Source organism: Miscanthus floridulus, chromosome 2 (genome assembly GCF_019320115.1).
Source record: "Miscanthus floridulus cultivar M001 chromosome 2, ASM1932011v1, whole genome shotgun sequence".
In the NCBI taxonomy this organism is placed as follows: Eukaryota; Viridiplantae; Streptophyta; class Magnoliopsida; order Poales; family Poaceae; genus Miscanthus; species Miscanthus floridulus.
Genome location: NC_089581.1, coordinates 25,697,147 through 25,768,767, shown reverse-complemented (window position 1 = coordinate 25,768,767; position 71,621 = coordinate 25,697,147). Strand labels below are relative to the sequence as shown.

Genomic DNA, 71,621 nt, shown 5'->3' with positions numbered 1-71,621 from the left:
CCTAAAAAGAACTGGAGTAAAAAGGTATCATTTGTTGAAGAAGTAGAAAATTCTGACTCTGATGAAGAACCAGTTATCGGCTTAGCTGAGTGGGTTAAGAATAAAAAGCCGATATCATGTCCCTTTGGTCAAAAAGAGCCAGAAAAGTTTACCTTTGATATCACCAAGGCCGATAAAATATTTGATCTTCTGCTTCAAGAGGGCCAAATTAAGCTGTCACCTAATCATGTGATCCCATCGGCAGAAGAGTTGAAGAAGATTTTGTACTGCAAATGGCACAATGCAACTTCACACAGTACAAATGAGTGCAAGGTATTCAGGCAACAGTTACAATCGGCTATTGAATCTGGGAGAATTAAGTTTGGTACTTCCAAGGCCCAGAAGCCGATGAAAATTGATCAACACCCTTTTCCAGCAAATATGTTGGATGCCAAAGGAAAGACCAAGGTATTGACGTCAGAGGCTGCTGAGAAAAATGCGTCAGTGGACCCCCAACATCGGATAACTACCGATGATGCAAAGAGTAAGGGTTTGCTAGGAGAAAGCAGTAGTTCCAAAAATCCTCCTCGACCTGGCATTGTGATTACTCATCGAAGGCAGCAGGAGGGTTGGCGTCAACGTAATGACCGATATCGACAACAGCAAGAAATGAGACGTCAGGAAGAATGGAATCGACATAAAGATCATTGGAGATGTCCATTTTTCATCCATTGCTGGGAAGAAGGTATTAAATTGCCAACTGTTGAAAATTGCCCTGAGTGTAATGGTTATTACGGAGTCAATCGCTCAGAAAGGAGGTTTCAACTTGGTAATCAGGGTTTGTCTATCAATGAGCCGATCAGAGGTAGAGCATCAGTGCATGATCGGCTGGGGGGCAGACTTAGTGTACATGAGAGGCTTGGTAAACGCGCTGGATATTTTCCAAGGAATCAAGAGGAGCTTGAGGAGATGGCAAACGCAAGAGTTCCCGATGAGGAAATATTCTACAGGGACCCTAATATACGTCGTGTAGAACCAACTAGGACTTGTTATCAGCCGGTTTGGAAAACCAAGTTTCCTCGATGGTGCCCAGAGGGTCTGACAAAGACGCAGAGAAGGAGGATGCAACGTGAGCGTCAGGAGGATTTATACCAAGAGGAAAATTCCTCCAATGAAAGGCCTGGTCATCAGCAGTGGCAGGTAAAACACAAAAATAAGGGTCCATCGGCAGATGTTAATATGGTATTCATGTTGCCGATGGAGTTTTTGGCACTATCTGATAATGAGGAAGAAGTTGTTCTCTCTGATCAAGTAGCTCAGTTAACACTAGATCCAATGATGGCTGTTTTTGAGAAACCTACCGATGACGAGAGACAGCATCTTAAGGCTTTATTTGTGAAGGGCAGAGTTGATGGGCAGCCTGTGTCTAAGGTACTTATTGATGGAGGGGCTGCGATTAATATTATGCCTTACGTGATGTATCGGAAACTTGGTAAGGGAGATCAAGACTTGACCAAAACCGATATGATATTGAAAGATTTTGAAGGCAATGTGTCACCGGCTAAAGGGGCAGTGTGCGTTGAATTGACCATCGGCAGCAAAACCTTGCCAACGACGTTCTTTGTTATCAACGGCAAGGGTGCATATAATCTGCTTCTAGGGAGGGATTGGATTCATGCTAATTGTTGTGTTCCTTCTACAATGCATCAATGCCTCGTACAGTGGATTGGGGATAAGATTGAGGTCATCCCTGGTGATTCTTCTTATATCATCGCATCGGCAGAATCAGATACTTATGAGCGAACTAAATGCATATCAGGAGAAGCTTGGGAAAAAGAGTTCCTTAGAGTTGCTGATTATGAAATTCCACCGATCCAAGTAGTCGGTTCTGAAGAGGAGTTTTAATGGATAGGTTTGCCGATGATGGAAAATTAGGTCAAGGGTTCACATCGGCAGATGATTTAGTAGAAGTAGATATCGGTGATGGTGATAGGTCAAGACCTACTTTTATTAGTGCTAAGTTAGATTCCAAGTGTAAGCAGCGAATAACAGATTTGTTAAAAGAGTATAAAGATTGTTTTGCTTGGGATTATACTGAGATGCCTGGATTAGACCGATCGATAGTTGAACATCGGTTACCCATCAAATCTGGATTTCGGCCACATCAGCAGCCAGCGCGCCGATGCAACCCTAATGTACTTCCTGACATTAAGGCCGAAATAACTAAATTAATTGAAGCAAAGTTTATTCGGCAATGTCGATACGCAGAGTGGATCTCTAATGTGGTTCCTGTTTATAAGAAAAATGGAAAACTTCGTGTCTGTATTGATTTCAGGAATCTCAACAAAGCCACACCGATGGATGGCTATCCAATGCCGATTGCTGATTTGTTGATTGATGCTGCGGCTGGACATCAAATTATCAGCTTCATGGATGGTAATGCAGGTTACAATCAAATATTCATGGCTGAGGAAGATATTCCCAAGACTGCTTTCAGATGTCCAGGTCATGTGGGGTTGTTCGAGTGGATAGTCATGACGTTTGGTTTGAAAAATGCCGGTGCTACTTATCAAAGGGCTATGAACTTTATTTTTCATGAGTACATCGGCACATTAGTGGAGATCTACATTGATGATGTAGTGATTAAGTCTGGAGATATCACAGCACATTTAGCTGATCTGCGAAAGATACTGGAGTGCACAAGGAAGCATGGATTGAAGATGAATCCTAATAAATGTGCATTCGGTGTATCGGTAGGACAATTCTTGGGTTTTATGGTGCATCAGCGGGGCATTGAAATCAGTAGAAAGTCTATTGATGCAATTAACAAGGTGATTGCTCCTGCCAATAAGACTGAATTGCAATCTTTGATCGGTAAGATTAATTTCATTAGAAGATTCATATCTAATCTGTCGGGTAAGATCAAGGCTTTCAGCCCACTACTTAAATTGAAAGCTGATCAGGAATTTGTATGGGGAGTTGAACAGCAATTAGCCCTTGATGAAATTAAGAAATATTTATCAAATCCTCCAGTGCTAGTTCCACCTCAATATGGGAAGCCTTTCAGGTTATATTTGTCAGCTGATGATACAGTTATCGGTTCAGCTCTTATTCAAGAATTTGAAGGGAAAGAACGTGTTATTTATTATTTGAGCAGAAGATTAGTGGATGCTGAGACGAGGTATTCGGCCATCGAAAAATTGTGTCTGTGTTTATACTTTTCTTGTGTCAAATTAAGGCATTATTTGTTATCTGCCAAATGTACGGTCATATGCAAAGACGATGTGGTCAAGTATATGCTGTCGATGCCGATATTAAGTGGTAGAATCGGCAAATGGATTTTAGCATTATCAGAATTTGAACTACGCTACAAATCAACTAAGGCAGTTAAAGGGCAAGTGATGGCTGATTTTGTCACTCAGCATTGTAATACAGTGGACTCTCTGGGGATTGCTCCCTGGACACTTTTCTTCGATGGGTCCACATGTGGTGAAGGAGCAGGTATCGGCATTGTGTTAATTTCACCTCAAGGAAGGAAGTATGAGTTTTCATTGCCGATTGTTGCTACAGCGACAAACAATCAAGCTAAATACCAAGCCTTGATAAAAGGGTTAGAATTGCTGAAGGAGATACGTGCCGATGTTGTTGAAATCTTTGGTGATTCTATGCTAGTTATAAATCAATTGGCTGGAATTTATGAATGCCGAAGTGAAGCTTTGATTTCGTATTATGAAAGATGTTTGCAATTGTTGAAAGGATTTAGAGATTTTCGTCTTGAACATATCTCTCGATTGCATAATGAGGAAGCTAATCGACTAGCTCAGCATGCTTCAGGGTATCAGCCTATTCAGGAAGTGCTAACATCGGCAGTTGATACCGATGACTGGAGGAAAGAGATTGTCGATTATTTAAAGGATCCATATAGAAAGGTTGAGAGACGTATAAGGTTCCAAGCTACCAAATATGTGCTCCTCGATGATGAATTATATTATCGAACTATAGATGGAGTTTTACTTAGATGTGTTAGCAATGATGAATCAAAAAGCTTGATGGGTGAAATTCATGAAGGAGTATGTGGGGCACATCAATCGGCTTTCAAGATGAAATGGATGATCAGAAGGAATGGGTACTATTGGCCGACTATTCTTGAAGATTGTTTTAAATATTTTAAGGGATGCCAGGGGTGTCAAAAGTTTGGTAATATTCAAAGAGCGCCTGCATCGGCTATGAATCCTATAATCAAACCATGGCCGTTCCGGGGATGGGCTATTGATCTCATTGGTCAGATTTATCCGCCATCGAGTAAAGGACATAAATTTATTCTGGTTGCTACCGATTATTTCACAAAGTGGGTTGAGGCAATTCCTTTAAAAAAGGTGACATCGGTCAATATGATTGATTTTGTGAAAGAGCATATTGTTTACCGATTTGGTATTCCTCAGACTATCACTACCGATAAGGGCACTATGTTTACATCAGGAGAATTTGATGAGTTTGCTGTAGGTATGGGAATTAAAATTTTAAATTCTTCTCCATATTATGCTCAAGCTAATGGTCAAGCTGAGGCTTCTAACAAAGGGATCATCAAACTCATTAAGCGCAAAATTGAAGAAAATCCTAGGAGGTGGCATACAGTATTGAATGAAGCCTTGTGGTCATATCGGATGTCATGTCATGGTGCAACCAAAGTAACGCCTTATCAGTTAGTATATGGACACGATGCAGTATTGCCTTGGGAAATTAAGGTTGGCTCTAGACGAATACGTTCTCAAAATCAGCTGACAGCCGATGATTATAATACTCTTATGAAGGATGAGTTGGAAGATGTGGCGGGTCATCGGTTAAGGGCTTTAGTTAGTATCGAAGAAAATAAGAAAAGAGTAGCTAGATGGTATGACAAGAAGGTGAAAGTAAAAGAGTTTGCCGATGGAGATCTGGTCTGGAAATTGATTTTACCGATTGGGACTAAAAGTTCAAAGTTTGAAAAGTGGTCTCCTAATTGGGAAGGTCCATATCGGATAAATCAGTCTGTTCCTGGTAATGCATATATTTTAGAAACCCTCAAAGGGGTTGTGTTTCCCAGAGCGTTAAATGGAAAATATTTAAAGAAATATTACCCTAGTATCTGGATAGATGCATAAAAGTATAAGTGCCGATAACAGTACTATCGGCTAGAATTATGCAAGGATATCAATGTCTCATAAAGTGCCGATACAATAAATAAGATTACACGTTCAACAAGGATTGGATAGCTAATATCGCACGCAGGCGAATCTGGTCGGCTTCCTCCATTTCTTTGATATCGTCATCGGCAGCACCCTCCACAGGCTTGAGTTTTTTCTTCATGGCTAAAGCTTTGCGAGCTTGGATATCTCTTTCTTGCTGAAGGGCTTTGACGGCATTGGGTAGCTGGCTTTCTTCTTGTTGAGCATGAGTTAAGGCTGCATCGATTTCTTTCAATTCAGCCAATAGAGCTATCTTCCTTGCTGATAGATCCAAGATTTTCTGCTTAAGTGCAGCACCCGAAGTCTGCAAGTTGACGATGCCCTTGTGCTTCTCATCAGCGATTTGTTTCAGTTATAGCATCTCTTCTTTGAGTTGAGCTTGAGCTGCTCTATCGGCAATGCGCTGAGCAGCCCGTTGATATTGCAGTTGGCGGCTTTCTAAGTGAGCTGCTAGGAAGAGTACTTCTTCAACATCGGCAGGGACCTGGCCACGAATTGTTTTGAAAATTGCCTTTGCGGGGTCCGAGTCATCTACCAGTTGGGCGGTACCTTGCTGTAGCAAGTTCAGGAGGGTTTCCAACTTGGATTTAGTCTCTACCGATATTGTTCCCAGTGCAAGGGAAGAACTTGTCTCCTCTCCATCGTCGTCAGAAATGTCAATGGCAAAGGAAAATAGGCTGTTCGGGGAATCTTGTTCCTGAGAGAGAGAAAAGGAGATCAGTTAGGGGTAAGTATGAGTATTGTAAAATCAGCTAGGTTGATCGGTTTACCTATTTCAAGGCAATTTCCTGTGCTTGACTGGAGGAAGCAACCTGGAGTATGTCGTGTGGGGGATCGGCTGAGCTTGCCGATGGGATATCCTCTGTGACTTCATCGGTGGTGGGCTCTTGAGGTATGATGACCGATGACATTGGGGCAGATGTAGGGATCGGCATAGACCTTTGTCGTTTTGGCTGTGCTTCAGTATCTGTTAAAGCTTTGCGCTTTGCTTGGGCATCGGCAACGATTGGCTGGGGGGCATCGACACTTGTTGGTTGTGAAGCTTGGACATCTGGTACGTTTGCCGATGTACCCAATTGTTGCTACAAAACAAGTGTAAGATATGATATTTAACAGATAAAATGTAAAGTCAAGAAGCTACCTCTGAAGGTTCATCGAAAGAAGTGGTGCTTGATATCGGCGGAATTGCCGATGACGATCCAGTAGCAGCTCTTACCCCCTGATGATTAAGGTTAATACAGTTTGTGATCGGCATAAGTGAAAATAAACAAGGTTGTTACCTTAAATGCTTTGACCAAGGTTGTAGCAGCGGCCGATGGAGTAGCCCTGGATGTAGCCAATTTGGACTTAGAAGTGATGGTCTTGGTACGAATCTTCTGGTGGGTCAAAGCGGCTAAGGTGGGAGCGTTGTAGCCGATCGGCGATGTTGGGGAAACAGGCCAGAGATTGAAGGGTTTCCCACTTTTGCTCACCGATGGTGCTGGGTTGTTAACCTGTTACAAGAGAATCAGTTACTGATATATGAAGGGAAAAGCAGAAGGGAGTTAAAGGAAACTTACCGCGTCGTCAGGGATGGCATATTCAGGGTCGATCATGTGCCGATATGTGTGAGCAGAAGTTGCGAACAGTTGTTCTTTCCACTCTCGCCACCATTGCTTATATGACTCGGTGATGAAAGATATTGGTGTCCAGGTGGATATATCAACATCTGTAGTATCGGCATCGGGGGAGAGTTGTACTACCTTGTTCCAATCTGTTCCGCAGGTGATTGTTTCCCTGGGTTTGATCACATCGGCAAAGCAGAGTTTGATTGGTAGTTGCCCAAAAGCCAATTGGCAGGATACTGCCGATGGGTTGTAAAATTCATATGTAATGTTGGTGTTTTTCCCGCTGCCGAATGTGTTTACTGGAATTGCCCTGGGAGTGATGATAGCCATCATGAGCTCATTATCTTGATTCAGAGTGTCATCGGCAAAATTGAAAAGAAGGGGAAATCTGTTTTCTTCGTCAATATAAGGCACCCAGGCCCTATGATCACGAGAAAGACCATTGTAGAAGCTTTGAAAGAATCTGCCGATTTGGTCTTCGTTGGCTTCTGTTCCAGGAAGGACAATTATGGCTTCACCAAAATTGAGGGGTGAGCGTGTTGCCGATTCATCATCCCCAAGCACATAGTCTTCAGCAATTTCTCGTGGGAATTGTTGAGCAAAAAAGTCCCATTGCAAACGTTTGTGCATATGGGCATTCAGCCACATGTTGATAAACCACCACGGGCCTCCCAGGTTGCCGATGGGTTCGCCAAGCAAAAGTTTCTGAGATGCTTGATGAAGAAGATGGTAAGTGGAGCTCAGAAGGTATCGGCCAAGAGGAAACCTTACGCCATTAGCCAAAAGTTCAGCTGCAGGGAGGAAGGCGTTGGTTGGTCCTACTGATCGACCACAGAAGATAAATTTTTCTAACCACATATTCAGGAATGTGGCATGTTCCCTCTGGCTAAGTGTCCCGGTTTTCTGGTATTCTTGAATATATCCTGTCCAACCGCCGATGTTGCGGGTATTCACCCTATATTCAGACTTTCTACCATAGATGGAGCCTTCATCGGCAGTTGAGATGTCCAAGCCAGTAAGCATGTGGATATCGGCAAGGGTAGGAGTAGCTGGGCCATGTCCAAATATAAAAGTATTGGTCGTGTCTGACCAGAAATAAGCAGCTGCAATTATCATTGATTCATTTTTCTGCATATCAGCAATAGAGAGCCTAATGCATTGGTCTAACCTTCGTTCTGCCCAGTATACTTGTATCGATCTATTAACCCTCAAGTACCAATCTTTCCACCCTTTGGTGGTTTTGGGCCAAGATCGGAATGTGTCTTTCCACAAATTCAGAGAGAAATTTTGGGCTCTAAAGGGGATTCTGTTAACCTCTACATTGATCAGATCGGTTGGATCTGGGTTGCCCATTGGTCCAAGGCATTGGACGTGCGGCTGATCGGTTGGGATAACTAATTTGTTGCGCAGTTCCTAAGGTTATGGAATCCAGAAGACAGAAGAAAGGAAAAATCACCAATTGAATGAATTTGCAAAAAGATCAAAGTAAAAGGTAATGGAAGTGGAGCGAACCGCGGGGACGTCGAAGTTGATGGCCATTGTCTTGAGGAAGGTGGAGGTACGAGCCGGAAACTTGAAGTTAGCGCCGGAGAAGGGTTCTTGTTGGTTGAGGTCGCGCGGTTGTTCGTCGGAGTCACCGCCGGAGAGAGAGAATGCCAAGGATTGGAGGCTGAAGGTAGAAAATGAGGGTTCCGGAGAAATCTATTTATAAGCCGCCCAGAATAAGGGCATTTTGGACTTATTTCTATGTCGCACGCATATAGGTCAAGGCGGTTCAGAGGGATATGGTAACTGTTCGCGCGATAATCAGGGGATTGTACAGATGAGTTGATGACAAGTAATCATGACTTGGAGGGGATATCGATACATGATATTTTAATTCTGAAAATGGCAGCATTATTATGTTAAGATCTTGTCGATGGGTTATTGTTTCGGTATCTTAACCATAATCAAGGCAAGAGTGGTTGGCGATTGTGCGATATTTACTGAAGTGCGTGAATCAAGATTAGATTTGATTGGATTTGATAACAAATCAAGTTTTGGCTTGGAGAATGAGTTACGGTAATCGGGCAAAGGCAAGCGTTATCTGGAGTAAATTTCGGAGCATTAATGGTTTTATACTCCGAAATTGGGGGGCATGTGTTGACACCATTTTTTGCACGTGTCAAAATAATCGGAGTGGACTAATCGGCAAGGGGAAAGTTATTGAATACTTTGATAGCCGATGAAAGCCAGTTTGTAAAGATGGTTGCCGATAGCTGGTGATGGTCGATGGAAAGGTTGATTTGGACTCGGGCGTTGCCAATGAGGTTGGAGGTGTTATTGTCGATGCCGATGAAGGGAGGCTTGAGGGCTACTGCCGATGAAACATGGAGTATGCCGATGAAGGGAGGCTTGAAGACTACTGCCGATGAAACAGGGAGTATGCCGATGAAGGAAGACTTGAAGACTACTGCCGATGAAATAAGGAGTATGCCGATGGGAAGGAGGACGGTGAGATTTCCATCGTAATTGAGGCGGACAGGGAAATAGATAGGAGTTGATTTCCTTTTCTATATTTGTTAGGGTATGATTCATGTAAGAGTCACGTGTTTCCTTAGATATGGGATTGGTGTCCTAGTTGTGTTTGGTTGTGTCTCTTTAGATCAGGGTATAAATATGGAGTAAGGGGCAATGTAATAGATATATCAATCAATATCAAAACCAATTTTTACTCCTATTTGCATCTACTTACTTTTCGGCGACTTCGTTAATTTGCATATTTTTCCTTTTTTACGAGTTCTCATTGATTCGGCGAGCTGCATTGTTTCAGTGCGACCTTCGGCGATTCTCGAGTTCCGCATGAGCACCTCTTGGCCGTGACTTCCGGGCGTATCGCTGTTGTCAGGACCAAAGTGTTCGTATCTTCATCCTTGTCGATTAGCAGGTCAAATCGACTGGCACGCTTTGGATATCGATTCGGGTATTAGCCCTTTGTGTTTGCAGATCCACTTTTGCATCAACATGTAGGTGCTATGCGAAGTGCTTAGGTTGATTAGACCATCGCTTATGCGCTTGCTCTAGGTTTAGGCCTAGTGTTTAATGAGAGTTGCATACCTCTTATCACTCGGTGCTTACGAGCACCATTGTTGTATATTGGAGGGGCTTGTAGTCTTGCGAGATCACACCAACTGAGTTTGTGGTGTGGTCGCCATCGTGTACCAGAGGGAACAAGGCCTACGGCGTTTCGGCCGGAAGCTTGATAGTGAAGACGACGGAGAGCATCCGGGAGAGGCTTGCTGGAAGGCACGTCGGAGACCCACTTGCGCATGGGGAAGGCCCGAGGTTATCCACGGAGTTACCCGACCGAGAGCTTGGCCCTTGCGAGGGATTCCTTGCGAGAGGCTCCAACGAGGACTAGGGGGGAGTTTGCGCGCTTCTCGATACCTCGGTAAAAATACTGGAGTTATCGACGGGAGTTTGCATATCTCTACCTTGCTCTTTAGCTTCCGCATTTATATTGATTATATTACTCCTTTTACGGTAGAGATAGCAACACACTAGCAAAACCGTTGTTGCACATTTAGTTAGTTAATCTTTTGCATAGGTTTTGCTAGGGTTAGAAAAAGATGCAATAGTTTTAAGTTAGAATTTTAAGTTGCCTAATTCACCCCCTCTTAGACATCATGGTCCTCTACACTAGCGCTAGTGTATGGAGGGGAGGACACAGTTGTAGGCTAGCCTATGGCCCATAGCCTACATACAGGCATAGAGGATTTTCAATGATCTATCTAATGATACTGATTATATTTTATAAATATTAGTATTTTCTTATATATATTTAATCAAAGTTGAGTATGAAGTATGTTTTATTTTTTGAAAAACGAGAACGATAATTAAAAAGAGATGGAGGGAGTAGCTTCCTAGGCTTTCTAGTCCCCTTGCCCTACGTGCGCGCTAACTTCCACACATTCATCGTTATTGCCTATCCTTTGCTCGGTTGTCCTTCTTTGAATTTGAGAACTCCTACCGAGATTAGAATGAAATTCAGGTAAAAACGAGGCATGGTTCAAGAAACCTCTCCTAAAGTTACCAGAATATCAGTAGGGCCACGTTCGCTTCGCTGAAAAAACAAGCCAAAATAGTGTTACGGCTGATTTGTTGATAGAGAGAAACACTGTTCGAGCTGAAAAAGACGGATTATAAAAGAAGATATATATATATATATATATATATATATATATATATATATATATATATATATATATATATATATATATATATATATATATATATATATATATATATATTGTGTGTGTGTGTGGACTGTGCTAGTGGACAGTGGTACATAGCCTACACTCACTTTGAGGAGAGCGACTATAGGTTCATAGGTGGTGTGGGCGCCAGTGCCAATTACATGACTTAGGCCCTGTTCGTTTCTCTTATAATCCATTTTTTATAGCTTGTTTTTTCAGCCAGAACAGTATTTTTATCTCACAATAAATTAACCGGAACATTGTTTTGGCCTGTTTTTTCAGTGAAGCGAACGGAGCCTTAGTTTTAGCATACCATTTTTGTCGTTCTCTAGCGACAATTCTCTTGCCAATTCCTAAAGATAAATAACAATACATGGCGTTTAACTGAGCAAAAAGTTCCACCCATTATTTACCACTCATTCCTTTGACCAAACAGAAAATAGGGATGACCATGTCCTCTCAATCAAATAGAGATATAGGGCATGTTTGGTACAACTTATAAGTTGCTTATGGCCAAAATAAGCTGAAATCAACAACCAAACGCCACACTTTTCAGCAGCTTATTCTGGCCACGCTTATTCCTATAACTTCCATTTGTACTAAAAAGTAGAAGCTGGATCAAACCAGCTTATTTTGACCACCGCTTTTACTCTATTTGTGCAGCTTATTTGGGAAGCGCTTTCTCAAATAAAATGTACCAAACAAGGCCATAGAATGTCTCATCTACAAAACCAAGACAAGATTATGGTATCACACTTTGTCTGAGAACTAAATGCAGGCTAGATAAACCGAGCAAGGAGGTGGCCATTGGGCAGCAAAACATGCCAACAACAAGCACCCAACTTGGTAGCACAACATATTTTTTATCACTTCTATATTATAGAAGCTTTTAAGATTTTAGGTAACACTCTTGTACTACCGATTAGTACGAGTAAATTGTCACTTTTATGATTTATTATTTGTCTTTGTGTCATAACATATCAAAATTTTGACCTTGTCTGACTATAGAAATAATTAGAAATTGTTAAATTGTCTTTCTACCAACACATATCAGATTTTGTCATGTTTGTGGTTTTGTCTAACAGGGTTTTTATTCTCGAAAGCAAAAATTGCATATTGACTACAAGCCCTTCCGATGTACAACAACAGTGTGCGCAAGCACCGAGTGGTAAGAGGTATGCAAACCTCACTAAACACTTCGCAAGTGCATAAGCGGTGGTCTAATCAATCTAAGCACTTCGCAAAGCACCTACGCTAATCATCTAATGAATCACTAAGCACTATATAAGTGGAGATTACTAAAATGGTGTATCAACACTCTTGGTATGTTTCATCAGCTCCACTCTACTCAAATAGCCGGTTGAGAGGTCTATTTATAAGCCCCACTGAGAAAGTAGCCATTGGGGACGAAACCCACTTTTCTGCTACTGATCGGACGCTGCTTTCGTCCTGATCGGACACATCCGGTCATCCCAACTGATGGAGCGTGCGCGCGTTGATCCGACGCACTACGAGTCTAGTCACTATTGATCGGACGCGTTCGGTCATGCTGTCGCCGCTCTAGAACCCCTCTAGACTCAATCAGACGCTGCAGTTCTTACGTCCGTTCGATTAGTCGCCAGCGTCCGGTCAGTGCTGAGTATGTTGTCGGGATGATGAACAGTGCCATCATCACGTCCGGTCACTTTTAGTTGTCAGCGTCCGATCGCTTCTGCTGACGCCTGCTGTTACCGAGCAACTGATCGGAGCGTTCGGTCGCTATAAGGGCTGCGCCCGGTCACTCTGTGAAGCTCATTTCTTCGCTATTTTGCATCCGGCTTGGTTCCTATCTTCGTGCTTGGACTTTGCTTGATATCTTGGGTCTTCTCTTGGGCTTCTAGGGTCTTGTTTATGGTGTTGATCATCGAATCATCATGTCGCCTTCATCCAAGTCACGTCTTGCATCCTATTGAACTATAAAACAATTACTTGTAAATTCATTAGTCTAATTTGGTTGTGTTTGTCATCAAATACCAAAATCCAAAGTACATGGGCCTAGAGTACATTTTCCTTACAATCTTCCCCTTTTTGGTGATTAATGACAATACGACCAAAACAAGCAAATAATAGAAATTTTGGAATTTAAAAAACTATTTACTTGCTAGGATGCAATGCAAAGGGTAAGGTTATATGATGCTAAAAGATACCAATTGTAAAGCTAAAAAGTACCACATGTAAACATCTTTAGAAACTTATCTTGCCCTTGAAAATGTCCCCATATGATATTATGGATTTAAGCCTCCCCCTAACTCCATAATTCACTATTCTCTCTTTCTCAGACTATTAACACTAAAGTTGGCAACGGGTAGAAAATATCCACAAACCCACAGACATGAAACCCGATGGGCACGGATATGGGTCTAAGTATGTGCCCACGGGCATGGGCACGGGCATGACCCTAAACCCAACGGATATTTGCTCATAGGTGTGAAAAAATAATATCCGTGCCCACAAACTCACCAGACCCGCTCCAATACCTGACATGTGGCTCCAACCCAATACCATGTATATATACTTAGAGTCTAGGGTTTCATTTCTCCCTCTCAATCTCCCTCTGCCCGTCGCACACAACACTCTCGCACCGTCACGCCGTCGCGAGTCGCGACTCCCCCCATGACCCCATCCCCCATCTCCCCCATCTGACTCCTAGGGTGGCTGAGCTACCAAGTCTCGATCCAGTCCAGTGTTGACGATGGCCGACTGCCGCCAGCGCCGCCCCTTCCCACTGCTGGCCATCTCCCCCAGCACCGCCCCCATCTTCCCCTAGTGACGCCGCCTGCCAGTGCCGCCCCCATCTCCCCCCAGTGCCGCCGCCCGCCAGTGCCATCCCTTCCCGCGCCAGCCACCGCTAAAGGACCAGATCCGTCGTCCGCAAGACCACAACTCCGCCCGTCGCCCCATCCCCCTGCAGGTATTGCTCCATTCTTGACTTCTTGTGCATTTGCTTGAAGGCTCATGGGTCATGTAGTATGGATCAATTTTTGACTTGGAGAATGAAGCATATGTATGTTCAAAATCTATACATCTGTATCTATGAACCAAATAGTAAAAATGGTTAGGTGAAATGGCACTGTTAAAATTGTAATGAATGAAGCAAATGTCCAAATTTGGAGCATATGTATGTTCAATTAAAATCTGTACATATGTATGTTTAAAATTGTAAAAATGGTTTTTCACTCTTGCCTGATGGTTCTTTAACATGGTGAAAAACTAGAATTGAGAGTTCTATACTTGTATTTATGTGTTATATGTCTATTGTATAAATGCTATGCGGGTACACGGGCATGCCCGCGGGCATGCGCTATCCGCGGATAGCGGGCGCGGGCATGGTTTTTTGCTCGTGGCGGATAGCGGGCGCGGGCGCGGGTGCGGGTGTGGATTTTAGCTCACGGATATGGATACCTGAACCTCGTATCCGCGTGGATTTTACCCATTGCCATCTATAATTACCACTTGTAAATTATTATGATCAGGCTTGCTTTTGTTCCTACAAATTCTCTTCCTTTGGAATCAAACACCAAAAAGGAAGACATTAGTATGTGGAGTGGAATAGGTCACAAAATTTGACTCTCACGTTACATAGACTAAGCTCCCTCTAAATATATGCATACATATGATAAAGAACGTAGTTTATGCATAATTGATAAATTAATGCTCAAGGGAGTTTAATCTATATAATGCATGAAGTAAGCATATAGATACCAAAGTGAAATCAACATGATGATATCGGTTTAGAAATACCACATGCGGAAAACAATTTGATTTATACCACTTGCAATATGAGATGGATATTTGAAGTATGGTGCTTAACTCCGGGGACTCTATTTTCCTTGCAATAAGACTACTACACATATGATAAGCTTGGAAAGGTGTTAGTCTCAAAGCATCTAACTTGTAGAGTAACCTCCCCCTAAATTTGTGCACACAAGTATGGAATACTTGTAGGAGACATACACATTGATTTTAGAATAAAAAATACCACTTGAAAGATGACATCACATGAATGTGAGAAACATTTTCGAAAGTGATATTCGGGAGAAATTATCTACAATTTGGACTTTGGCACATATTAGATGAACAATTGTAAAGCAAGCTATGTACCGTGCTCCTAAACAATTTAAACCATGTAGGTTTGCTCCAAGGGTTAAGAATGAAACCGAGCAAGCCTACCATAAGATATACCTAGTGTATGCAAGACAAGATTAAGCATACAAATGCAAATCTAGGCATGAAAAGGAATTAGATGCTAAAAGATACCAATTGTAAGGAATTAAATCTAGTTACCTAACATGGGAAGGGGGATTTGGGTCCATAGTATTCACTAACCCACTTGGCAATATCCTTGTCCATCATGATGCACCCCATAAAATGCACCATACTTTGCCAAGTCTCCAAATTCCCCGAAGTCCATCAGACTTCTCACTTTCCTTTCGGGATCCAAACCTTCTTGGTGCTCTTCATATTTGAAATGATTTCCTTTGGCACCCAAAAGCGTTTGACCCCATTGTTGGCTTGCTTGTTCACCATGATGGACACCACCTTGTTATTTTTCTTCTTCTTGAACAAGTATGATGTGGAGGCCTTCTTGTCCACCTTGTTGGTGTAGGTGTTGGAGAGCTTGCTTGTTTGCTTTTTGTTTTTCTCTTTCTTCTTTTCTCCTCCCCCATTCTTTACCTTGCACTCATAGGACTTGTGATTTTCCTTGTGGCACATGTAGCAAACCACAGTTTGTCCTTCATCAAGCTTCTTCACTCCCTTGACGGTATTATCTTGACGAAGTTGGGCTTGCTTCATCTTGCCTTTCACTTGAGTCAAGTCCTTGGTGAGGGGAGTCACTTCTTGCTTGAGTTGCTCATTCTCCATTGCAACCTCTTGTGTGCATGTATCTATAACAACTTTCTCAACATAAACTTGGTTGTGAGTCTAAACATAAATCATTGCAAGAAGTAGAAGCATCCTTTTTAGGCTTATCAAAGATAGAACTTTTCTTTTTAGGTGCCTTGGTGAGGGTTGTACCGATGGTTTTAAGATTAGCAACTTTATTAGTAAGCTCATCATAATGTTTGCATATGGTTTCTATTTTAGCAAACAAACTTTTATAAGCATCTTATGAGTAAGCTAACTTTTCTTTTAATTTATCATTTTTCTTTATAAGTTGCTCATCATTGATTGTGCATGCAATTGTTGTTGCACTAGCCTCAAGTTGCTCAATTTTAGTAGATAGTTTAATATTAAGATTAGCAAATGTCTCATATTGTTCAAGCAATGTTTTATAAGTTTCTTGTGAACTATCTAACTTTTCTTATAATATTTTTAGCTTCTTTTGTTGGCTAGTGCAAGCCTTAGCATATTTAAGATTTTCTTGTACAAGTACATCAAGAGAAGGCATTTCATCATCACTATCACTCTCACTAGAGGATGAGTTTTCGTTACCTTGTGCCATAAGGCACACACGAGAAGAGCTTGATGATGAGTGCTTGTGGCCTCGCCTCTTGCGATGGTCTTCTTATTCACTTGAAGAATCATCCCATGACCTTATTGATGTAAGGGCTTTATCCTTGCACGCCTTCTTCTTTGTCTTAGGTGTGGGTTTGTTTGGACAAACTTCCATAAAGTGCCCTAACTCGTCGTATCCATAGCATCCTTTCTTTCTTTGCTTATTTCTTTGATTGGTGAAGATGAAATCTTGAATTTGGATGGGCACACCCTTGACATTGATCATTTGGATCATTTTGTCCACCTTGTTGATAAGTTTGATTGATTATTCATCAAGGTCGGAGGTGGAGGAGGAAGATTGATCATCATCATTTGAATCATCATCATCATCACATCATCTTCTTCTTCTTCTTCACTTGAGGAGATTGAGCTTGAGCTTTGTCTCAACTTGCTTGACATTCATCTTCTTTTTCTCACTACATGCGAGAGCTTTACCTTTGCTTGATGAAGATGCTTCTTCTTGATCCATCTTGTGTGATATTTCAAATGCCACTATCTTGCCAATAACTATGGCTGGGGTCATGGTGCTCAAGTCCTTCATGTTGTGAAGGATGGTGATGATGCTTGCATATTTCTTTTGTGGTAGCATGGAGATGATCTTCCTCACAATGTCTGCATCATCTAGCTTTGTTAATCCTATTGAATGGAGCTCTGTGATATTTTAAATGCCACTATCTTGCCAATGACTATGGCTGGGGTCATGGTGTTCAAGTCCTCCATGTTGTGAAGGATGGTGATGATGCTTGCATATTTGTTTTGTGGTAGCATAGAGATGATCTTCCTCACGATGTCCGCATCATCTAGGTTTGTTAATCCTATAGAATGGAGCTCTGTGATAATTAGATTTAAATGAGAATACATATCATGAACAAGCTCATCATCATTTATTTCAAAGGAATCATAATTTTGTTTACCTAGACAATATTTTTGCTCATGGATATTAGTTGTGCCGTCATGGAGCTCTTAGAGTTTTAACCAAATTTCATGTGCCATATTTAAAGTGAACACTTGGTTAAACACATCTTTGCTAAAAGATTTAAATAAGCAATTTTTAGCTCTAGCATTAAAATAAATCTCTTTTTCTTCACTCTTTATGGGCTTATCGGGATTCTTAATGGGTTTTATCCCGTCACGAGTGACTCTCCAAACACCCAAATCTACCGCTTCAAGGTGATAAGCCATTCTAACTTTATAGTAGGGGAAGTTAGTGCTGTCAAAGTACGGAGGCCTAGAAGTATCCATCACAACCACTCTAAATAGCGTCGACTCAACGGCGGTGAAACCAACGGTCCAAATTGAGCCAACCGGCTCTGATACCAATTAAAAGGGGACCGTGATGCCTAAGAGGAGGATAAATTATGTAACTTAAAATTCTAACTCAAAACTATGGCATCTTCTTCTAACCTTAGCAAAACCTATGCAAAAGAAAAACTAACTAAATGTGCAACAATGGTTTTGCTAGTGTGTTGCTATCTCTACCGCAAAAGAAGTAATATAATCAATGTAAATGCGGAAGCTAAATAGCAAGGTAGAGATATGCAAACTCCCGTCGACGACTCTGATATTTTTATCGAGGTATCAAGAAGGGTGCAAGCTTCTCTCTAGTCCTCGTTGGAGCCTCTCGCAAGGAATCTTTCACAAGGGTCAAGCTTCTGGTCAGGTAACTCCGTGGATAGCCCCAGGCCTTCCCCACGCGCAAGTGTGTCTTCGGTGTGCCTTCTGGCAAGCCTCTCCCAGACCGCTCCTCACCATCTTCACTATTATGCTTTCGGCCGAACCGTCGCGGGCCTTGTTCCCTTCGGTACACAATGGCGGCTACACCATAAACGCGGTTGGTGTGATCTCGCAAGACTATAAGCCCCTCCAATGTACAACAATAGTGCGCACAAACACCGAGTGGTAAGAGGTATGCAAACCTCACTAAACACTAGGCCTAAACCTAGAGCAAACGCATAAGTGGTGGTCTAATCAACCTAAGCACTTCGCAAAGCACCTACACTAATCACCTAATGAATCACTAAGCACTATGCATATGGAGATCACTAAAATGGTGTATCAACACCCTTGATATGTTTCCTTAGCTCCACTCTACTTAAATGGCCAGTTGGGGGTCTATTTATAAGCCCCACTGAGACAGTAGATGTTGGGGACAAAACCTATTTTTCTGCTACTGACCGGACATTGCTTTCGTCCTGATTGGACGCATCCAGTCGTCCCGACCGTTGGAGTGCACGTGTGTTGATCAAACGCACTGTGAGTCCGATCATTGTTGATCGGATGCGTCCGGTCGCGCTATCGCCGCTCTGGAACCTCTCTGGACTCGATCGGACGCTGCAGTTCATACGTCTGATCGATTAGCCGTCAGCGTTCGGTTAGTGCTGAGTGTGTTGCTGGGATAATAAACAGTGCCATCGTTGCGTCCGGTCACTTTTAGTTCTCAGTGTCCGGTCGCTGCTGCTGACCCCTGTTGTTGCCGAACAACTGATCGGAGCGTCCGGTCACTCTTTGAAGCTCGTTTCTTCGCGATCTTGCGTCCGACTTGGTTGCTATCTTTGTGCTTGGACTTTACTTGATATCTTGGGTCTTCTCTTGTGCTTCTAGGGTCTTGTTTATGGTGTTGATCATCGAATCATCATGTCGCCTTCGTCCAAGTCACGTCTTGCGCCCTATTGAACTACAAAACAATTACTTGCAAATTCATTAGTCCAATTTGGTCGTGTTGGTCATCAAACACCAAAATCCAAAGTAAATAGGTCTAGGGTCCATTTTCCTTACAGTGTTTTTTCAGACGTATGTTGCAAGTGCGTTTGTTTGGATGTTACATATGTTTCACACATATGATGCTAAGTGTTTTATCTGAATGTTGTATATGTTTTGTAATGACTATTCATGTGTTTTCAATTATTTTTGCAAGTGTTTTAGACGCATGTTTCAAGTGTTTCTTCTGTCTACAGCCGTATGTTGCAAGTGTTTCATCTGGATGTTTCAAAAGTGGACCGGGTGTTGCACATATTGCAATGGCGTCGGTGGTTGGCGGACAGCAGCCTACCACAGGGCTTCGACTCCTACTCGCGCAGCGTGCCTTGCCCTCTTCTCTCACTCCCTCCCTTCCCATCCCTCCATCTCCCCTTGGGTTTGGTGTCGGCATTGGAGTGGACGTCGTCGAATGTGTTGTGTTCAAACGCAGGCGCTGGCATAGGATGGGATGAGGGACACGGGTGCGTGGGATGCGATGTAGACGTAGGTGCAGGAGCAGTGTCCGTGCGGCTAGCCCTAGGCAAAAAATATCGAGAACCGAACCAAAAATACTGGAACCGAATTTTTTGGTACCCTATTCGGTTCCTAATTCCTAGGAACCGAAATTAGCGAGGTAAATTCGCTTCTTTACCTCAGGGAAGAACCGAATTTACCGAATTATCTAAAAAGGTGCTGAGTTTGAGTGTTGTTATATTATTGATTGTACTATTGTAGACTATTATATTATGTATTTGTGGTACTCACTTTTATAGTCTTGTTGACTTTTATATGTATATTTATTTTGCACTATTATTCTCTATGAAATCATGTCAAAATTAGCCTTTGAACCTGGTATTACATGTCTCTGTGATCAGTTCAGTACTGTTCGGTAAATACCGAAGCTGAACCAAAAGTTCCGAAACCGAATTTCCATCGATACCGATCGGTACCTATTTTTCAAGGAATCGAATTTCCGTGGGAACCGAAGTACCGAACCGATCGGTTTGGTATTACCAAATGCCTAGGCTGACGTGCGGCCGCAGGTGTGGGAGCAGCATCCGAACGAATCCTGCAGCTAGACATTGGAGCGCTAGGCCTTCCGAATCATTTTCTGACGTTTGAGTTTTTTTTCCTTGACGTTCCGCATCATTTTCATCCCTATTTAGGACAGACATAGCACTTCTGAAGGAGCACTTGCGAGTTTTGCCCTGTTCGCTAAGCTGATAAACTATAACTGAAAGTATTGTTGACTGATTTATTATAAGATAAAAATACGGTTTGTTGGCTTAAAAAAATACGGCTTATAAGCCAAACCAACTGGCCGTTTGTTGCTACCCTATTCCGAAAGGAGCATCGCTTCATGCCTTCGCCGTGAAACATTGGAAATTTGAAAGGCAGAAAGCCAAGCGCACAAAAGGATGCGAATCTCCGAAAGCCCACCGCCGACCGTCCCGTGTTTCCCCTCCTGTCCCTGTGAGAGCGAGCGAGGTACCCGACTGCAGGATTGGGGACCAGGACGCGAAACAACGACGCAATGGCCTCGTTCGGCTGGTACGGAGAAACTTTACTGTTCACGGAGGCATTTTTACTGTGTACGGATGGTTTTCCTTATAAATTCCTCTGGATTCTTTTAATTCCTCCAAATTCATACGGCTAACGACAATGCGGCATTGGGCCCTTTCCCCCTCGCCGAGTCAAAAAGCGTACCGGAACAAGCGCAAAATGTTCCGTGTCCCAACATCTTCCCCCTCCCGAGCCCCAAACTCTCCAAGTCTCAACAGTTCGTTTTCGTTCCCACCTTCGTTCCACTCCCAAACTCTCAACAGTTCGTTCCCACCCCGCACGCACGCGCGCGCGTGATTTGAGGCGGCGCTTGGGCGTGTGTCGTGGAGGAGGAGGCAGCGGCAGCACAACCGTCGTCACCACCAAACCCTCCGCATTCTCTCGTGCACCGTGCACGCGTCCCTAAACCTCCCTTGCCCCTTCCCCTTCCCCTTCTCCAGACCTCGCCGCCATGTCCCACGCCGAAGCCGCCGAGGAGGTGGTGATGGAGGAGGAAGATCCGCCGCCGCCCTGCGACCGGCAGACTCAGGCGAGATGGTGAGTGCGCCGCCACCGCGCGCGCGCCCTGCCGCCGCTCTGCTCCTCGTCCGCCGCTCGCTCGCTCCTCCCCGTCCCCGTCCCGTCCTAATGTGGGTGCCCGCTCCGCAGGTACCAGCTCGAGGCGCTGGAGCGCGCGCTGGCCGGGAACACGCTGGTGTTCCTCGAGACGGGCGCCGGGAAGACGCTCATCGCGGTGCTGCTCCTCCGCCGCTTCGCGCACCGCATCCGCTCCGCCCCGCCGCCCTCCTTCGCCGTCTTCCTCGTCCCCACCGTCGTGCTCGTGAACCAGCAGGCGGGCGTCATCGAGGCGCACACGGACCTCCGCGTCGCCCAGTTCTACGGCGAGAAGGGCGTCGACTTCTGGGACGCGGACACCTGGCGCGAAAAGATCGACGGGGCCGAGGTGCTCGTCATGACGCCGCAGATCCTCCTCGACAACCTCCGCCACAGCAAATTCAGGCTGCGGGACATCCCGCTCCTCATCTTCGACGAGTGCCACCACGCCACCGGGAATTCGCCCTACGCCTGCATTTTTAAGGTCACCCGAAAGTTGGAACCACGCTTGGCTATTTTTGTCCACAACCGACCCTGTTGTATGTTGGCATGCACATTTATTGATCTGGTTTCCAAATCGCAGTTCAGTTACAAACTTTAAGGCTAAGTTTGCCCACTTGTATCAGTTCAGGAGGGGTCCTATGTTTGTATGTGTATTGGGGTAGTACAATTTTTGGTGGAATCATGAATGCTTACTTCTTTTTTGGGCAAATTTCTTTTACAGTTCGTCCTGGATTTTCTTTCCTTTTTTTAAATGTTAAATGTATATCCAACAATCTAGTTAATAAATCTTTTAATGTGTCTTTCTGGTAGGAGTTTTATCATCCCCAGTTGAAGTCTAGGCCATCAGATCCTATTCCAAGGATATTTGGGATGACAGCTTCTCTAATTAATTCAAAAGGTAAGGATGGCTCAATATTCTTTGTACTTCTATGTTTATATGTGCATCTCATTCTTTCTCACTAATTAACTCCATCGTGGAATTTTCTCCATAGATCTGGCGCGTGTCAAATACCCAGTGAAAATTTCTCAGCTTGAGAATCTCATGAATGCGAAGGTCTGGTTATATAAGAACCCCCACACAACTGTATTTCAGATAATCATTATTTATCATCCCTAATTTGGTAACGTGTGACAATAACTTATGCATTTCCCTTTATAGGTGTATACTGTTGCCAGTGAATCAGCACTATTGCAATACATTCCATTTGCGACTACAAGGATAGTCGAGTACGATGATTATATCGTAAAGCCTGAGTTATATAGCCATACAATCCGTTGCTTGAACAAATTGAAAGCGAAGGTACTATTATATGCTCTAGCCATGACATTTTGCTGGATACAGATTGATTATGTTACTCTGCATCACCCAGTATGCAATGCAGGGATCTTTTGCTGTGCATTCTGCTTTATGATATCAAAGTATACCAATTTCATTTAATATTTATCAATACTATTGAGTTGGAATCTTATGATTTAAGACACTACCATTCACAGCAAAAATTATTATTCATCTTGTTTTTGTGAACACATTTTCTGTTTGATCCTGAAATTGTTAAGGGTGCTACAACCTTCTGTCAACTACATTAGTTTATTCTGGTTCCTGATTCTAAATGGTAAGCATGATTACACCTTATATATCTGGTTCGCAATAGAAATGATATCTTGAATAATCTTGTAATAAGAATACCTAAGTATGACTGGTGAACTTCGAATAGTTTAGCAGCAAAGATAAAGCTACATACTGGTACAACAACAACAACAACAAAGCCTTTAAGTCCCAACAAGTTGGGGTAGGCTAGAGTTGAAACCCAGTAGAAGCAATCAAGGTTCAGGCACGTGAATAGCTGTTTTCCAAGCACTCCTATCTAAGGCTAAGTCTTTGGGTATATTCCATCATTTCAAGTCTCCTTTTATTGCCTTTACCCAAGTCAACTTCGGTCTTCATCTGCCTCTCTTCACGTTACTATCCTGGCTTAGGATTCCACTACGCACCGGTGTCTCTGGAGTGAAGTCCATTTGGCCCCCTGAACTTGTAATTGAGGTCGAAAAACCACCCTCAACTCAAAAAACCAGAAACCTTACATTCCTCAACTTTTAAAACCCGGACATATTAACCCCATAGCAGTTAAAAGTGATTTTGAGTTACTTGTCATTTTTTATTAAAGAACAAATCCAGTAAACACGAGACAAGGTCCTTAAACCATGAAAAATGAAAAGTATCTACAAGCCTCCAAAAACACTGAAAAAACATAGAGATATATTAGGACAAGATATTTGGGGCATGTGAAATTATCTCTGGAAGCTTCCAAAAATTTGATTGAGCTTTAGAAAAATGGGAAATATATCCAGAAAAAAACTAGAAAATTCTCAAAACATTCTAATTATGTGTAAACACATTTTGAAAACTTTCCACAACAAAAACATGAGTTGCAACTAGCATGAATGCAACGAACACAACTAGCATTACTGCCTGTTGCATTCATGCTGATTGCATCTCATATTTTTGTTGTGAAAAGTTTTCTAAATGTGTTTAGACAAATATTAGAATGTTCTGGGAATTTTCTCGATTTTACTAGATGTTTTTCCCATTTAACAGTGCTCAATCCAATTTTTAAACATTCAAAGATAATTTCACGAGCTCCAAATATTTTATTTGGTTATATTTTGTCCTAATATATCACTAGGATTTTTTCTCAGATGTTTTGGAGGCTTGAATATAATTTTCATGGTTTTAAAACCTTATCTAGTGTTTACCAGATTTTTTTAAACGAAATGTGGCTGAAAATCATCCTCAAAACTACTTTTAACTGATGGAGGGGTAATTTGCCGGTTTTGAAAGTTGGAGGATGTAAGATTTCTGGTTTTAGTCGAGGTGTTCTTTTTTTTTTCAGATTCAGCAACAAGTTCAGGGGGGTCATGTGGACTAAACTCTTAATATTACAAGCATAATGCTCTTGTTAAGTAATATGATTATGCTAGGAATATTCGTTGATATATAGTCCAAGAGAATTCAAAGTAATACTCAACCTTGAAGGGATGTTGAACAAATCTGTATTATTCTTTCTGTGCTTTGTTATACATGTGCAACTGCGCCACAATGTTCCCATGGTCTGTATTTATATTTGGAAAAATGCAATAGCTGCACTGACATATCCATATTGCTTTTTGTCTGGTTTTATGCTCACGATGGTGTAGCTTTTTAGTACATTTTAGTAACTTCTTTCATCATGTTTTGAGTTAATATGCATATGAAATAACAGTGGTTAAATTATTTTAGCATTTAGAAATCCTGAAGGGGAAACTGCATGGTTCATCCTTGAAAAATGCAGAGAAAAGGATAAAAAAATTAAATGCAATGTTCTTATATTGCATATCTGAACTTGGACTATGGCTGGCAGCAAAGGTACGAGGATATGTAATGGCCATTTTTATCATTCTTATGCACTCTTAAAAATGCTTTTAAACCTTTTCTCAGGCTGCTGAGGTTCTACAATCAAACAAGGAAATCTGCGTATCCTTTTGGGGAGAAAAACTGGATGAAAAAGTTGAGGGATTCATTAGAAACTATATCGAGGATGTAAACAATGATCTCTCAGAAATTATATTGAAGATGACAAAGAGGGGTGTGTACGACGTAATTGCATCCTTCTTCCTTTCTTGTTTCTTCAATTTATCTTTTCCTAAAAGTTTTGACTTAATATTAATTACTCTGTGCAAGACTTCTGCCAATGCTATCTGGTGTTTTTAACTCAACGTTTGTGGTTTATAAATCATTTTGCTGATAAAACTTTGTGTATCTATAACTCTTTTTAACGCAATGGTAGGAGCTCTGCCTTTCAATTAAGAAGAAATAGAACTGACCCAGTTTATGAGGGAAAACAGCCTAAAAACCTTACAATCACATTGGTATGGCGCCGGCCCTTGCTTCTCAGATCGTATGGAGGGGAATGAGGGGTGCGAGGTCTCTGAAGCTTGCGTCGAGTTGGAGCCGTGGTTGGCGGCTAGGGTTTATGCGGGAAGAAGAGACGGAGGGGGGGGGGGGGGGGGGGGGGCAGGCGCCCAAGGGTGCCAAGGATGACACAATCCCAGGCTAGTCCTTATTCATCTCCAAGTTTGATACTTATACATTGAGGACTCTAACAACTTGTGCTAACAAATAGGAAACTAACAAATAGGAACTTAATAATCAGTTGACTCTTTCCTAACCAACCCAAATCTTCTATGACTCAAAATAGACCGGCCCCTGGCTGGTTGAGCCCATTTGCCGCATGCCCCTGCGCTCATATGTGGTGCCAACCATAACATCTCTCCCCCCCTCGGGAAACAGCTCGTCCGCGAGCTGGAAGGAAGGGTGAGCTGCACGGAACGCCGGAACAGGCTCCCAGGTGGCCTCCGAGGCTGGCATGTCGGACCACTCAACGAGGACATGCCACACGCCGCGGCGAAGCTCCGAGCGCAGCACCCGTTCAGGTTGTTGGAGAGGACGACCATGGTGAATCGGAGGCAAAGCCGGGACGGATGTCGGCGGAGGACCCCGGAACGGATTGAGGACGCCGACATGGAAGACGTCGTGGATGCGGGCGCCCTCTGGCAGACGCAGGCGGTAGGCAACCGTGCCGATGCGTTCCAGCATCTCAAAGGGTCCGGCGTACTTGGGACGAAGCTTGCCGCGGGCGCCAGGAACCAGGGACTGCGTGTGACGGTGAAGCATGCGTAGCAGCACCCAGTCCCCAACCGCGAACTCCAGAGCACGGTGGTTGGCGTCGTAGAAGCGACGAGCATGTTCCTGCGCCTGAAGAAGACGGGCGCGGACCTCAGTCAAGAACTCGTCGCGGTTGGCCAGCAGGACGTCGACTGCCTCCATGCGCGCCTGGCCGGGTACATAGGGTAGAAGATCGGGAGGAGCGCGGCCGTAGACCACCCGGAACGGCGACGTCCGGAGGGCGGAGTGGTAGGCGGTGTTGTAGCAGAATTCGGCCCACGGTAACCAGTTGAGCCAGTCCCGGGGGCGATCTCCAGTCAGGCATCGTAGGTACATGGCGATCGTCATGTTCAGGCGCCGCCACTGTCATGGAACGGAATGGCCGCCCGCTGAGCCGCCGACGTGCTGATGAAGTTATGTGTTGATCCCGAGTCTAGGAGGGCTGTGAACGCGTGTGCGCCGATGTGCACGCGTAGCTTCATGGTGTCGGGAACCCGGATGCCCGTGATGGCGGACAGCGAAATCATGGGGGCGTCGGGGTCGAACTTTTTGTCCGGCGGCGTGTCGTCCAAGTCCTCGGGCTCCTCGACGATGTAGTCGGGCGCCTCCAAGTAGAAGAGGCGCGCGCACTTGTGGCCGTGCTGGAACGGCTCGTCGCAGTTGAAGCATAAGCCGAGCTTGCGCCGCTCCGCCATCTCCTCAGGCGTCAGCTTCTTGAAGGTGCGTGCCGGGGTCGTAGGCGGTGTTGAGGACGATCCGTGCCCTGGCGGCGCGGTCAGCGTGGCATGAGCGGCCGCAGCGCGGCGTGCTGGACGTGGAGCGGGAGCGGCCAGGGCGGGCCATTGGGGTGCATTGGGCCGCTCGTACGCGCGCGCCAGCCGCATGGCGTGCTGGAGGTCCTGAGGGTCTTGGAGTTCGACGTCCACGCGTATATACTCCGGAAGACCGCTGGTGAACAAGCGCGCCTTCTGGAGCGTGGAGAGCTCGCCGGCGTGGGTGGCGCGTGCCTGGAACGCCTCCATGTACGCGTCCACCGAGGCACCGAACGGCCGGCGCGCGAGGTCGGCGAGGTGGTTGGTGCCGAGGGCGGGGCCGAACCGCTGCTGGCACAGCCGGCGGAAATCCGGCCATGTGGGCCGCCCCATGTCCGCCTCCAGGACGATGTACCACTGCAAGGCCACCCCGGTAAGATGATAAGAGGCCAGCCATACCTTGTCGACTTCCCGAGTCATCTGCCCGCGGAAGAACTGGTCACACTTGTTGAGCCATCCGAGAGGATCGTCCTTGCCGTCGAAGATGTTGAAGGTGAGCTTGTGGTATTTGGGTACGGCAAAACCCTCGAACTCCGGCGGTGCGCCCTCGTAGGCCGGACCGGAATAGGGCGCCCTGGCATGGGGTGCTGTCGTTGACATGTGCGAGGTCGGCGCGGAGTAGACCGGCATCCCGGACGATGGGAACCCCGGAATCAGCGAGGGCGAGCGCGGGAAATTGATCTGATGGATCGGCACTCCCATGGGCGGCGGTGGCGCCGGCCGTGGCTCCTGCGGCGCCGGGGCGGTCATCTGCAGGGACTGCGAGACAGAGGCGGACGAGTCCCCCGGCGTGAGCTCCGTGATCACGGGCTGGGAGTGCGGCACGCCACCATAGCCGGCCAACCCGAATTGTGGAAAAGGCGGGCGGCCATCAATGGCGGACAAGTGAGCGCCTTGATCAGCCAGGTGGTTGTTGATGGCGGACATCTGCAGCTGCATGCTGTTAGTCGTTGAATTCTCACTCTTGGTAGCAGGAGAATTCTTACTCTCATCGAGAGAGGATGACACTAGGAGTTGGGGCAATTTTCTTGTCTATTTCTCACACAAGCTCACACAAATGCCATGCCAACCCAAGGGGTTGGGGATACATATTTATAGGCTGCTAGCCAGCCAAGCATATGCCAAGATGCTAGTCTAAGATCCTAATATGCTGTCCTCTAAGATGCTGTCCTAAGATGCCTCTAAGCTGCTGAAGCTGCTGTCCAGTCAAGCGCTGCTGCTGTCTAGTCTCCAGTCAAGATGCTGGGCAGTGCTGCTGTCTAGTCTCCAGTCAAGATGCTGGGCAGTGCTGCTGTCCAGTCCCATGCTGCTGGCCAGTCAAGATGCTGGGCAGCAAGACCAGCCCCACAAGGACTGCTGCAGCCCCACAATGACCACAGAGACTTATCCCATCATTCTCCCCCTAAGTCTTGTGCGTCGTTTTGTGGGAAAGTTGAACCATCCCGGTCCTGTAGCAGAGCTCAAGAAACTTGATCCTCCCAAGGGGCTTGGTGAGCAGGTCCGCAAGCTGGTCCTTGGTGTTGATGTAGCTCGCCTTGATGCTCCCTTCCTCCAAACAGCATCGGATGAAGTGATACCTCACCCGGATGTGCTTGCTGCGTTCGTAGAACACGGGGTTCTTTGCCAGGGCCAGAGCGGACTTGCTGTCCACCCTGAGCTCCACCGCTCGAGTGTCTCTGCCGAGGAGATCACCAAGCAGCCGAGCGAGCCAGAGCGCCTGAGTCGAAGCGGTGGAGGCCGCTATGTACTCGGCCTCGCAGCTGGACAGGGCCACCACCTGCTGCTTGACCGACTGCCAGCTAACGAGGCACTTGCCGAGGAAGAAGAGGATCCCGCTCGTGCTCTTGCTGGTGTCGATGTCGCCGGCGTGGTCGCTGTCGCTGTACTCAACGAAGTGTGCCGCCCCAGGGCACCTCGGGTAGTAGAGGCCGTGGTCGAGAGTCCCCGCAACGTAGCGGATGATCCTCTTCACAGCCTGCTGGTGCTCCGTCGTCGGTCGCTGCATGAACCGACTAACGTAGCCGACGGAGAATGCCAAGTCCGGCCGTGTGTGGGCGAGGTAGCGAAGGCTCCCCACAAGACGCCGGTACTGCGTAGCGTCCACCTCCTCCGTCGTGCTGTCGCGGCTCAGCTTCAGCCTCTCCTCCATCGGAGTGAGAGCTGGGTTGCAGTCGGTGAGCCCAGCTAGCTCAACGACGCGCTTGGCGTAGGCGGTCTGTCGAAGCGTGATCCCGGAGTCATCCTGGTGCACCTCGATTCCCAGGTAGAAGGAGAGAGGCCCCAGGTCACTCATCTGGAAGGTGGCCTTCATCTCTTCCTTGAATGCCGCCACCTCCGCATCCTTGGTGCCGGTGATCACCAAGTCGTCGACGTAGACACCCACCAGCAGGGCATTACTTCCATTGCCCCGTCGGTAGATGGCCGCCTCGTACGGGCTTTGCTCGAAGCCCATCCCCTTTAGCGTGGAATCCAGCTTGGCATTCCACGCCCTTGGTGCCTGCCGCTAGCCATAGAGGGCCTTGCGCAGGCGGAGCACCTTGCCCTCCTTGCCGGGGATCGCAAATCCCGATGGCTGGTGCACGTAGACCTCCTCCTTCAAGTCGCCGTTAAAGAATGCCGACTTGACATCCATGTGATGAACACGCCAGCCCTCCTGGGCAGCTAGCGCAAGGAGTCGCAAGGACTCCATCCGTGCCACGGGAGCAAAGGCATCGTCGAAGTCGACCCCCTCCTGCTGCACGAAACCTCGTGCCACCAAGCGAGCCTTGTGCTTGACGATCGCGCCGGCTTCATCCCTCTTCAACTTATACACCCACTTAAGGGTGATCGCGCGGTGACCACGAGGAAGGTCAGCAAGCTCCCAGGTGCGGTTCTTCTCAACCGCATCCATTTCCAACTGCATCGCGGCGCGCCATGCCGCGTGTCTCTCGGCCTCTGCAAACGACCGAGGCTCGCCGTCGTCACACGCAAGGTGCAACTGCGCCTCCAGGTCGTGAGGCACCGGTCCCGGCACCGGTTGGTCGCCGAGAAGGTTCTCCACCGTACGGTACCGCAACGGCTCGCCGTCGTGGTACGCGTCGACGCGCTCCTCGTCGTGAGAGAGCGGAGTAGCGAGCTCAATCGGGCCGTGCTCGACACGAGCTGGTGGTGGAGTAGACGTGCCCGGAGTGGTGCCTGTCGGTGCTGGAGTGCGTGGTGTTGCCGGCTGTGGTGGAGCCGGCGAAGAGCTCATCGCAGCCGAGGTCCTGACTGGAGAGCGTGGTGCTGTCGGAGTAGCAGGTGCCGGGGTCGGTGGAGGCTCGGAGACTGGGGTAGATGCGCTCGCCGAAGAAGAGCTGCCTACTCCCCCAGCTCCCTCGAAGTGGATGTACTCAACAGTGAAGTCGTCGTACGTCGGAGCCGAGCCGTCGTCCACCGCCTTGTCCCACGCCCATCCTCGCCCTTCGTCGAACACAACGTCGCGCGCCGTGCGCACACGCTGTGTCTTCGGGTCGAGAATGCGGTAGGCCTTCGAGCCCTCCGCGTAGCCGATGAACACTCCCGGAGTGCTCCTGTCGTCGAGCTTGCTGATGTGGCCAAGCTCCTTGGCGAATGCGAGGCAGCCGAAAACCCGCAAGTGGGAGACCGCCGGCTTGCGCCCATGCCAAGCCTCGTACGGCGTCCTGCCGTCGAGCGCCTTGGTAGGCGAGCGGTTGAGGATGTAGACGGCCGTCACCACCGCCTCTCCCCAGAAGATAGCCGGCATCCCCCTCTGCTTGAGGAGGGCCCGAGCCATCCCCACAACCGTCTGGTTGCGCCGCTCAACGACGCCGTTCTGCTGCGGGCTGTACGGCGCGGAGTAGTGGCGTTGAATGCCCTCGTCAGCGCAGTACGACGTGAATTCAGCCGCCGTGAATTCGCCGCCGTTGTCGGTGCGCAGCACGCGCAGCTTGTGGCCGCACTCCGCCTCCGCAGCAGCCTACGCGCGCCTGATGGCGTCCGCAACCTCTCTCTTGCTGCCGAGGACCATCACCCACATGTAGCGGGAGAGGTCGTCGACGAGCAGCAGGAAGTAGCGTCGTCCTCCCGGTGTGGCCGGTGTCATTGGGCCACACAAGTCCCCGTGCACAAGCTCGAGCCTCTCCTTGGCTCGAAAGCTCGCCCGCTGGGGAAAGGGGAGTCGCCTCTGCTTCGTCAACACGCAGACGTCGCAGAGCTGCTCCACATGGTCGAGGCACGGCAGGCCTCGCACCATCTCCGTGGCACTGAGCCGCTTCAGGGCCTCAAAGTGAAGGTGCCCGAAACGCTCGTGCCACTGCCACGCCTCGTCGTCCCGACGAGCAGTGAGACAGAGGGGTTGTGCCACCCTGCACGTTAAGGACGTAGAGTCGATTTGCGCTTCTGGATACCTTGGCAAGAAGGCGACGACGATGATCCCAAATCCTCATGACTCCGTCCTCAACCACCACACGCGAACCGTTCTCATCCAGCTGTCCCAAGCTGATGATGGAGTTCCTCAACGCGGGGATGTAGTAGACTCCGGTGAGCAGCCTGTGCTCACCAGACACGGCGGTGAAGATGATGGAGCCGACGCCCTTGATCTCCACGCCGGAGGCATCCCCAAACTTGACGAAGCCTCGGACGCTAGAGTCAAGCTCGGTGAAGAACTCCCGTCGACCGGTCATGTGATGGGTGGCGCCGGTGTCGAGGCACCACCCGTCAGTCTTGTCGTTGCCGGAGCTGTCGCCGAGGAGGGCGTGTGCTTTTGGCTCGTCAAGGTGGAGGAGAGCCGCTGCGGCCGGTGCCGCTGGAGGTAGCTCGATGCTGGCATGTGCCATGAATAGAGTCGGCTCCTCCTCCTCCGCCTGTGCGACGTGGGCCTGGCCGCGTCGTGGCTGTCGACAGTCCTTGGCCCAATGGCCAAGCTGGCCACAGTTGCGGCAGGTGTCGTCTCGTGCCGGCTTGTGCCTACCGGCGGCGCCGCCCTGGGCGCCTCCGCGGGCATCATCCTCGGCACGTCCTCGCGCCCCAGCCTGGGCGTCTCTGCGTGGCTTGCCACGCTTGCGGCCGTCTGTCGCGGAAGAAGGCTCCCCCTTCCTCCGGTCACCCTGGCTGGCAAGCCACTGCTCCCGAGTGAGAAGGAGCTTCCCGCCAGTGGTGATGGGCCCCGAGAGGGACTGTGGCTCATCACTGTCGACGACCTTGAGGCGACCTATCGCCTCCTCGATCGACATCGTGGAGAGATCCAGCAGCGACTCGATCGAGCGAGCCATCTGCTTGTACTTCTCGGGGACGCAGCGGAAGAGCTTTTCGACAGCTCTCTCCTCGCTGTAGGTGTCGTCGCCGAACTGCACCATCTTCTGCAACAGAGTGTTGAGACGGAGAGCAAAGTCATCAACGTCCTCACCTGGCTTGAAGGCCAGGTTCTCCCACTCCTTGCGAAGTGCCTGCAGTGTGGACTTGCGGGCGCGATCGCTGCCGATGCGTGCCGCAGCGATGGCGTCCCAAGCCTCCTTGGCAGTCCGCTTGCTGGTAAGCGAGAACTGCATCTCGGGCGGGACTACAGCGATGAGAGCATCCAGCGCCCGTCGATCTAGGTCGTAGTCGACGTCACCATACCGGACTACCTCCCACATGTGCCGCACCTGGAGCTTTACCCTCATCACCGCAGCCCACTCGACGTAGTTGGTCTTGGTGAGGGTAGGCCACCCACCGCCGGGACCGACGTCCCTGACAATAGCCTGGAGCCCGTGGTAACCACGGTACCGATCCGGGGAGAGAGAGCCACGCTGCCTGTGAAGGACGCGCTCTCCATCGACTCGTCGGTACCGATCCGGGGAGAGAGAGCTACGCTGCCTGCGAAGGCCGCGCTCTCCATCGACCCGTCCGCCACCGTTGCCGTGCGCGCCTCCTCCAGGAGCGCCGCCAGCGCGTCCGCGCCTGTCTGGGCTGCCGCCACGCTCGTGGACATGCGTGGTTGCCCACTGCGCCGCCCGCGCTCGCGCTGCCTCCCTCTCCAGCAGCTCGAGGTCCGCGTCGGCGGTGTCGTCAGCGGAAATGGAGCTGCCGATGCTGCCGCGCAGAGCCTCGACCTCCGCCGCCGCCGCACGCGCTGCATTCGCCGCCGCCGCTGCTTCCGCCTTTGCTCTGGCTGCTGCCAGCTCCGCTGTTGCCAGCCTCGACGCCCTTGCCGCCGCCGCAGCGGTCTCTGCCGCCGCTCGCTCGCGTTCCTTTGCCGCGGCAAGTTCGGCCTCCTGCCGACGCCGCGTGCTCGAGACGACCGAGCGCTGAGACTGCCCTGCGGACATGACGCGCTATCGGGGGGCTACTGCGTGGGGAGAGGGCTGCTTCAGACGAGCTGGGAGAGGAGTGAACAGGAGCGGCCGGAGGAGCTGCTGCTGCCAACAGCTGGGGCTGTTGTGGGGCTGGGAGAGAGGATGAGCAAGAGATGCTCAGGCTACAGGATAATACGGCTCTGATACCACTTGTTAGTCGCTGAATTCTCACTCTTGGTAGTAGGAGAATTCTTACTCTCATCGAGAGAGGATGACACTAGGAGTTGGGGTAATTTTCTTGTCTATTTCTCACACAAGCTCACACAAATGCCATGCCAACCCAAGGGGTTGGGGATACATATTTATAGGCTGCTAGCCAGCCAAGCATATGTCAAGATGCTAGTCTAAGATCCTAATATGCTGTCCTCTAAGATGCTGTCCTAAGATGCCTCTAAGCTGCTGAAGCTGCTGTCCAGTCAAGCGCTGCTGCTGTCCAGTCTCCAGTCAAGATGCTGGGCAGTGCTGCTGTCCAGTCCCATGCTGCTGTCCAGTCAAGATGCTGGGCAGCAAGACCAGCCCCACAAGGACTGCTGCAGCCCCACAATGACCACAGAGACTTATCCCATCACATGCTGGTGAGGATCCCCGTGATCGAGGCGAGCGTGGGTGGGCCGGAGGGTGGGGTCGTGTTGGCGGGCGCGCCGGTGATGTTCACCAAGACGCCCGTCGTCGCAACGTGAGAGGTGGTGGGTGGGATCAGTGGCGCCTAGGCGTTGGTGGTGGCTTCCATGATCGGCAAGGTCTCTGATACCAGGTTGGTATGGCGCCGGCCCTTGCTTCTCAGATCGTATGGAGGGGAATGAGGGGTGCGAGGTCTCTGAAGCTTGCGTCGAGTTGGAGCCGTGGTTGGCGGCTAGGGTTTATGCGGGAAGAAGAGATGGAGGGGGAGGGGGGGGGGGGGGGCAGGCGCCCAAGGGTGTCAAGGATGACACAATCCTAGGCTAGTCCTTATTCATCTCCAAGTTTGATACTTATACATTGAGGACTCTAACAACTTGTGCTAACAAATAGGAAACTAACAAATAGGAACTTAATAATCAGTTGACTCTTTCCTAACCAACCCAAATCTTCTATGACTCAAAATAGACCGGCCCCTAGCTGGTTGAGCCCATTTGCCGCCTGCCCCTGCGCTCATATGTGGTGCCGACCATAACACACACAGTTTATTAAAGGGAAACTGGCGAAACTATAACTATTGCTGTGCTATTTGTGAGGTGTGTGCCAATATTTACCACTTTATCTATCCATTAAATAAAATATGTAACTCAACCATGGGGAGAAGATGGCACCCCCAACCTTTAGGCAGGGGTACACACACTACCTATGAGCGCCTGGGTTTGAACTGGGGTGGGTGGCCTCTCAGCTAAAGACTATTGCTCAATTTGACAAATTACATTACCACTAGAAGGATACCTGTGCGTTACTACGGGACTTCCTTAGAAATAAAACTGTTGCATGTATGATTTAAACCTACATATTCTTACATCCATTCTTATGAAAATTGGCAAGGTAAATCCAATAAAAAAAACTAACAGAATTGGATTTAATTATAAGAGATAGCTTGCATTAAGAGGTTGAAATTTAGTGGGATGATATGGCTATTGGTGGGAGATGATGTGGATATAGTTAGTGGAAGATCGTGTGGATGGCTTGCATGTTAAGATAGAACTTGTAGTGGAGATTAGCTTTATAAGAGAGATAGATATAGATATAGATAAATTAGAGATGCATTTGGTCTTAGCGTGTGTTTGAGTTATCTATCTATGACACCCCACAACAACAACAACAACAACAAAGCCTTTAAGTCCCAAACAAGTTGGGGTAGGCTAGAGTTGAAACCCAACAGAAGCAATCAAGGTTCAGGCACGTGAATAACTGTCTTCCAAGCACTCCTATCTAAGGCTAAGTCTTTGGGTATATTCCATCCTTTCAAGTCTCCTTTTATTGCCTCTACCCAAGTCAACTTCGGTCTTCCTCTGCCTCTCCTCACGTTACTATCCTGATTTAGGATTCCACTACGCATCGGTGCATCTGGAGGTCTCTGTTGCACATGTCCAAACCATCTCAACCGGTGTTGGACAACCTTTTCTTCAATTGGCGCTACCCCTAATCTCTCACGTATATCATCGTTCCGAACTCGATCCCTTCTTGTATGATCGCAAATCCAACGCAACATATGCATTTCCGCGACACTTAGCTGTTGAATATGTCGTCTTTTCGTAGGCCAACATTCTGCACCATACAACATAGCGGGTCTAATCGCCGTCCTATAAAACTTGCCTTTTAGCTTCTGTGGTACCCTTTTGTCACATAGGACATAGGACACCAGACGCTTGCCGCCACTTCATCCACCCTGCTTTGATTCTATGGCTAACATCTTCATCAATATCCCCGTCCCTCTGTAGCATTGATCCTAAATATCGAAAGGTATCCTTCCTAGGCACTACTTGACCTTCCAAACTAACATCTTCCTCCTCCCGAGTAGTAGTGCCGAAGTCACATCTTATATACTCAGTTTTAGTTCTACTAAGTCTAAAACCTTTGGACTCCAAAGTCTCCCGCCATAACTTCAGTTTCTGATTCACTCCTGTCCGGCTTTCATCAACTAGCACTACATCGTCCGCGAAAAGCATACACCAAGGGATGTCCCCTTGTATGTCCCTTGTGACCTCATCCATCACTAAAGCAAACAAATAAGGGCTCAAAGTTGACCCTGATGTAGTTCTATCCTAATCGGGAAGTCATCCGTGTCTCCATCACTTGTTCGAACTCTAGTCACAACATTGCTGTACATGTCCTTAATGAGCCCGACGTACTTCGTTGGGACTTTATGTTTGTCCAACGCCCACCACATAACATTCCTTGGTATTTTATCATAAGCCTTCTCCAAGTCAATAAAAACCATGTGTAGGTCCTTCTTCTTCTCCCTATACCGCTCCATAACTTGTCTTATTAAGAAAATGGCTTCCATGGTTGACCTTCCGGGCATGAAACCAAATTGGTTCATAGAGACCCGCGTTATTGCTCTCAAGCGATGCTCGATAACTCTCTCCCATAGCTTCATAGTATGGCTCATCAACTTAATTCCTCGGTAATTTGTACAACTTTGAATATCCCCTTTATTCTTGTAGATCGGTACCAATATACTTCTCCTCCACTCATCAGGCATCTTGTTCGATCGAAAAATATGGTTGAACAGCTTGGTTAACCATACTACAGCTATGTCCCCGAGGCATCTCCACACCTCGATTGGGATACCATCCGGTCCCATCGCCTTAACTCGTTTCATCCTTTTCAACGCCTCTATGACACCCCCTCTATAAAAAAATGTACATGGTGTGTTTTATTTTTGCATTCTTCAAAACTAGATTTTGAGTATTGTTTTGTCACATAAGTTGTTTATAGCTACAAAATCAATATAGTGCAAAAGCATTTTTTTAATCTATTTATATGATATTGATACCAAATGTACCTTGACTAAATATTGGTCAAAATATACGAAGTTTGAATCTTCCAAAAACATGCACCCCCTACCTGATTGGATGGATGGAGTATCAATTTGTGGAATGTATTATATATGATCTTCCTGTCGTATTTACATCTGTCTATACAGGACATATTGGTGAGGACTTTGATGCGGATTTGCAAGATTGGTTATTGACATCCAAAGTTTATTTTCTTATTAAATCTCTTCTGGAGTATAGGTGAGAAAATGCTTGGATCTTAAGTATGTACTCCCTCCATTCCAAATTCTAAGACGTTTTGGCTTTTTTAATACATAGCTTTTGCTATGCATCTAGATATACACAATGTCTAGATACATAGTAAAAGCAATGTATCTGGAAAAGGCAAAACATCTTATAATTTGGGATGGAGGGAGTAGTAGTTTACTCTCATTGCCTTTGAGTAGTGATTTGACTACAACATGAACACATGTATAAATTATCTCAACACCCAAATCCTAAACCATAATGCTCGCCATACATTCAATCAAATTCAACTAAAGTTGTCTATTCAAATAATGAAATATATGTACGCTAGCTTATCCTATTGAGTTTGGAAGGTCAAGTAGTGCCTAGGAAGGATACCTTTCGATATTTAGGATCAATGCTACAGAGGGACGGGGATATTGATGAAGATGTTAGCCATAGAATCAAAGCAGGGTGGATGAAGTGGCGGCAAGCGTCTGGTGTCCTATGTGACAAAAGGGTACCACAGAAGCTAAAAGGCAAGTTTTATAGGACGGCGATTAGACCTGCTATGTTGTATGGTGCAGAATGTTGGCCTACGAAAAGACGACATATTCAACAGCTAAGTGTCGCGGAAATGCGTATGTTGCGTTGGATTTGCGGTCATACAAGAAGGGATCGAGTTCGGAACGATGATATACGTGAGAGATTAGGGGTAGCGCCAATTGAAGAAAAGCTTGTCCAACACCGGTTGAGATGGTTTGGACATGTGCAACGGAGACCTCCAGATACACCGGTGCGTAGTGGAATCCTAAGTCAGGATAGTAACGTGAAGAGAGGCAGAGGAAGACCGAAGTTGACTTGGGTAGAGGCAATAAAAGGAGACTTGAAAGGATGGAATATACCTAAAGACTTAGCCTTAGATAGGAGTGCTTGGAAGACAGCTATTCACGTGCCTGAACCTTGATTGCTTCTGTTGGGTTTCAACTCTAGCCTACCCCAACTTGTTTGGGACTTAAAGGCTTTATTGTTGTTGTTGTTGTTGTTGTAGCTTATCCTATTGATCTGGTATAGTTTTATGAACCCGAATGGCCAGATGGATGGTTACTGCCTTGCACGTATCTTGATGTCATTATGGTCCATGCACTGCTGCTCTGTATATGGCCATGGTATTAATTGCTAATGAAATGATATAGACAGCTGCAAATTGTTCTCTTTCGTTGTAAACCATGAATAATTAATCTCTTGCTCCCTCTTTCAGGCATATGCAAGATTTGAGATGCATTGTTTTTGTTAAGAGAGTTATTACAAGTATTGTGTTGGAGGCTCTTCTTTCAACTATTAATCAAATGTCTGGATGGAGTGTTACACACATGGCAGGGAGAAATTTTGGTTTGCAACATCAGAATAGGAATAAGCATGTGGAAATCGTTGATTCATTTCGGAGTGGAAAGGTTTGCCACTAATGTTGCTCTGCTGTGGTCATGTCCTATTAATATATTGTACTGATGATAAAATAATGTCCTGTAGGTTCACCTGATTATTGCCACACAACTTTTGGAGGAGGGACTGGATGTGCCAAGTTGTAACGTGATAATCCGCTTTGATCAGGCAACAACTGTACGCAGTTTTATACAGTCACGTGGTCGAGCTAGGATGCAAAATTCTGACTATGTTTTACTTATCAGAAGGCATGTTTTCCAGTTTGGTAACTGTTGTTTCCTGATCAAATTCTTATTTATCCTTTCAGCTTCATGAATTTCTTTTGGGTCCAAAGTAGACTTTGTGGAATTGCACCTTTGGTCGCTCACCCCGGACACTTGGTCCTTTTGTTGAGTAGAGTGTTGGTCGTGGTTGTCATTTTGATGGTGTCTGTAGCCCATCTGTTTTCTGTTTCGACGGGTGTGTTTGGGAGCAGACTCCAGCATCTCCTTTGTACTTGGAGTAGGCACTTGCTTCTCCCTGTGTCTTTTGTCCTTAATGAAATGACACACATCTCTCCTGCATTGTTCGAGAAAAAAAGTAGACTTTGTCAACTGGATTCCCCAATCACCATTTTAATTGCATGTGTGGGATAAAGAACATGTGGTTTGTTGCAGTGATTTGTAAATTTCTTGTTGAATTGTATGTCGTGAATTGCTAAGTGCACTTTTTTAGTCCCAGTGGCTTAATCTGCTTACCAGTGCAACTGATTGTGATACGAGAAACAACATGAAGGACCAGCATTCAAAAAAGAAACCTGTGTTTTATTCATTCTACGTTGATTTATTGTTCCTGTTGGTACTGTCTTCATTTGTTTACAATTGTTAGAGATTTGAGATGTGGGTTCTGTTGATTTACTGTTTTTCAGTTTAAGGACCTGTAATCTGTACATTTTGTTGTCAACATTGTGGTTCAACTTATTTGAGTGATATTGTTGGATTTTGCATATTGCTTTACATGATCATTGAGGTTTTTCTATGTTTCTGTGTCAGGGGAGACGCTGATGCTCTTTCTAAGATGGAGGGGTTTCTCGCAAGTGGACAAATCATGCGTGAAGAGTCTCAAAGACTGGAATCTACTTGTTGTCAGCCTCCTCCAAACACCCTATGCGATGAAGAAGTTTATCGTGTTCAATCTACTGGAGCAATTGTGACTCTGAACTCTAGTATTCGATTGATTTACTCTTTCTGCTCAAAGCTACCTTCCGATGAGTCTGTTTTCTTTCTTAGATTAGATGATGTTTTCTTTTGGTTCATACAACGAAACATATCCTGGTGCAAATAGTAACAGTTTTTACCAACATATGCCAGGTATTTTATACCTCTACCAAGATTCAATATTAACAAGACATTAGGTACATGTACGCTGCATCTTCCAATGAGCAGTCCTGTACAAACAGTTTTTGCTGAAGGAGAAGTTTCTATCATCAAGAAGGTTGTTTGTCTCAATGCCTGCCGGGAATTACATGCTGTTGGTGCTCTCACAGATCGTCTCTTGCCTGAATTGAGTGTTCCATGTGAAGATGAACCTGACATTGGTATTTCTATTTCTTTGTTAATAAAAAAAATGAATCCAGACTTCATTTTGTTGCAGTTATTGTTAATATTTTTTATTGTGACTGCTTACATATGTTGGATACCTTTTCCATCATGGAGTTATTTATCTGAGTTATAGTTGTACTAACCAAAGCTTCTAAACTAAATGCACATATCTTAGGACTTTGGGCAATTTTGGAGAGTGGGATCACGCATAGGGCACAACTGTGGTGAGTGGTAGACTGGTAGGGCAGGGAGTGGTATGTCTTGAGAGAGACTATTATTTTAGCTAAAGTCATCTCGTGCTTACAAGTTCAAAAGATGCCTTATAGTGAGTATGCCGGAGTTAGAGAAAACTTCAATTTGTAGGTTCAGCATAAAAGTAGAATTGTCTATTCAGGCGCAAACAATATCAGCATATACCATGATCCATACTTCTTCATGATAGTGTTAGCTCATTGTAAAATATTATGTTGCGCATGCCGGATTTTCTATTTCATTTTACCAAGTTTATCCTTATTGTTTACATATTTTCAGTGTATCTGAAATCAGGGATGAAACCGATCAGAAACATATAAGTTTTACAGAAACAATGTTTAGTCGGTTATGAATTTCCACATTTACCAATGTAACTGTTATTTAGGGGTGAGTGATTAGAAATGTAAAGCTTTGTGTATGGCTAGGATCGCAAACGGTACCATTTTCTTGTTGGGAATTTTCATCACCGTTTTGATCCCTGCCTGAAATGTCTAGGCTAGTAAGTCAAAAGTACACACACCCTTGATTGGTCCATGTTTCCAGGTGGGTAATCAGTTTGACATGCAATTGAATTGGTATATTATACTAAGACTGTATTAACTCTCGTGATGTAGTTGTGGACAAATACAAAAAGGAGCAACCTGACTACTTTCCAGAACAACTAATGGATAATTGGTTGTCTTTTTGTCGTCGTGGCTTATATTATTGCTACAAGATCTCACTGGAAGGTTGTTCTGAAATGACTTCTCCAGCTGAGATAGTATTAGCTGTAAAGTGCGATATGGGATCTGACTTCATCTCGAACTCATTCAAATTGTGGGGTATGCAAGATTATTTGAGTTTTACCATAAGATATGTTGGCGTGATTCATCTAAATCAGGAACAGGTAGATTTTCTCTTCATACAATCTTGTTCTGTAGTCTACCATTCTTTCTTTGTCTCTTTCATAGATGTATTTTGGGCCCTTCATTATGAATACACCACTCTTGCACAGGTAATTGTCGCCAGAAGATTTCAGACAACAATTCTTTCTTTGCTTATTAGTAATGATCTTTTGGAAGTCAGCAATTCTATTAAGAGTTTACTTGAAATGCAAGTATCTCCTGGAGCTGTGTACCTACTTCTGCCTGTAGTTTCTGGAAAAATTGATTGGTGCAGCATCAAATTCTCAGCCTCAGAAATTCTTGAAGACAGTAATATGGATATTAGACACAGCCATTGTTGTAAAGGTACTGGTTTAGTGCAGACAAAAGGTGGCCCTTTCTGCCCGGGCATGCTTCAAAATTCTGTTGTCTGTACCCCGCATAATGGCTTCTTTTATGCTGTTTCTGGGTTTCTTGACTTGAATGCTAATTCGCTTCTGCATAAAAGTGATGGGAGTGTTCTTAGCTACAAAACCCATTTTAAGGAAAGGTATAAGTTTGTCTTTCCTTTGGTGTTCTTTATGTCATGCTCCCATAAGCTGTAGAAATGGTCTTTATGTATCTTATTTCTTGTTTTACATTTTCCAGGCATGGCATTGATTTAAAATGTGAAGATCAACCTCTCTTGGATGCCAGTAGACTTCTGAAAGTGCGGAACTTCCTCCACAAGTGCAACTATAAAAAAGAAAAAGGTTCCTTTCTCTTGAGAAGAGTATTTAGTTGTGCCTGTTGGCATATCCTTCGTGCTGCGTATTTATACCATGTGCTGTATCAAATTGTTTGTGCTCAAATCCTGGGAGATGGGAAGACTGAACATGGGCCTGTGCCTTTTCTTAACTGTTTTCTCTTAGACGTGAGCCTCACAGTTGCAAAAGCTAGCGTAATTGACTTGTGGGATATGGTTCCATGAGTATATAATGGTCTTTTGGTTTCTCGGGCAACATTGGCTAGAGGATAGAAGATGAAAGAGTTGCAAGTCTGGTTTTGTGTCGGGTAGACTAGTTGGCTGAATTCTAGTTGTGGGCCAGAATATCTGTAATATCCTGTACTAATAAAAGTTTTAATGGTTCAAATTATATATTTTTTAATTTAGCTTTTTAATATTCTAACTAAATAACTTGTTTGTTAGATGACTAATTCCATTACCCTGTTTCAGAAGGCAGCAGTACAAATGTGTTTGAATTGCCACCCGAACTGTGCATAGTTGTCATGACGCCGGTGTCAGCAAATACTTTGCGCTTCTTCACATTAGTTCCTTCTATAATGTATCGTATCCAATGTATGCTTCTTTCTATGAATTTGAAAATGCAATTGGGTCCAAGCATGAAGCAGTTCGATATTCCCACATTAAAGGTTAAATTCTATTGCAATTTTTCTATTTTATGCACATCCATAATCCATAATGTTTTATAATGTACTCCCTCAATTCCAAATTAGAAGACATTTAAGCTTTTCTAGATACACAATTTTTTTTCTCGAACACGCAGGAGAGCTGCGTATCATTGTATTAATAGAAGAAGAGAGTCATACATAGACCTAGACCCACACACACAACCACCCACTACTACAAGGAAACTAAATCGCCGTTTTAAAAAATAAAATGACGACCCGACCGCTACAACAGTCCATTAGACTGCTCCTTCGGCAGTGAGCAGGGAGATCCCCTTAGCTCCTGCCAGGCTCCATCAATGGGCCTCTTCCCTTGCCAAAGCCAGCACCATATTAACATTTGGTGCTGCACCATTGAAGACACGCTCATTTCTGTGCCGCCAGATGCTCCAGGCTCCCAAAATGACTAGAGAGTTCAGACCCTTCCTCAAATCTCCACCAGCCGAATTATCAACTTTTCTCCACCATTCATCAAAGGATTGGTCAGTAGGTTGTGGAGCAAGTGATGCAAATCCAAAATGCAGCAGGAGGGAGAACCAAAAGTCTCTTGAGAATACACAGCCCACAAGCAAATGATGAATAGTTTCCTCCTGTTGATCGCAACACACTGTTCTGGATGGGGGAGCCCCCTCCTTGCCAATCTGTCCGCCGTCCAGCATCTGTTGTGAGCAACTAACCACATAAAAAATCTGCATTTGGGGGGTGCCCAGGATTTCCAGATTCTCATAAGGTTCAAAGAAGATTGCTACCTGAAATAGGGTATCATAAGCATTTTTTGCTGTATATTTACCCGATGAAGATAGCCTCCAGATGTGCTTATCAGGAATGTTCTCATTCAACTCCACAGAATTCATGACATCCCAAAGGTTTAGGTACTGATTCAAGGCTGTCATACAGATTTCTCCTTGTATATCCTCTGTCCATTTCTCCTCAGTGAGAGCCTCCAGCACAGTGCGTTTGTTTGATCTTCTTTTGGGTACCAGTGCGAAAACCAGAGGTGCTATGTCCTGAATTCCCTTGCCATCCAGCCATTTATCCTTCCAGAAAAGCGTATTAGATCCGCTTCCTACTTCTGTTATCACTGCCACAGAGATGAGGCCAGCTACCTCTTTACTGACTTGGATAGGCAGATTTGCCCATGGTTTGTTGGGCGCACTCCGCTTAAGCCATGGCTATCTTGCTTTTAAGGCAATACCCAGGGACTTTAGATCTGCTATCCCAAGGCCACCCAGTTCCCGGGAGTGGCACACTTTAGGCCAGGCAATGAGGCAATGCCCACCTTTTGCCTCGTTTCGACCCTTCCACAGGAATGCCCTTCTGATCTTATCTATGTACTCTATTTTTGCTATGTATTTAGACATACACTATATCTAAGTGAATAGCAAAAATGCTATGAATCTAGAAAAACCAAAACTTCTTATACTTTGGAATGGAGGGCGTAGCTGCTAAGTTAGCTTGTTGTGCTCTAGATGTGAGAACAGAGCTATTGGTTTCCCGTATACACTGTTTTATTAGTCTATTACATTGTGAAAATAAAGGTTCTGCTCCCTTATTCTTCAGATGTTATTGCATCGTGTAGCATTGGTTCTTGTCATAAAGTTTCTTTTTCTGAAATGACTTGTAATTATGTTTTGTCCTCTTGGGATTATTTTTTTATGAGTGCTACCATTAGTTCAGTTTCTGACTTTGCAAATAGGAACTAGAAATTTATTGATACTTTTAATATAATTTTACAATATAAAATTATTTTCATGCCCAATCTAGGAAGGTCGATCTTACCAAGTCAATCTATATGATTATTTAGCTGTTGATGGTTGAATCTAAAAAGGTTTTGACATCAGAGATAAGACTTTCTAGTGCACTTATTTGGGATTGGAGTATCTAACTGATCAAGATGCAGTGCATGCTGCTTCATATTCTCTTTGTAAATTTTCAGTGAAGATTGGAATGTCATAGTGGCACATCATTTGTTGTCACCAGAGCATGAATATTCTCCTATGTGCATTGTCTGTACAAGAGTTTTCTTATTTTAACCCCTCGTTGAATGGCTTGCAGATTTTGGAAGCACTAACAGCAAAGAAATGCAATGAGGAATTTTCACAGGAATCATTAGAAACACTTGGGGATTCTTTCCTCAAGTATATTACAACTCAACACCTCTTTAGCAAATACAGACATCAGCATGAAGGCACGCTAACCAAGATGAAGAAAAACTTGATCTCAAATGCAGCTTTATGCGAGCTGGCCTGCAGTAACAATCTTGTGGTACTCTTACTTAACCTGATCTTTTTTCTTGTTTGGAAATCTAAGGTCCTGTTTGTTTTACATGAGTTGGTCCTAGAATCGTTGATTTGAAAATGGAATTTTCTGGATCATTGTTTTTGAGGCGTCGCCTAGGCGACAAGGCGTGCCCAGGGTGCTGGGCGTCGGGGTCACCACGGCATGCGTGCGTATGGCGTCCGCCATATGAGATTAGGCGTGGAAAGGCGTCGGGCGAGCGCCTAGAGGCCTGTGGCGGACGCCGGAGCAGCAAGTCGAGAGGAAGACGGAATCGGGCGGGGAATCGAGCGGACGCAATGAAAACTGGCGGGAATCGACCGCATCGCGTCCGCGCTAGAAGGAAAAGGGCGGGAATCGACCGCATATATGCTGTTGCGCGGCAAACCTCCTGCTCGAGGGCAGGTGCGGGCCGCTGCAGCTTCACGGAGAGAGGAGAGGAAAAGAGGCGGCGGCCCTGCTTCTTGGCGGCAGAGGCGGAGGCGGAGGCTTGCCGCTCCTTGCTCGAGTCCACCGGCCGCGCGCACCTCCCGTGAGTCTACCCCTGCATCTCCTGGCTGCTCGAGTCCACCAGGGGTCCGTCCTCACCGCACCTGCAGCTCCTGCCCGTCCGCACCTGCTCGCCTGCCTCCATCGACCGTCTACCCGTCCGCCTCCTATGCTCCCGGCCTCCTCTCTGGTCTCCTCTGCAGCCCTGCTTCCCTCCTCTTCCTTTGTTTCTTTCTCTTTCTCTGTTTCTTTCCCTCTTCCTCTGTTTCTTTCCCTGCAGCACTAGTCATTAAGTTATGTTATGTTATTAGAGACTAATTTGTGGCTATTGAGTGATGAGAGATTTCAGATTTGCTATTTTGCTACTTTACGTTGTGCACTAGCACTCTGGTAGCATTATTTATTATGGTATTACATGCTAAGACTTGGCAATATTAAGGTATGATTTGCTTCTGAATTTTAGTATCATTATATATTAAGATGATCGTATGGCGTCGCCTAGGCGTCCGCCATGAACGCCTAGGTGTTGTGAAGGGGGTACAGCGCCACGCGTCGCCGCAGCGCCTCAAAAACAATGTTCTGAATGCAGCTGTTTGGATCAGCAATTCAGCATAGAATCTTAATTAGAATTGGAGTCTGATTGCATCACTTGAGTGCAACTAAATTCTAGATTTATCAATACCGAGCTCTAACCCTCTGAATAGCACCCCACCTAGCCTCCTTGTCTGTACAACCAGACACCAGACAACTTCCATCTCCAGTGAGCTCCAGCAGTCTGGCCTTAGGCCACTGCTGGCGAAATTGCTAGCGACATCCACTCTGTCTGCCTCTGACAACTATCTCCTTCCTCTTCGAGCACACACTGCTCGTATCCAATCAATGCCACCACCTGGTCCATTGCTTCGTCTTTGTCACTGGCAGTGAGGCCCGCACTGCTGTTACAACAACAACATAGCATTTCAGTCCCAAGCAAGTTGGGGTAGGCTAGAGTTAAAACCCACCAAGAGCCCCAAGTCACGGTTCAGGCACTTTAATAGCTGCTTTCCAAGTGCTCCTATTCAAACATAGATCTCTAAGTATATCCTAAGCTTTCAAATCTCTTTTTATTGCCCCCCCTATGTCAATTTCGGTCTTCATCTACCTCTCCTCATATTATTAGTTTGGCTTAGAACTCTACAATGTACTGCTGCCTTTGGAGGTCTCCTTTGGACATGGCCAAACCACATCAACCGATGTTGGACAAGCTTTTCTTCAATTGGTGCTACCTCTAGGCGATCACGTATATCATCGTTCCGAACTCGGTCCATTCTTGTGTGACCACAAATCCATTGCAACATACGTATTTCTGCAACACTCAGTTGTTGAACATGTCGAATCTTTGTAGGCCAACATTCTACTCCATACAACATAGCCGGTCTAATCGTCGTTCTATAAAACTTGCCTTTTAGCTTTTATGGTACCCTCTTGTCACAGAGAATGCCAGAAGCTTGTCGCCACTTGATCCACCCTTTGATTCTATGGCTAACGTCCGCATCAATATCTCCATCCCTTTGTAGCATCGATCCCAGATACCGAAAGGCATCCTTCTTAGGCACTACTTGACCTTCCAAACTCACATCTCCCTCCTCCTCCGCCAAAGTCGCATCTCATGTATTCGGTTTTAGTTCTGCTCAATCTAAAACCTTTAGACTCAAGGGTCTGCCGCCATAGCTCTAGTTTCCTATTTACTCCCGTCTGGCTTTCATCCATTAACACTACATCATCAACGAACAACATACACCAAGGGATATCCCCTTGTATGTTCCTGGTAACCTCATCCATTACCAAGGCAAAGAGATACGGGCTTAAGGCTGACCCTTGATGAAGTCCAATTTTAATCTGGAAGTAATCTGTGTTACCATCGTTTGTTTGAACACTAGTCACAACATTGTTGCACATGTCCTTAATGAGGGTCACGTACTTTGATGGGACTTTATGTTTGTCCAAAGCCCACCACATAACATTTCTTGCTATCTTGTCATAAGCCTTCTCCAAGTCAATGAAAACCATGTGGAGGCCGCACTGCTGTTGTTGACTGGAATTTTCCAGGGCTGAGGCTTGCGCTGCTGTCGTTAATTGTGGATTATTGTTCCTCTTCTTTGGCGCTCAGACCAGGAAAAGGTGTAGGCGTGTGGCTTGGGGCCAGGCATCATGGAGCTGGCCGTTCTTCCTAGCAGACAGACTTAGATTGCACGGCTTTGGTGTCGTTGCTTGTGTATGTAAGCATGGGCGCATCTTTGATGCCGCCCTTGCGTGAGTTGCTGCTGCTCCCATACAGCGTTGGGTCATGCGCATTGAGGTCTTTGGCTCTGAACATGGACAAGAACAGTTCATGGTCTCATGGCTTGTCAAGCGCACATCCATGCCCAGCTGCACCAGATCCCAAGCCTCCACACCCTGCAGGCTCATTTTTCATGCTGTTTGATTTCAAACTTTGGAAAGAAACAGCATATGGAATGGATTTGATGTGATTTTTATTCAGCGATTTCCTCCGTAACCAGACAGAAGAATTGAATTTGAGCCCGTTGTCAACTTGTCATTTCCTCCTAGATTCGAATTGGAGCCTCATTTGAATTCATCCAATCCAATTCCACAAATTAAACAGAGCCTAATATTTTTTTAGTGTGTTAGGTTTTTGTTGAGAATCACTGATCCAGGTCCTCCCATATCCGTTATCCAAATATTCCTTCCAATCAAAATTGTTTAAAACATTGACACAGTCCGTAAATTTACTCTTTTTGCACATTTGTGGTGTCTATTCAATTTTCAGTTATTTTTGCATGCCTGTATCCATAAAAATCTTTTTGGCAACGACATGCTTACCAGTAGCCTGGTGATCATTAAAAACCTGGCTGAAGTATTAAAAAGCTGTTTAGATAATTCTTTACCAATCAGCCACTAACGCAATGTGTCTCAATGTTCTCTGTTAAAACTTGGTCCTGTCAATTGTTTGCCTTTTCTTGTTGTACAGTGTGTTTATCTGTACCATTTCTGCATTTGTTGTGCCTTTTGCTTTGATTGCAGGGATACATTCGAAGCGAAGCTTTCAACCCTGAAACGTGGACTATTCCAGGGGTTGGGTATGACTTATGTGGTAGGAGTCTGAGGAAGCTGAAAAGTAAGAGAATCGCAGATTCAGTTGAAGCCTTAATTGGGGCATATCTTAGTGCTGCTGGTGAGCAGGCAGCATATCTTTTCTTAAAATCTTTAGGAATGGATATAGGGTTTCACAAAATGCCAGTTGAAAGGAAAATTACAATCAAGCCGGAAGAACTCATTAACCTTAGAAGTTTGGAGCTAATGCTTGACTATAATTTCAGTGATCCATCATTGTTGATGGAAGCACTGACACATGGTTCATATCAGATTGCTGGCACTACTGCGTGCTATCAGGTTGGTCTAGAAGCCACCAAACACCTCTCTGTTTCAGCTTCGTTAATTTCTATCTATTTTCCAAAAGTTCCCTGTCTATTTCAGTGTAGAGGCTTTAAATCCAGTATTATTACTGTTGTGAGTATATCATGAATTGCTACTTTGCATTCTCTTATTCAGTTACAACCTAGTTTAATGAGATGAAAATCGGAGTGCTGTGGGGTACCCCAACCTCTAGGCCGTTGAGAATAACAAATATTCTATTTATATGTATGGGTGACTTGTTATTAAAAGCATTATTGTCTTCAGGGGGAGTCTACCAAATGCCCCTGGATTTTATCCTGTCTTGGGGCAGGATGGGATTACTCCTCTAGCACCCATGCTCCTTCATTTTATCCACGAGGGCAAGAGCACTAATGCTCATTCAGTTGACACTCTTCACTTGTAACTTAATTCCCCTCTTGGATACTACCCTCAGTTTGACCCTGTAAGGACAGCACAGAAAGCATAATCGAGGAAGTTTTGCAAGATAGTTTAACTTAGGCTAGAAATATAATTCATAGCCTCCTAACAGTGGATGGAAAACACCAACAAACTTGAACTGCATGTTCTGTATTCTAAGTGGACTAGTAAAAACAAGTTGAAAGCACGAGGTAATGAAATACACTATTGGGAATCTCAATACGATGTTCAAGTTGAATTATGTTGAATCACATGGTGCAGTTTTTCATTTCTGAGTGTTACACTTGTAATGGGAGTGCATTCTGCATTGTTCTGTCAGTGCCTAAAATATCGCTGTTTTGTATATAATGGGATAATGCTGCATGGGAGCACCAAATTTATACAAAAAATACCAATATTCAGATCACCAAATAAAGTATCATTAGGTTCATCATTAGATATGTTTTCATAGTTTTACTTATTTGGTGGCATAAATGTTGGCAATCTTCTCTATAAGCTTGGTTAAACTTAAGCTTGTTTAACAAGCTATAGTGACATGTTTTTTTGGTACAGAGAAAGGACTACATTGGATAAGCTGAATAATAATCTTTTGTCTTAAATGACTACACAGGGCATCTTTTGTTTGCACAGTGCAATTTGTATCTTGCATCCCTTAGAAGAAAGAGTATCTCAAAGATAACGTTTTATTGTTTCCTTTTATTTCCACAGAAAAAGAATATTCGTCTTAATTATTATGTCATCTATAATCTATAATAAATTTGATACTATCAAAGTTTATACCAAGCAGCAGGTAACCATTATATTGAGTTACTTACAGCTTTGTGCACTTGTGCAGCGGCTCGAGTTTCTTGGAGATGCTGTATTAGATCATATTTTTACTGATTATTTCTACCATCAGTACCCTGAATGCACTCCAGAACTGTTGACAGATCTGAGATCTGCTTCTGTGAACAATAGCTGCTATGCTCATGCAGCGGTTAAAGCAGGATTACATAAGCATATTCTACATTCGTCATCAGCGCTGCACAAAAGGATGGCTGACTACCTCGACAAGTTTGGGCAGTCATTTTCAGGTCCATCACATGGTTGGGAAGCTGGCATCTGTCTACCCAAGGTGCGTCTTCTTGACTGTTTGTTCCTTCTAGGTGCTAATGGTCTAATATTGTGTAACTTGTAGCACATTAATAATTTAATAGTGCACTTTTAGTGTTCTGTTGCCTGTGTTGGGGGAAAACCTGGCCTCAAGCGTGAGTGGCAATAACCAGCTAGACTCCCTCAGTTACAGATTCTTTTCACCTTTGACTAAATCCTTCAGAATAGCCTGAAACATTAACGGTTAAATGGTTAGTCCTTTACAGGACTTCCTAATAAGAAACCAACTTGATTGTATCATTAACCAGGAAACATTTTTGGTTATTACAAATCAGCTAACAAGTAGGGGCATTTATTGCCATAGTGGCTCACGCCTTGGCCTGCTCTGTGAGTGAGGGTCGTGTGACCAAGGTTAAACTTGGGGCAGCACTGTTAAAACAATGCCGTACAGCCAGGAACATCCCAGGATAACAAGTGAGTTGAAACCCATTCGTCCAGCTATTTAACACGTCAGGAAGCCTTCCCCGCCAGGTCTTGAACTTCTCATCTGGTTGCTGTGGAGCTACACATCCGACCTTGGCAATCTTAGCTATGTTTTGTGTTCGATGTAAAGCTGATTAACCCAACTAAAAACAATATTTTGTTTCTTGACAAGCCTATGATCCAAACAAACAAACATAGTCTCCATAGGTGGAGGGTAATACTATTAAAACACAATGTAACAAGGGACAAATATTGATTAATCTTGAGAAATATCTCACCCATTGTATTTCCTTTTTGGGAGGAACAATAGTAAATTTCAAGTACTCTGGGACCCTAATCGTTTGCTTATTTACATGCATGCAGGTTCTAGGTGATGTAATTGAATCTATCGCTGGTGCAATCTACATTGATGCCAAGCACGACAAAAAAGTTGTTTGGAGAAGCATGAAACGGCTACTGGAACCTCTTGCCACCCCCGACACTCTTGAGATTGACCCTGTCAAAGAGCTTCATGAATTCTGTGATCCCACAACGTGCAGTATCAAGTACACGGTAACTTGTGAGGACCGAGTATCCTCGGTGGTCGTAGAAGTACAGACCAAAGGGATTACATACAAGGCCGCTCGGACAGGCCTCACCAAGCTTGACGCCAAAAAATTGGCAGCCAAATCCGTGCTCCAAGATATGAAGGCCGCGAATAGAACGCAGCATTTTGCAAATGGTATCAGTTGCACTTAAACTTCATAGCTCTACGGTATACTTTTGTATAGATGTCATGGTTTAGAAAGAAAGCCTCGTATCAGTAAAGTACAGGTGTGCAGGTGCCGACGCATGCTACGGGCTTCCCTACTTTTGCTGCCTTTACGGTCACACTTATTAAAGCTCCTTTGGCACGGCTCATTCAAAATGGCTTCACCGGTGAAGCCAAAGTCGGTGAAGCAAGAAAAACTGGTTTTTTCTGGCTTCTAGTTCATTTTAACCCTGACTTATAAAACGGCTTTACGCTATAGTGCCTTGATTTGCGCAAAATAGATGAAGTCGAAGCCGGCATAAGTCGTGCCAAAGAGGCCCTAAGCTGTTCAGAAATGCTTTTGTTTTGGTCATGTCTCATGAGAGTGGAAGTGTGGTTTTTTCTTTTTAGACTAGGATTATGCATGTGCGGCAACGGGAACAAACTAATATCACAATATAGAGTCTGTTTACCACATAACCATGTGTTTTATGCAGTTTTAATACATGAATTTTTTTACACTATAGAATTAAAATCCAACAGCCTTCATCTTTCTTCTACCTCTAGCCTTCTTCTATCTCCAGATAATTATAAATCACAAGATCATAGATTTATATATCACAAGAAATAATTTTTTTTCTATGCAAGGACAAATTGGACGTTGGACGGGTAGTCCTCTGGTTTGCATGTGTATATGCGTATAGGACGGGCGGTCCTTCGGTTGGCTAGCACACTGGTCCTTTGTGGGAGCTGAGTTGGTCATGTCACTGTGGGAGTGCACGTGTATAGGCCGAGCATGTGTATAGGCCGAGAAGACGGTTGAAAAGAGAGGAAGGGAGAGAAAAAATCTATGTGTTTTTTTTTTTGCTAAAACACATGTGTGTTGTATAGCATTTCTGTTTTAATTTTGAATGTGTGGTGTATTATTATAAAAAAAAAGATTCTTTCTGATGTTCCCATGACAATGGTGACCACGGCGAAAACAGGGGTGCTATTTTTCTGTCTTATATTGTAGCCTCGTTAGCATTTGGCTTGCCTCCCTCATCTGTTCGCCCTACAGTTTTTTTCATCCAACGTTTCTTTAACTTTTTGTTGTTTGAACGATGTATTCTGAGACTTATTAACTCCGCCTATGTTGTCTTAACATAGCAGGTCCCAAGTCCTGGTAAAGGAGGATGGTTGTGATAGGCGTGGTGAGCCAACGTTAAATCTAACCATTCTAATGGAGATGAAACCCGAAAGAAAACCGTTGGGGCGTAACCCTCTTAGCGACGCGTTATATCGGAACCCGGGTATGGTGTTAAATGAGTAAGGGCCGGGTCGTCACCCCCGCGACGCGCCGTGTCGCGATCTGGGCACGGTGTCAAGTGAGCAAGGATCGGGTCGTCGCATCCTTAGTGGCGCGCTACATCGGCGCCCGGGTGTAGTAAAAAATGAGCAAGGGTCTTCGCATCTGAGTCGACGGGTGCAAAGGGTAAGGAAGCTAGTTGAACCAACTAGGATCCGTTTAGGTAGTTGGAATGTAGGGTTGCTTACAGGTAAGTTAAGAAAATTAGTTGATACTGCGACTAGGAGGCGTGTAAATATATTATGCGTTCAAGAGACTAAATGGAAGGGTCAGAAGACGAAGGAGGTGGATAATACAGGTTTCAATCTTTGGTACACAGGGACAGTTGCGAATAAAAATGGAGTAGGAGTTTTGATTGATAAGAGCCTCAAGAATAGTGTGGTGGGAGTGAGAAGGCAAGGAGATAGGATTATCTTAGTCAAGCTTGTCATTATTGATATGGTCTTGAATGTAATTAGTGCGTATGCCCCCCAAGTAGGCTTCAATGAGAGTGCTAAGAGACAGTTCTGGGAAGACTTAGATGGCTTAATTAGAGTTGTACCTAGTAGTGAAAAGCTTTTTATAGGAGGAGGTCTTAATGGGCATGTAGGTACTACAAGCGTAGGTTTCGAGGCAGTTCATGGAGGTTTTGAATATGGTAGTGGGAATTAGGAGGAGGAAGTTCTGGACTTTGCGATAGCTTTTGACCTGATAATAGCCAACACTTTCTTTAGAAAGAGAGAATCTCATCTAGTGACCTTCAGTAGCGGACAACACTCTAGCCAAATTGATTTTGTCCTCGTAAGAAGAAAGAACAAACGAGCATGCTTGGGTTGCAAGGTGATACCAAGGGAGTGTGTTGTTTCTCAACATAAGCTTTTGGTGGTAGACTTTCGTTTTCAGGTGCGTGCCCGTAGAGAAAAACAAGCTAAGATTGAAAGAACAAAGTGGTGGAAACTGAAAGGGGAGACGTCAGAGATATTCAGGAAAAGGGTTATCAAAGAGGGCACTTGGAAGGAAGAAGATGACATAAACAACATGTGGGAGAAGATGGCAACCAACATTCGAAAGGTGGCCTCAGAGGTGTGTGGAGTAACCAAAGGAAGTGGAGGCGAGGCTAAAGATACTTGGTGGTGGAACGAGGAAGCCCAAAGGGCTATTAAGGAGAAGAAAGAATGTTATAGACGCTTGTACCATGACAAGAGTGGACAACATAGAGAAGTACAAGGTGGCAAAGAAGACTGCAAAGCGAGCTGTAGGTGTGACAAAGGGTAGAGCGTACAAGGATCTTTACCAATATTTGAGTACGAAGGAAGGAGAGAATGACATTTATAGGTGGCAAAGACAAGGGACTTCAACTAAGTTAAATGCATTAAGGATGAAAGGGAGCATCTCTTGGTGAAGGAGGATGAGATCCAATATCGATGGCAAGAGTATTTTGACAAATACTTCTGCTAGGTTTCAACTCTAGCCTATCCCAACTTATTTGGAACTTAAAGGCTTTGTTGTTGTTGTATTCCGAGACTCATTATTAGGTGAATAATTTGTGTTTTTTTCATACTTACATCTTTAACTTTTTGTTTCTTGTTTGATACTGTAGATTCATTCTAGAATTGATACACTAAAGGTACATGAGAACACAAATGTTGGTTGTTTTTCAGCCATCAACATTATTTTTGCTTTGTATCTTATATGTTAATAAATGCCCGTGCTTTGCAATTGTGAAAAATTACAATGCAATAAAGTAGCATACAGGGACAAATTGTGATGAAGAGATTATGTTTTGATTCTCGGTAATTCTACAGAACATGGAATCATAAAAAAAATCGGATGCTCTACTTCGTGCTTGCTACAGCGACCAGCCCAATAGGCCCATCTACGCTCTCTGCTCTATCTACTCGATCTACACTGCGACAGCCGATAGAAATCCCCAATTCCTCGCTTCACTCGTTGCGGCACCGCGCCGCTCGCTCGCCCCAAGCCGCCTCACGGTGGCGCCCCAATCCCGCGTCGAGCCGCGCCACGTCTGCCACCGCGCTATGCTCCATCCCCCCACCACGCCCACTCCACCTCGTTGCGTCATGCCCCGTCCCTCGTCGCGTCGAGATGCTGCCGACACCGCCATCCCCACTAGGTGGTCGTGGCCACTGTCGACGCCGAGCATCGCGACGCTCGACCTCAGCTCGTGACATCACGAGATCCGGAGTGGCTAGACCCAGAGCAGGCTTTTCTTCGGCTGCACCTCACGCTCTCTTCCTTCCTTGTATGTTGCAAGCGCGTGTTGCAAGCGTATGTTTTAAATGTTTTAGATGTTTCATATGCATATTGCATGTGTTTCATGTGGATGTTGCAAAAGTAGATCGGGATGTGTATATGTTGCAATAGCTATATACGTATGTTGCAAGCTTCTATTCCAAATGTTTTAGCTGTTTCAGACGGATGTTGCACGTGTTTTATCTTTTTTTCTTTTGGGTGTTGCATATATTTCACACTTACATTATAAGTGTTTATATGGGTGTTGCATATGTTTCACACTTATGTGGTAAGCGTTTCATCCGGATGTTGCATATGTTTTCAACACGTGTTTCCCTCGTGTTTCAGAGGTATGTTGTAAATGTTTCTTCTATATGTTGTAAAGTAGATATGGTGTTACACATGTTGCAGTTGACCCCATCTGCAGCAGCCGCATACTACAACTGCTGGACCCGCTTGCATGCACGTGGGTGTGGAGGGGGCGCGAGCGGCAGGCACAGAAAACCGTGCGGGCACAGATTGAGACGGAGTGGGCGTGGGACACAGAGAGGCGCGGGACCCCATGTGAAGCAGGCGTGCGGCACGCCACACGCTAGCCCCCATCTAGATGTCCGGGCGCTAGCCTTTCCCTTTGATTACTATAATGATATGCAGGAATTAAATTTGTTTCTTAGGCCCTGTTTGGGAGTTATGTATTATAAGCACTTCCATTTGTAATTTGTTGTGCACAAGAATACTACCGTATACTTTTTACACTTGGAAAATGTTGTTCGGCTAAGAAACTAACTTCGGCTTGCATGGTTGCATCAGCTAGTGCATTGCTAGCATTGCTGTGCTTTGCATCTCAAAAGCATGAATAGCAATTGCTGTGCGACAGACATAGGATCCTACCATCCGTGACAGTAACTAGCATGTCATTGCTATTATCTATGCTGTACTAGGAAAGGTCAGCTAGGGTACCGATGTATCTTTTCTTTGCACTGAGATCACTGGATCTTGCACATTTTAGTTCCAAAAAGTTTTCTCAAAAAATACTACAGTATCCGTCACATCGAATCTTACGATATATGCATAGAATATTAAATGTAGATGAAAAAAACTAATTGCACAGTTTGGTTGGAAATCGCGAGACAAACGTTTTAAGCCTAATCAGTCCATGATTGAATACTAATTGCCAAATAAAAACGAAAGTGCAACAGTATCCGAATTTTCCAATTTCGTACCACTAAACAAGGCCTCACGAGGGAAATTGTACGAGTCCGAGTCCAGCAGTTGTCAGAGATTACACAGAACGCAAGGAGACATGGGGATCAAGAGGGAAGATACCTGAAAAACGAGCCCAGCACTTATCAGAGCACAGAGAACGCAAGGAGAGATGTTAATCAACAGCCTATTTGCTCGATCGTGGATCATAAGCTGAAATAATATTTTTTTCTCACACTAAACTCGCCAGTAGTAAATAATCCACGATCGTTTACGGCCTGCAGAACAGTAGATTTGTTCAAAATCGCCATGGATTTGCTTGTTGCCGCAGAGCAACTCTCGCCGTGGATCCGCGTTATGCGATCGCGTGTGTCGTCAGTGCTGCTGCTCGTAGCCGCTGCCGATGCGCCCACCCCTCAGATGAATCGTGTCTGGATCGGCGTCTCATGAATCGCGTCTTGATCTGTCGGCTGCCGCGAAGTCGCGGTGCCTCAGGCGAGTCGAGGCGGCGCGGCGAGTTGAGCCCGATATTTCTCGTATAATTTTCCAGACCTTCGCAAGCAACAATATTTTTCCAACGGTTTTGGTCTAATACGGGAGTAAATTTAGGACTTTTTTTTTGGGGAACACAGCAATTTCACATGAATTATACATGAATTTCACAAGAATCAATTCATTTTTTCACAGAAAAAACGTAGGAACGAGAGAAAAAAAACCCACGTTCCAAAAGAGGCCTTAGTAAACTCACCATCCATCCAAACAGCATTTTAAAGAGTGGGTTGTAAAAAAATCTGGGCCTGTAATTTACAGTGGTTTTTAACTGAAAACCATACATCCAAACAGGCCCTAATTAATTTACTTGGGTCATGGAGACACCATAAATTCAATCCAAACATGGCAATGAAATTCAGGATTTGTATGCTTCAAGAGGTACACAAATAACATTGAATCACATTAGATCAATGGATGTAGCAGTTTTGGTGGTCCAGAAGTTCAGCAGCCCACCCCATTCAAAATCGTATATTTTTTTAAATAAAAGAAATAGAATAGTGGATGAAGCCATGGATCTCCCTCACCAGTGTCTCTAGTTCAATCCCCTGCAGCACCCTCTTTTCTTCATCCCTCACTGATGTTTCTAATCCAATCCAACATATGCACGTTGCAACCCATGTGTAGGCAGTGACAGAATGGCCAGCGATGAACGACCATCACCGATAATCTCGTTGTCACCACAGCAATAGGAACCAGATGCTCACCCCATCGTGACTGTCTTCACTCTGTCATATCTAGGAATTTGCATCAACGCATGGCCTCATGAGTAAGAATTTAGGATCTGAATGTGTACAAGATGAGTATGACAAATTCATATTTTTAGCAACATTCAAATAATATTTTATTTGCACCACTGAATAGGCCTCAGCAGGATACAGTGCATTGAGCAGCGTAAATGGCAGGGGCCACAAGAATGCACAGATGAGAATAACATGAACATCTCATATTAGACAATGCTAAGCTAGATCATAGAGAGACACACACACACAGAGAGAGAGAGAGAGAGGAGGAGGTCGTGTTGGTGCAGTCATATATATTAAACATTTTTTTAAACCCATGAACTGTAAAAAAAAAAATCTATGCAGTTTCATTAAGGAAGGACTGAGACCCACTGCAATCTCACCTACAATGATGAAGCAACGGAACATACAGTGACCAGCTAATCATGCAGTACCAAAGAAATGCGCTGGTTCTTTAAAAGCGTGCTTCAGATACATTGTAATGTTTGCTCCACTGCGTCATCTCAATAATAAAATATGAACCAAAAGATAGGTAATAGCATTATACATGAAAAAAGTTACTCCATAACGAGTTAACTTTCTGCACGTCTTGATACAAAGTTCTGCACTACCTCACCCAACGATTCACAAGACAATTCCAGAGTAGCTCACAGATCTCCTGATTGCTATTAAGCCAAAATCAGGACTACTTTTTTCAACCATGTAACAGTATTTTTCTCTCACAACAAATCAGTTCTACAAATTAACCGCAGCAAGAATAAGTCCTGTCGAACAGAGTCTAAGTAGATGAAATGTGAATGCTAGACAATGAGAAGTTCACCAAAATTTAACTATGCCCCGTTCGCTGGTCTGAAACTTGGTATAGTGATTAGTGATTAGTGAAACTTAAGTCAATCAAATCAGAAAAAACTCCATTTATGGTGGTATAGTGATTAGTGAAACTTAAGTCAATCAAATCAGAAAAAACGCACACACTATGGAAAAAAAATTAGTCCTAAGGAGTAGTTACGTAAGGGTGCCGCACTCCCTTAGCGGGTCCCACCAAGCACGGTTTGTGCGTTGTATGAATGCATACGTGTTCAGTGGGAGTATGTCTACATACATGGGTAAGAGGAGTATGCAGGCATACATATTATACGTATTTAGCAAAAAGAGTATGCACACATACGTGTTGAAGGAAACTGAGTAGTATATTATTATACAAAAATTGCCATGGATCCCGGATGCACGCATACTTTTTGAATAGAGTATCTGTACATACTTTTTAGAATAGAGTATTTATACATACTTTTTGGAATGGGGTATGCATACATACATCACATCCTCCACCAAGATGACCTCCACAACGTCTTCATCTTCGTGGAGGATGTGGTGTATGTATGCATACCCCATTCCAAAAAGTATGTATAAATACTCTATTCTAAAAAATATGTATAGATACTCGCCGCGACGCCCAGCAGCCATGCCGCGACGCCCGCCCAGTGGCACCCGCCGCGCCGCGAGCTCGCACGGTCGCAACGCCCGCCCAACCGCGCCCCCGTCGCGGTCGCCGCACCCACCGCAGCGCCTGCCTTGCCGCGCCCGCTGCGCCGCGAGCCCGCCGGTCGTGCCTCCCTCGTCGATGTCGCGCGCCCTACCCAATAGGCACGAGTGGACACGGTGCGGATGGGATAACTGTGATAAGGGCATTTCAGTCATTTCACATCTGATTTTATGTGTTTTATTTTTTTTTAAATCACTTAATCAGCCTCTAAATAACGGACATCCAAACCAAGGATAAACTACTCCTTCGTTTCAAAATAACAGGAGTAAAATTACAAAGTTAAAAAAATAAAGGTAAAATCACAATTGAACTTCTGGAGAGAGGCAAAAACATCGTTTTCCCTTTATTAATCTGTGAGATTGACGTGAGTTGCTGAAATTGTGTGCCGGACATATTTTTGTACGACCTTTGGTCTATCTATTGACCTGTTGCTGGCCGGTGCAGCGCTATATGGTTGTCAGATTAAAATTCGGTCCAGCTGCGGTTGTTCCGAGTCTTGGCGAACTATTATTTTTTATTGACTCGATTGAGTTGATCTGGTGCGATCAATTATTTGGTTGCACATACGAGTAGCCTGGCGGCCTGGCCTTCTTTTATTATTTTTGAGTGGAAGGTGCGGCCTGGCCTGTGTGCCTTCGTGCGAGAGGAAAGGGCCAAGGCGTGTAGCCCACATACAAAAGGAAATGAAAGGCCGGCCCATGTGCAGGAGAGGCAGGCCTGTGGACTTCACGTGCAAGGCTAGGGCTAATCAAAATAACTTGTCAATTGTTCAAATATAACTTGCTATACTTTGAAATTAAACTTACAATACACAAGGTCATGCAGTTTGTAGTGTTTTTTTTTTAGTTTCAGTTTAATGAGTTCTGAGTTTCATTTTTCATTATTCCTTCCGGTTTAATGAGTTATTAGTTTCCTTTTTTTTCAGTTCTTGTGTTTCAGTTTCCCTTTCAGTTTTGAATGCCTTACTAAATTCTACATATTAGTTTTCAATTTTTGTGTAGCTTTTCGTCTCATTTCTTTTCATTATTTTCTGTTCAAGGAGTTATGGGTTTTATTTCTCAGTTATCCTTTCATTTTAATGAGTTTTGAGTTTTATTTTCCCTATTAGTTTCGAATGTCATCTTCATTCCTACGTAATAGTTTTTCTTCAATTTTTTTTGTTTTTAAACATTTACATTTTTTGTTTAAATGTTCCTTTTAGTTTTCAGTCAACCATTCAGTTTAATGAGTTTTGAGTTTCATTTTTTCAGTTTTTGTGTTTCAGTTTCTCTTTCAGGTTCAAATGCCTTCCTAAATCCTATATATATTAGGTTTTTGTTTCATTGTTTCTTTTAGTTTCAGTTTAATGAGTTATGAGTTTCATTATTTTCGGTCACCCTTTCAGATTCGACTGCCTTCCTAAATCATACTTGTTAGTTGTTCTTCAAATTTTCCTGCTTTTAAATATTTCATTTTCTAAAATTTGTTTCTTTAATTCTAGTTAAATATGTTATCAATGAGAAAGTTGTCATGTATTTTGGAGAATACTTGTCTTCGAATGTAAGATTTCAGTACTATACCACCCATAAATTGACTTAAGATCTTTCAGGATTACATGGTAGTAACTCTGATAATTGTCCTAGCACATATTGTATATAAATTACAACTAGAATAAAATTCTTTAAAATAGATGCAAGTGTGATATAGTTTTATTCGTCTCGTTACGTAGAACACAACGGTGCAGACGGAATTAAAAATGGATGCACCCTTCAAAAGTTATAGAAAGTTAAAATAAATGTTTTGGGTTTGCTTAACCTGCATCAGGGTGACGTCATGATGAAAGTGACATTTGCAAAGGACAAGGGCGGTGGAGGGACATTTGCATGTTGCTCGTTATTTTGAAAATGGAAAGGACAGGCGTGGGGGAGGGACATGTCGTGTGGGGCTGATTCGCGCGCGGTTGGCTGGGGTCGCGCCGTATCCTAGAGCGCGACGGATCGCGCTATAACCCTGTCCTTGTTATTGTTTTTTTTCTTAGCTGGAAATTTAGAGATGCTGTTTTCTAGTTATTTGCGCCGTGAAATATTAGGCATGCCAGCATTGAGTTGGTTGGTCGCTGGCAACGACGAGCAGACGCACAAGGCAGTCGACGCTGTTGAGTTGTTGTTGTCTTCCCCATCGCGGGGCCGGGATCATGGGAAAATATGCGGTGGAAACTACTCAGGTGCAAACTTGGAAACCAATTTGAAAAAATGTATTTTTATCGTTTAAAACAAATCTGAAATTTGGCACATCCATAGTGCATACAAATATGTACTAACATGGAAAAGTTGAGATGTAAACTCACTATTGAAAAATTCATACAAAAATGACAAAATTTTAGGTGAGTGTCACTGAAAGACAAATTTTTTGTTTTCTAGTGCACATGCATCTTAAATTTCTCATTTTCTTATGAATTTTTCTAGTTTGAGTTTGCATCCTAATTTTTGCATGTGAATACATATTTGTATGCACCATGGATATACCAAATTTCAATTTTTTTTGGAACGAGCAAAATACGTATTTTGAATTGGTTTCCGTGTTTCCAACGCATATTTTGCCCGGGATCATTGCGGCGTGTGGGAGGCTGGGAGCTGCCACCGCCGCCGGGCACACGGCAGACGCGCGGTCACCGCCGCACACCGCGAAGAGGGCCAGGACTCGAGCCCGGTCATGCTGGCGTCGCCGGCTAGGCGCGTGCGGGCTCCGCCACCGCCGAGCTGGCTTGTGCGGGCGCCGCCGTCGCCGCGGGCTCCACCGCCAACGTCCAGGCGCGTGCCCCTCGGCTGGTCGCATCCTCGTGGCCTCGCCGGTTTTCCCCGGCCGTGCGAGCGGGCTCGCGAGGATTCGCAGGTGGAGCACAGTGGACCGGTGGGAAGCGCGGAAGGGGAAGACGGCGGTGGCGTGCTGCAGGCGAGGTGGGCGTGCTCTGGCGTGGCGGCCGGATGGAGGCGCAGACAGAGAAAGACGCGAACGTCGATCGACGGGTGGGAGGGGATGAGGTCGTCGGCCGTAACTCGTGAGGGTTCGCAAGTGGCGGGAAGAGCAGAGGGTTCGCGAGTAAGGACAAATGAGCTGAATTGCCCGAATCAACGGCTTGATTAATGCTGACACGGGGATCCGACGGTCATAAAAAACCAGGTGACGTGCCTCAATATGGTCGAGCTTGGACCCTGGTTTCGAAAGGTAGAGATATACTCCCTCCTTACTTTAAAAAATAAAGTTATTTTGGACAGCGATACGATCTCTAAAGCATAACTTTAACTCTTGTTTTTTTTTAAAATATTTATCAAAAAGTGATATATGTATATTTTTATGAAAGTATTTTTCAAGACAAATCTATTCATATTGTTTTCATATTTCCAAACTCAACAACTTAAATGTTATTCATAATTTATATTCTCAATGTTTAACCCAAGTCTTGTCCAAAACAATTTTATTTTTAAGTATGGAGGGAGCAGATGTTATGCCATTTTCTTTTATACTACCTCTGTCCTGAAAAGGATGCAACTATGAGTTGCATGTCGGTTAAAGTGTTTCACGTTTAACCAAGTTTCTAGTAAATAATATTCATATTTATAGCTTCAAATAAATTTATTATAAAAATACATTTCGTAATTAATCTAATGATATCCATTTGATATTATAAATATTTATAATTGGTCAAACTTGATATACTAAAACACGATACTGTTCTAGAATTGCATTCTTCTAGGACGGAGAGAGTATTAAGTAGGCCATGTACACACTAGTTAATTTTGGAGTAATTCTATCATATCGATGTAAAGGCCCGAGACCAATGAAACTTATCTGGACAAAAACATCTCATAATGGTGTTCAGGTGCTCGTGCTAGAGGTTTTGCTGCTTGTTCAGTTGTACAGTGAAGTTTTGTTTTGGGTGAAAGAAAAACTTGAATTCAAGTGAAAGCAAACCACCATACCTCCTTAATTGTTTACCATCACAATGCTCGTCTCGCTACTTTTGCAGAAATCCAGTATCACTAAGAGCATCTCCAGTGTAGCTGAGAATCGAACCGAGCACATTGTAGCCATGGAACCGTGATTGTCAGACAAGAGAGCGTATCGACCAGCGCTTCAAATTTGAACAAGTTGGTGTTTGTTCCACGGTTTCTCTGGCTCGTGCTCAAGGCCCAGCACTTGCTTCTAACACTGCAAACCAGCAGAGAAGTGCAGTGTGCAGAACCAGAAAAAAAATTGGACCTCGCGCCAATGATTGCTAGTTTGCTACACCGACCAACTCTGATTCCATCAGCTATTTCTTCCTGATATTCTATGGCAGATGCTGCACAATTCATGTTTCATGCCTGTTCGGCTGATCCACTTACGGATGATTTCGGCTGATTCAATAGTATTCTGTGAGAGAGAATAAGCTGAAACAAGCTGAAAGAAGTTCAGCCGAATTACGGATGATATCTACAAAAAAAGGGTTACACCTGCAGAGTTGCTGCAGCTAATTGTTCAATTTTTACATAACCCCTGAAGTGATGGATGGGCAAAGCAGCTTTCCAAGGTCTATGGGGTTGCTATCTGGAGTTGTCCTGAAAGGACGTCAAGAAGTTATCAGTGTTAACACGATAATACAAGAATGGCAACGTTGAAATGATTCGGATTTAATGCTTGATATATTTTACCTTTGAAGCAGCTGGTGTGGAGGTACCATCAGAATTCCTTGCTTCTGACTTTTCGTTTGAGTAACTGGCAAGAAGCCAACAGAGTGCACATTAAGGTTCGAGCGATAAGTTCAGCCACGATAGTTAGGTGATATTAGAAAAATATGATGATACTCACGTTGACAGTATTGTGACCCAGACAAGCTCCACACAGTCGACCCATAGAAGTCTTTGCTCAACAGGAACCACACCATATGTAATTAAGTGTGCAAAAGGCCACAACTTCCATCCAGCCTGCAACAATCCAAACAAAGTTTCAACTTTGTCGGAACAGGAAATAAGACAGATAAAATAGCTAGAATTGGTATTACAAATATTTGCAACAACATCATCAAGAGACAGGTATGTTATTGTTATGCCCTGCTGTGTATTCAGTTGAAAACCTCCATAATAATGAAGTGAGGGAGGGTAGTACAAGCACAGGCATAGAACGATTAAGGGTTACTAAATGGAGTGCTAAAACATTGGAAAGCAATAAGGATGGTTCAGTACACATGGTTCTGCTATTGTTCAACATGATCTATTATTGTTCAACATGATCTATTTAAGTTCAGTTATAACTATGAGTTATTATGCTACATGTTATGTCTGTAAAAGTCATCATTCTTTGCCTAGAGCCAGGAGCAAATATAGTATACGTGTACCACTATCAATGGAGCAGACTTTCAAAGGTCCGACAATTAATCCCAAGGATATGGATAGTCTCAAATGAATAATTCATGTAATTAAGACTCAAGTTGCCAATATGTATAACAGTATGCCCATGGGTTGTTCATAATGAAAGTGAAAATAAGAAGCACAACTCTTATGTTTAATGCTTGCCCAATTCCCACCCTGCGAACTGATTAAACTTAATCAGGGAAGATGAATCCTTACGGTAAGCATAAGCCAGAACGTGGACTTGAGCTCGCTGTAGATAGTGGTAGGTGATTCCAACCGAAGGAAACCCAAGACCACGAAGTAGATACTGTTCCAGATTGCAGCCCAGATGGTCTGATCGAATGCAACCTTTGCAGGGACAACCCACCAATCCTTGAATGGGAACAGTGCCTGTCAACATAACAAAATTATGTACTCCATCAGGTCTGCCTTAGACAGCATGTTAGCTCTCCAAATTTGTTAAAAAAATTAAAATGATATACATATAGATGTGCCGATTAGTTGAGCTCTATCTGATGCCTGCTATGTGCCAGTTAGTTTACCCCCCAACCCAAAACTAAAAATCAAACTGATGGGAAAAGTTGGGCAAACCACTTATACTTCAACACCTTAAATTAAAACACGTTTTATTTGTTTTGTCAATTCATCAACTTAAGAATTTTCTTAACTTTTCGTGTGGTTGAAATACGCTCCACATGGACAATTTGTACTAGAATGTACAAGCACAAGATAGCTAAGCAGGTCATGTAACGATGGTTACCTCACAGATATGGTAGTAGTAATGTGAAAGTGACCCATGAAGCGTGAACCCAACAAGGCCAGACCGGAACATCCGAGCACGGTCGAAATCAAATATCGGCTTGCCTTCGTAGCACTGCAAGCATAAGCAGCAGCAGCAAAAACAAACAGCAGAGTCAGTAATCACACTGATGTTGCAACAGGACATGACATACGTCTTATGAGTAGTGGTAGAGTAGCTGTGGAAATTTGAAGTGTGAAGGCACCTGTGCAATCCAGTCACCAAGGGAGTAGACGACACCACTGATCATCATCTTGGCTAGAACCGGGTTGGCTTTGAGGGCCTCCTCGTACGCGGACCAGTTGTGCTCCGGCATATAGCGCAGGATCTCGAAGATCGTCCACCCCTGTATACCGAGAAATCAAATCAACACGCCCGCCGGTACATGGCTCCGAATCTAATCAGGAATTAATTTATGGGATAAGCTAGAGGGATAAGGGAATGAAACTGAGGAGACTCACATGCCAGTAGTCCTGGTCGACGGTGAGCAGCTTGGTGAGCGCGTAGGTGCTGGCCGCGAGCACGATGGCCGTGTTGATGCCCCGGTCCAGCATCTTGTTGCCGTCGCCACCGCCGGAGGCCCCGGACCCGGAGCCCGATCCGCCGCCGGTGAATCCCCCGCCGACGTCGCCCTGGAAGGCGAGCCCTCCGATGTCGAGCTGCCTTCCCCCGAGCGGCGGCTCGTCCCGCTGCTCCTCCAGCCTCCCGGGCACCGCCGCCTCCCCCTCGCCCCCCGGGCCAGGCAGCACGTCCGCCTCGTCCCCCGCCGCGGCGACCCGCACCCGCAGGGCGCGCCGGAGCCGCCTGGCCGGCCTCGGAGGGAGCCGGAGGAGAGTCGGCGCGGCGGAGGAGGGGAGGGGGAGCAGCCGCCGCCTGGAGGCGGGGGATGATGGGGAGGCCACGGTCGCCACGGACGCCGCCGCCATCGCCCGCGCGCTCCTCGGCTCGCTAGTCGCTACCCGACCACACGCGCGCTGACGCGCGCTCCAACTCTCTTCCCTCACGGCCGCGCGCGCGCGCGCCGCTTTTATCCGCGGCGGCTGCCTGCGGAGTGTGGATCTGGAGCGGGCGGGGCCTACTGTTGCTGGCCCTGTGGACGTGAGCCGCGCTTGCCCGCGCGCTCCAACTCTCTTCCCTCACGGCTCTTGCGGAGGAGAGGAGGGTGAGATATGGTGGGAGGGTGGAATCGGGGGGAGAGATGTGAGCCACTTGTCTCAGCCGGCTGTTGGCCAGCACGGAAGATTCCAGGTATGATTTTTTTTTTTTGCTGTAGTCGTATAAAATCATTTCAATTACTTTTCAGGCATGTATATTCTTCCCGTATTGTGGCTATAATTTTTTTTAGAAGATTGACAAAATTATCAGCTAGAGACGGTAAGTTCTTTAATATCAACATGCATACTCACACCTACGAACACTTAACACCGATGTTAAATTAGTTCAAAGTATATTTTTCCTACTCCATAGAGTAGCTACTTCTATCTTCAACAAATCACATGTGTGTGACTGTGTGTATGATTTCAATAATGTTATTTAAACGATGTCTATATACTCTATATGTATGACTGTATGCAGCGACGAAGCCAGGAATCGACGAAGCCAGGGCTGGCTTCCTCTTCTTCTTCCTCCAGCCCCTCCTTGCCTTCTTCTTCCTCCTCATGGCGGTAGCCCGGGCTAAGCCCGAGCTCCATGTAAATCATGGCCGTAGGGGGGCTGGAGCACGGGTAGCCCCCCGCTGGCTTCGTCGCTGACTGTATGTATAATTGTTTATTGTCTATGTCAAATTATGTACATATATTGATGCCTCAAATTGCATTTAAAAATTAGAGTTAAATGCACCGTAGGTCCATTAACTTTTGGTGGTGTGTCATATAGGTCTATCAATTTTCAAATTGTATTTTTTGGTCCATTAACTTTTGGTGATGTGTCGTCCAGGTCCATCAACTTTGAAACTGCATTTTTGGGTCAAAAAATACAATTTAAAAGTTGATGAACCTGGATGACACACCATCAAAAGTTAATAGATACAAAAATACGGTTTGAAAGTTGATGGACCAAGATGGCACACCACCAAAAGTTAATAGACCCAAAAATACAGTTTAAAAGTTGATGGACCTGTATGACACATCACCTAAAGTTAATGGACCTACGGTGCATTTAACTCTAAAAATTATATAAATATTATAATTTTCTATGTATATTAACCACAATAGTGCAAATAGTTTAAACTATCTAAACGCTAAACACAGGGTGACTGGCCGTTTAGGGTTTAGTGTTTAGCGTCTAAGATAACACTGCTTTAATCAGGATCAAAGTATGTATTACCACCTGTTAAACAGATTATCCTTCCCGTTAGGCCCCGTTTAGCATGGCTTCACTCCATCAGTGAAGCCGTTATTTTTTGTTTTAGCTCCATGAACAGCTGCATCGGCAGAGCTAGAGCCGTTTTGGTAGACCGTTTAGCAAAACAGCTTTACATATAGAGTTCTTTAAAATATGCTCTCACATAACCCCATCCAAAAACTGCGAGAAGGCACTATTTTTTACTCCACCCTCCACTTTTCAAAATGATTTAAGGGGCTCCTTAAATAAAGCCATTTGGTTTTACGCGGACACAGAACGGTTTCAGGAGCCGACGATGAAACCGCGTGCCAAAAGCAACCTTAGTAACAACTGGAATTGTGTTTTTCCTTACCGGGTGACAACAAACCCCTTACTAGCCCATCATAACACCTACGTGGCACAGATAGAAAGTCCTCCTTGTTCTCCGATGCATGCATTTCCCACATGTTTTTCTCCCTCGGGAGTTCAGACTAGGGCATTATCTATTTCTCTCCATCTTTCATCATCCAACCCATCCTTCCGATAATGTGTTTGGCCTGTCGCAGTGGTTATCTTTCTCGAAACCACGGGCACCAGCTAGAGTGAAGAGGCGGCGCGGTGAGTTCAGATGCGGAGGGCGCCATCTAAAATCTTGGCGTGTCAAACAGCTTCTCCGCACAAGATGCTACAGTGCAAACAAACGCAGCCCGCCGTGCACTCCTGAAGGCGCGATCGACCGGAACCACCGGCCGGACTCTGGAAGCGCACCTCCTCCACACGGATGAAAGTCTGAGACTCGGCGGCGGCACCCGTTCCGCTCCCATGAACCACCCGCGACCGACTTGGCCGCCCGTGATCCACACGTCCCGTGCCGGCCGATTCGCCCGACTTGTGGACGAGAAATCGCTGCGTACGTCTACGTCCCGCCGGCAGCGGCGAACGAAGAAGGACTTGTCTGCTGGTTCGGTTGGACCACTGACCCCGGGCTGCTGCTTGGCTGACAATGTAGAGAAGGCCGATGCCCGGGTTTTCTTCTCGTGTGAACAGCTGCACCATGTTGCAGGAAGAGAACAGTGTAGCGGATGTTGCTTTCGTGGAGGTGTTGCTGGCCCTGTTCTCTTCCTGCCGGGACCGGGAGAAATTGTGGCGTCCAGCTCGCCACCTCAACGCCTCAACAGCACGGAGAAATCACTGGTTCTGATTGGACCCTATCTATCTCCCAGCCGTAGAACACAGCCACGTCAAAATTCAAAAGCCTACTGTACATACAACCAGAGACGTTAGGCTAGAACCGAAGAGAGAGCAGAAAACGGCCAGAGGAGGCTCCAGAATCCAGACTTCGTGGGCTCCACTGTTGTGGTTTTGCTCGGCTCCAAGAAGAAAAAGAAGGCCCAGTTTTTCAACATGAAAACTGGAGCCTGTTAGACCTTTCGGGCCTCCTCCCGTCCTCCCATCTCCAAATGAGGTCTTATATGTGGCCTTTGGCCCAGATCGGCCCTCTATCCGATGAATTAAGGCAATACAGCCCATATTTTACACGGGAAGAAAGAGGAAATCCTCTTTTATTTTCTTTTGAAATATAGTTTTATTATTTATTTCCCCTTTGTGGTTTTTGTGATCAGTCTACCATTCTTTATTTATTTCAATAAATTTCCTTGATAGAAACATGAACAATTCTTTTATCCGACTCAATGGTTTGGAATAACATTTTTGAATGTTCTAACTTTTATGGGAGAATGTTCTAGATTAAACATAAAATGTGATACCTTCATCATAAAAAACAATGTTCTTGCTTGATTAATTATTTGAACTCAAATAAAAATATTCCTATTTCTTGAGAAAAATTCCCGTCTTCATATGGACACTATTCCATATTAAAAATGCTTGCTCCAACTTTATGTAAAAAATGTTCTAGGTTCACAAGGATAATCTTCTTGCTTCACAAGAAAAAAAATCTTGTTTGACGAGAAAGAAATTCCATATTAAATAAAGAAAGTTCTAGCTTTATGAGAGAAAATGTCCTACTTAATGGAAAAAATATTGTAGCTTAAATATTTGTTTATGGAATGTGGAGACATGTTTTGCAGATTGCTTATTCAACCTTTTTAAATGCCGAATATATTTGAAATGAAACACAACAAATACTAGTCAGGATACATTCTGGGTTGTCCTGCAGCTGGGCCTTCGCATGTTCGATGCCAAGCCAGTGCAAACTATCGGACGGAAGAGCCTGGCGCGGCCTAACATTTGGTATCGTGGCCGTTTATTAGATGGGCCTGGATGCAAGATCTAGGCTGGAAGCAAATCGGGCTTTTCCAGGCCGGCGAAAAGCTTACTAGGTCCAGATAAAAGGCATTTAAAAACGGTGGCCCTCTGCATTCTGCAGTATGCCAGTGTACCAATGGCAAACGATTTGGCGCTCGTCGCTTTTGGTCTTTTTGAGATGACTACAGACTCTAGAAGGAAACGAGAAAGTGAAATTATAATCCTAGTCCATTTGTATGTGAACTTTTACCAAATTCTTACGCTTTGACATGATTATATATACACGGAAGCTCTATGTTGTAATCAGGAATAAAGAATAGTCTCCCTATCTCTTGTGTCTATGTGTTCTACTTTCATCTACTATGTTGGTCATGAGAGACAGAGTGAGAAAGGTTCTAACCGCTGGCAACATGTTTTATAACACGTTATCAGCACGATAAACTCTTCGTCGACATCGCCGTTGAAGCCATCGCCGTCTTTGATGCCGGCGCCCGTATCGTCGATGTACCGCTGCGACTACTTCAACGACGTTGACATCTATGACGTTGTTAGCGGAATGGATCTACAGTACATCGACATGCATCATTATTGCTGTCAAGCACACAATTCTACAATAATGCCATACACCCAACACGGTATGTATCTACTAACCATTGCCTATACGGCTTGCGAAGTAAATCAATTGGCATCTTCTACAAGGTATGAAGTATATCTCGCAGATTACACTTGTGCCAGCCATCGAGCCGGTCTACGTATTTAAATTATGCATGTTGGATTGTACATGAAGAACATATAATGCATACGTGCATGAAGATTGAAAGTAAGTAAACGTGCACATACACTTTTGATGTCATGTCACATGGTTGTAGTCCATGCTTGAAAGCACAACGCACACGGCATGAAGTCGCTGCTATTACATAACTCATCTCGATCGTTCATCTACGAATTGACTTGAAGTCGCTTTGATCGCTAACCGAAATCCTGGAGATAACCCACGCAAAATTATATTGCCCGCGGGAAGTTACGCACTAGCATTGCAGCCTGCTCGCAGCAACCCATACGTGGAGCGGACTCATCGCATTAGGAGCCCCTAGAGTGCACCTTGGCATGCATCCCCCATCGTATTTGTCCTCTGCTTGCACGCTGAGACTTCGCGTTTTCTCACCGCCCGCATGCGGCTCTGCAACTAATATAAAAAATCTGATTTTGAAATATCAAAAGGTTCTCGAACATATTTCTTACGTCGATTTTCTTTGTGAACCGTAACTACAGTTACTTCTCTGTCCGGATGCGTGCAATGAGGTTATAGGGCGTGATGGGTTGTCCGAACCAGGACGTCTAAAGGGGTATCCTGCATCCCTCTGTGCACTTGCGTCGTGTTTGGTGGTTCTGCTCGCACCTTTTGTCTATATCTTTTCATTCGTTTGCCCTCCTCCATCCCGCACGCATCCGTCTTCTGGATTTCTCCTTCTCTCATGGTGCAGGATGACTTGATTCATCCAGGATGCAGGGACCCATGCGTCAGACACCCAAAAAACTGATGTATGCATGCAACCAAATACAACCCCGTCTCGTACTGAACCAACAACAAAGACAACCAAACACAACCATCTGCACGAGCTCAACCCGACTTCTTCGGTCCTGCACAGCCTAACCACACTACGTCAAATATCATTTCCAGGGGCGGCTACAGTGCATTTGTAGGGGCGGTTCGGCCAGCCGC

General features: G+C 45.0%; 2 protein-coding genes across 5 annotated transcripts; one reads left to right on the top strand and one right to left on the bottom strand.

Annotated features, from left to right (window-relative positions):
• Positions 1 to 21,014: 21,014 nt before the first annotated feature.
• On the top strand, positions 21,015 to 51,753 carry LOC136520387 (endoribonuclease Dicer homolog 2a-like). 3 transcript variants are annotated; one of them, XM_066513899.1, is made up of 20 exons: positions 21,015 to 21,417; positions 21,529 to 21,958; positions 22,288 to 22,375; positions 22,470 to 22,531; positions 22,637 to 22,777; positions 24,755 to 24,880; positions 24,953 to 25,100; positions 36,919 to 37,009; positions 38,256 to 38,448; positions 38,525 to 38,697; positions 39,469 to 39,687; positions 39,787 to 40,013; positions 40,884 to 41,155; positions 41,264 to 41,682; positions 41,781 to 41,884; positions 42,352 to 42,545; positions 44,637 to 44,846; positions 48,411 to 48,779; positions 50,056 to 50,334; positions 51,159 to 51,753. In XM_066513899.1, the coding sequence occupies exons 1-20, from the start codon at positions 21,332 to 21,334 to the stop codon at positions 51,531 to 51,533; spliced, it is 4,206 nt and encodes a 1,401-aa protein (XP_066369996.1). In that variant the 5' UTR covers positions 21,015 to 21,331; the 3' UTR covers positions 51,534 to 51,753. The 3 variants fall into 3 exon arrangements, with proteins under 3 accessions (XP_066369996.1, XP_066369989.1, XP_066370004.1); XM_066513892.1 differs by having other exon boundaries at positions 21,016 to 21,417; positions 42,349 to 42,545; XM_066513907.1 differs by having other exon boundaries at positions 21,018 to 21,417; positions 38,525 to 38,685; positions 42,349 to 42,545.
• An 11,795-nt stretch (positions 51,754 to 63,548) lies between these two features.
• On the bottom strand, positions 63,549 to 66,449 carry LOC136520333 (uncharacterized). 2 transcript variants are annotated; one of them, XM_066513802.1, is made up of 7 exons: positions 65,773 to 66,447; positions 65,517 to 65,657; positions 65,273 to 65,386; positions 64,729 to 64,902; positions 63,971 to 64,086; positions 63,814 to 63,877; positions 63,549 to 63,720 (listed from the first exon to the last, which is right to left on the bottom strand). In XM_066513802.1, exons 1-7 carry the CDS (start codon positions 66,235 to 66,237, stop codon positions 63,706 to 63,708), a joined length of 1,089 nt encoding a protein of 362 aa, XP_066369899.1. In that variant the 5' UTR covers positions 66,238 to 66,447; the 3' UTR covers positions 63,549 to 63,705. The 2 variants fall into 2 exon arrangements, 1 of the variants encoding a protein (XP_066369899.1); XR_010775225.1 differs by lacking the exon at positions 63,549 to 63,720 and having other exon boundaries at positions 63,971 to 64,112; positions 65,773 to 66,449.
• Between the last annotated feature and the right edge of the window lie 5,172 nt (positions 66,450 to 71,621).

Bases quoted from the DNA above. Each gene is read 5' to 3' on its own strand.
- LOC136520387 (XM_066513892.1), top strand. From the start codon at position 21,332: ATGTCCCACGCCGAAGCCGCCGAGGAGGTGGTGATGGAGGAGGAAGAT. The intron at 38,449-38,524 runs GTTTGCCACTAA...AATGTCCTGTAG, and splicing joins ATTCATTTCGGAGTGGAAAG to GTTCACCTGATTATTGCCAC. The intron at 44,847-48,410 runs GTACTCTTACTT...CTTTGATTGCAG, and splicing joins CCTGCAGTAACAATCTTGTG to GGATACATTCGAAGCGAAGC.
- LOC136520333 (XM_066513802.1), bottom strand. From the start codon at position 66,237: ATGGCGGCGGCGTCCGTGGCGACCGTGGCCTCCCCATCATCCCCCGCC. The intron at 65,658-65,772 runs GTGAGTCTCCTC...CTCGGTATACAG, and splicing joins TCGACCAGGACTACTGGCAT to GGGTGGACGATCTTCGAGAT. The intron at 64,087-64,728 runs GTAAGGATTCAT...GGATTGTTGCAG, and splicing joins CGTTCTGGCTTATGCTTACC to GCTGGATGGAAGTTGTGGCC.